The sequence below is a fragment of the Myotis myotis genome, unplaced genomic scaffold, assembly GCF_014108235.1.
Source record: "Myotis myotis isolate mMyoMyo1 unplaced genomic scaffold, mMyoMyo1.p scaffold_m19_p_15, whole genome shotgun sequence".
In the NCBI taxonomy this organism is placed as follows: domain Eukaryota; kingdom Metazoa; phylum Chordata; class Mammalia; order Chiroptera; family Vespertilionidae; genus Myotis; species Myotis myotis.
This window is the reverse complement of record NW_023416319.1, coordinates 13,508,248-13,580,336: the sequence shown is the minus strand read 5'-3', so window position 1 is coordinate 13,580,336 and position 72,089 is coordinate 13,508,248.

The following is a 72,089-nucleotide window of genomic DNA, read 5'->3' as shown; positions in this document are numbered from 1 at the left end:
GAAGTTAAATTCCTAACCCCTAGTTTCTGTAAATGTGATTATATTTGGGCAAAGAGTCTTGGTATGCTAGTTAGTTAACATGATGTTGTGCTGAATTAGAGTGAACCCTAAGTCCTTATTGGAGGTTATATGAAGACACAGAGATATACAGACAAAGAAGGAAGAAGGTCATGTGACAATGGATACAGGGACTAGAGTTAAACAGCTGCAGGCCAACCTGCACATGTCCCTGTAGCTAGTTACTGCCCTATTAACTGTGTCATCAGAACCCACAGTTAGAAAAGCCTTTCATATACAGTCCATTCCAATTTTACCCTATATCTGATGAAATCACACTACTGGCTAGTTTGAACTTAACTCCTAAATGGAGAACTGGTAGATACTTAATCAACATAATGGTTTTCATTAATAAACATATTCATCATGTCAGGTACAATGCTACATGTTTACCTATATGATCACTTTAATCCAACCTGCCTGACATATAGAAAGCATTCCATAATATTTGTTAAATAAGTGAATAAACAAATACATAACAAATCAATTTATAATAAAATTAAATTTAATAAGGACATCAAATTATAAAGAAAGCATGTGAAAATCCTCATACACCACAAATAAAGGATTCCTCTTATACATGTTAGGGACCATTAAAGGGTTCCTTTTATGCATGTTAGGGACCATTGAAAAATTGATGTTTTAAAATTAGGCTTCTGCAGAATTCTTTTTTAGTTCAATCATATTAGCAGATATGTTTTGCTAGCATATCAGAAATGATAATCTTACTGTTGATACTGTTCTAATTTTCCAACCTAGAGTTCAGAGCTGCTCCTGCCCTCTCACACCCAGGACTCTCCTTAGGTGAAAGCCAAAGACTCTGAGAGCCAGGAAGACAGAGGGTCTTCTTTGGAGCAGGTCTTGCTGCTCACATGGAGACTGTAGATACTGTCAGACCCTGTCCTTTCACTGAGTTGTGTTTATTTGTTCTTACCTAGCAAAAGTGAAAAGCTCTATAGTGTAGAGATAATAAGAGGAGCTCCTGGAGTGGGACTGCCTGTGTTTACCATTCACACCACTTAAAATCTGCATAAGCTTGTAAGTTATTTCATCCTCCTTAACTTCACTTCTCCCTCTTTATAATGGAGCTAAAATAGTGCCTAACTCAAAGTATTTGAGGACCCTGCATTTTCCATGAAGGGTGTGGGCATGAAGGATCCCCACGTGCAGATGCTGTAGCTCATCTACCTGTGATGATGCTTCTGAATCTCAAGACCAGTGATTCTATAGGATTCCTCTATGTCTGGTGGTGGTGATGGTGCAGGAGTAGAGAGAATCATGGGTGGAGAGTGGCTCAGGCTCAACATTCAGAAGAAGGCTGTAATTGATCTTCTAAATGAAGACACTTACTCAGTACATAAAGACAAGGCAGCCAGAGAAGTGATGGTCCTGACTCAAGTCTGGATTCACTGAAATACTTGGGTTCTGCCTCTTCTTTGTGTCCCTGTTCCTGCTCCCACCCCCATCTCCCTAGAGTCTTTTAATCATGCCGCCCAGAAGGCAGCAGAGAAGGGATTCACTAGCCCTGGGTCCCACTTGGGGGGAAGGGGGTGATTCTTCATCATCAACTTATTTAATGAGACAAATTCCAATGTAGCATTTTCTTTTCTCTCTGCCACCCCACGGAGGGAAATTTGAAGAAAAAAGCAAAACTGCTAGTCAATTAAATGTTTACATTCCAATATCTATCTTTAACAGATTATTTTAGCATTAAAAAAAATAGTATGAGTGCTTTCAGATGAGAACCTGGTTTTTCTTTGTTATCTAACTCGATTAGCTACGCTAAAACACCATTCTAGCGGTATTAATTTGAATCCATCCAGGGCATAGACAGAGACCTTGCAAGAGCTTCCCATAGTATGGGGAAGGGATGAGTTCAGGAGGAAAGGGGTTTTCATGCCTTGGGATCCTCAGGGACGCTTGCTGATAATCTTCAGGTGACGTCAGAGTGGGTATCATGTGTTCATTTAACACATGTGTTTTGAGTAAGACATGTGCCAGGTACATAACAGCTGCTAGGAATATGAAAATAAGACTTGGAGTTTGTTCTCAAGAATTATATAGTTTAGTAGGAGAACCTAACATGTTAATTACCAGAATAAGTGACAGTAAATATAATGCTACAGGTATGCCTTGTGTAGTGAATTAGTCTTAGAAGTAGCCCCTAAATCACGCTGGAACTAAAAATAAATAAATAAGTAAATAAATAACCCTGAAGGCTGACTCTTTATTTTTATATCATTCTCACTCAAGGATATGCTTATTGATTTTAGAGGGAGAAGGAGAAGGGAGACACACACACACCTACACACGCACAGAGGGAGGTGGAGGGAGGGAGGGAGGGGGAGGGAGGGAGGGAGGGAGAGAGAGAGAGAGAGAGAGGAGAAAGAAATATCTATTGGCTGTCTCCTACACACTCCCTGACCAGGGATCAAACCCACAACCTTTTAGGTGTACAAGACAATGTTCTGATGAACTGAGCCACCCAGCTAGGACAGGGCTAACTCTTGATAAACAAATACATTAGGAAGGAGAAGGTCTTTGAATTAAAAAATAACAGGGGTCTAGAAACTTTGATTTTAACTTAACAGCTGAAAAATCTGATCCAGCCTCATATCAGTTTCCATTGAACAGCTTATTGAAACCACACAAATAATTACATATTAGGGATATTCATTAAAATCTTTACGATTCTTTGGAAAATTATTAATCAAAGCCCAGATGTGGCTTTATGGCCAAATAAGGAGAGAACATTAAAAGAAGGCTAACTGTTCCTTCCATCAACAGCCTGCTCCTACCCAGTTCCAAGATCTCTACAGGCAGGAACATCGGGTATGTTTGTGGCCCACAGTGGATCTTAGTGGTTCTAGTCTTCCTATCTTCTGCTCAGGTCATTAGCAAAGTAACCAACCTCTGTATGTGAGCTCATCTTTCCTCTTTATGGGTTTGTAAATATAATAATCTAACTACTTAACAGTTAAATACAGGGATATGTATTATTTTTAATGTAAAGGGCACTTGTTTTCTTATAAAGATCGTAAAACTCAGCAAAGATAGAGTTTGTGTTATGGTGGGTTTCACAAATAGTCATGGTCTAACAGAGCACTGCTATCTTTGCCATCGCTGAACATTCACTGAAGATTTAAAGTTAATCTCCAGTGTCCCTTAGGAAAGGGAACTCAGAGGCTAGGGCTCTGATTGAGAATCAATATATAGAATTTTAGCCTTTCATTAAAGAGACCACAAACAATTCCTTGGTTTAGGTCAGATTAACAGCTTCATGCAGCCAATCAACAATTGCTTATTGACATTCACTCTACTCCAGGCAGGATGTGTTAGAAGACACCAGCAAATGAGACAACCAGGACTGTTTGCACACTGAAATCATTTCTGTGGGACTGGGAAACTGTCCATCAAATGGTATCAGAGCACTCACTTGTCAGTCCAATTGCTTGTCAGCTCTATTGCTCCTCAAAAATAATAGTGAATTTACCTCCTATTTGGCCTTCAGAAAATACGGAAAGTTTGAAATCGGTCATTTCCCACTTCAACCATGACTGCTGTAGCAAATGTACAAGGAAGGGAGAAAAATTGTTGAAGTGGGTCCAAGCTTATCAAGCTTTCAAGCTCCTGGCAAAAATAAAACTCCATGTTCCACCAATTACTCAGAAACCACTATAACCCAGTGTGAACAAAAGTCTCATGAGCAAACAATTCTTGCCAAGGATAATATCACATCAAAAATTACCAAATACATGAGGAGATGATCCTAGCTAATGAATAGTCTGTGAGCACAACACAAAAGAATGAGTATCAGAGAACTTAACCATGGGGCAATCTGAAAAGAGCTCTAAAATAAATACATCATTAGAAAGCTATTTTAAAATGGTAAAATCATTCATCAAGCCTGAATATATAACAATTATAAAGGAATATGCACCAAAAAACAGAGCTCAAAAAAGTCATAAAGCAAAATATGACAGAATTGAAGGAAGAAACAGGCAATTCAACAACATAATTAGACACTTCAATGCATCCGTTTCAATAATACCACTAAATAGAAGAATAAAGATATAGAGGATTGGAACTAAGAAATCAACTAGACCTGGCAGATATCCACACAACACTCCACCCAACAGAAAAAGAATACAAATTATTTTCATTTTCCAAGATAAACCATATGCTGGATCACACAACAGGTCTAAAAAAATTAAAACACATTAAATCATATAAAGTATATTCTTTAACTATGATAGTATTAAAACTACTACATAAAGAAACTGAAAAAAAAAGAGAAAACTAAACTCAAAGCATAAGGAAATAAATATTTAAAGTGAGTCAATAAGTGAAATATTAAATAGAATCAAGAAAACAAACATTTGTATTTTTTTAATCACACATCATTTTTCAATTGTCCAAGAAAAAAAGGGATAAAATATTCAAATTTCTAAAAGTCAGGAATGAATAAAGGAACATTGTAACCAACCTCACGGAAATAAAAAGAATAAGAAAGAATATAACAACTTTATACCAATCAATTAAATAAATTGGATTAAATGGGCAAATTCCTAAAAATACAAACTACTGACTCAAGAAGACATAGAAAATATAAGTAGGTTTTTAACATAGAAAGATTTAATTCAAGATTTAAAAACTTTTATGAAGAAAAGCCTAAGAACAGATGGTCTTATTTGTAATTTTTACCAAGCAGTACTACAATAAAATAAAATAAAATTGAAAAAAATAAAAAAGCATAGTTGCCAACATGCATTATGAGGCCAGTATTATCTTGATCCAAACCCAGACATTAACATCAGAGCGAAAAAAAAAAAAAAGAACCAATACCTCTGATGAATATAAACACAAAAATGCTCAAGAAAATATTAACAAACCAAATCCAGCAATATGCGAAATCGAATTTACAGCATAATCAAGTGTGATTTATCCCAGGATAGTTTGGTTGATTTAATATGCAAAAAATCAATTAATGCAAAACATCATGTTAATAGAATAAAGGACAAAGAACAAATGGTCATCTCAACAGATGCATAAAAGGTATTTGAAAAAAATCTAACACCATTTTATGATTTAAAAACATTCAGCAAGATAGAAATAGAAGGGAACATTTTCTTTTTTTTTTTAATATATTCTATTGATTTTTTACAGAGAAGAAGGGAGAGGGATAGAGATTTAGAAACATCGATGAGAGAGACACATCAACCAGCTGCCTCCTGCACACCCCCCAGTGGGGATGTGCCCGCAACCAAGGTACATGCCCTTGACTGGAATCGAACCTGGAACCCCTGATTCTGCAGGCCTACGCTCTATCCACTGAGCCAAACCGGTTCGGCTAGAAGGGAACATTTTAAATCTCATAAAGCACATCTATGAAAACCTGTAGTGAACATCATATTTAATGATGAAAGCCTGAATGCTTTCCCCTAAGATCAGGAATAGAACAAGAAAATAACAAAGTGCAAAATATGGAAACAAAGACATGGGCATTACTTCAAAACAATGTGATTGACTCCGGAAATGCAAGTAAACTCTTTATAACTATTAACTTTTTATAGTTAAATAACTAACTTTAAGACTCATACTATTAGGAGATCACAAACAGTGAGAAGATAAAATACATATAAAGTTACTATTAGCTTTATGAATTGATAATGGTTTTCATCTAGTACTTAAAAAAGTGTAGAACCAAAATCAATAAACCTCACCAGTAAACAGTAAACAAGCTCAAAAAGGGAAAAATATACTGTCTATCTCATGGGAAAAATAAATATTTCTATTTTGATTTTTCCCCAAATCATGTATGCATTGATCAAAAATTATTTTCTGGTTTAGAAAGAAAGAAAGAAAGAAAGAAAGAAAGAAAGAAAGAAAGAAAGAAAGAAAGAAAGAAAGAAAGAAAGAAAGCCTGAACATTTGAAGATTTTTTTGTTTTATTTTAAAGAAAGATTGAGGGGATATTTGTCTTATCAGACATTTACAATACTAAAGGCTTTTTCAACATTGCACCCTACAAGAAAGGCATATCACTGGAGTTTAAGTTGATTCCTTTTCTCTTAAGTGATCAGAGCCAATCAATTTACAGTACAGGTTAAGACTGAAAGGTAACCTTGAATTCACAGTTATCTTCTTTGGTTGTTGCAAAGAATAGCCCCGATTATCCAGAGAAAAACTAAAACAAAACAAACAAAAATGAAAATGGTGAATGGGAAAATACCTTTGCTTGGGGATTAACAAGTACAGGCTGGGTAAGGAGTGCTTCTTGGCTTATGCCGGGCTTGGTGCCAAATCCTACATGGTCACAGCAGTCCCAAGGCTGGTTTGCACCTAAGTAACTGTGCAATGGCTGAGTCATGTTAGGACCTCTAACACTTTGAGCCCAGTGATCAAGCAAGAAACTGAGGCATGTATGTTTCCCCCTAAAGGAGCACTCTCTCACCAGCACCAAAGGTAGCTGGCACAATAAGAACCCACAATCTGCCACTTCATTACAGGCCCAGATCTTGAGATAGCTTCCCCAAGCAAGGTCCCCTTTGGGCATAAGTCTTCTAAGGGTAAGACTCCTCTGTACCTTGTGTCTGAGAAGTTCTTGTTCTCTTCCAGGGAGTCCCAGATGCACTACATTTTTAAACTGTTTCATGCCCAGCGGGCCTATGCATTAATGCCCAGCAGAACCAGAGCATCATAGCCAGGTGTCTACCATCTTATTCCCATGAGGTAACAGAGACTGTAAGGTTTTGTCTGAAAAGGTCTTTCCCCATGAGTTAATAAACTCACTGTACTTTCATTTAAAGGAACCTAGCCTTCACCTAAAGCTAATATCATATTGAATGTCAATGGTAATTAACAATAAAGTTAAAGAAAAGAAAAGAAAGAGAAGGGGAGGGGAGGGGAAGAGGGGAGGAAGGAAGGAAGAAAGGAAGGAAGGAAGGAAGGAAGGAAGGAAGGAAGGAAGGAAGGGAGGGAGGGAGGGAGGGAGGGAGGGAGGGAGGGAGGGAGGGAGGGAAGAAAAGGAAGGAAAAGGAAGGAAAAGGAAGGAAAAGGAAGGAAAAGAAAGGAGAAGGAAGGAAAAGGGAAGAAAGAAGTTTAGCCTTTATTGCTGGGAGCCTTAGCTACTAGTATCTGGCTGGGACATAAGCATAACCTGGTTCATCTTCTGTACTTTGGACAGAACATGCCAAGGTTCTTTTAAACTCAGCTACAATTTAATTACTAATATAGGGCAAAACCAACCAGATACTCATAGACACTATGAGATCCTGAACATATAGGAAGGGATTATAACATTAAGATGGATGAGTTTTGGTCCTCCAGCTTATTACTATCAAGTTAGAGGACTTGAGAATTTGTACTCTCCCACCACCTACTTTATAAGAGAATATCTTCTTTTTCATGAAAAGATGAAAACCAGTGCTTTTATGCCATACCGTTACTATGTGCATTCTCATTTAATCCCACAACATTTCTATAATGTCATCTAAGTTGTTAACTTTCTCTCCTTGACATCTTAGACCCTTTGCTCCTCCCTCCATCTTACTGCTAAGAAACACATACACTTCTCACATTAGAGCAAATCTACTTTCAAATTAATCAAAGCCAATAAATCTGTCAGTTCAGAAATTTTGATAATCTCAGGGAAATTTTTTTTTTTGCTTTCAGGTCTCCCATATCAAGTGTGTCCCAGATGCTCTGGAAAATTCTTCCTCACTTCCAAAATTTCAAAGAAAATAAAAATATGCACAATAGCTGGGAAATAAAATTGCACCCTCCTCCCAGGGTCCTGTGCTTTTAAATCCTTATCTAGTTATTTAGTTCAACTCTGAACTTTATCCTCAATAACATCCTGGGGGATAGGGTTTTGATTTGACCACATGAATTAACAAGGACTTGATCACACCTTCCACTCTTGGATTGTTCTCACTGGTGGGAAGTTTTTCATTGTGTTGTGCTGACATCAACTGCCTTGTCACTTCTCCACATGTTTCTGAAGGTGCCCTCTGGATCATTCTATAATAAAAGTGTAATATGCTAATTAGACTGGATAGCCGAACGACCTTCCAGACGAAGCCGGGGCTGTGAGGGCTGAACCCTTTGCATGAATTTTGTGCATTGGGCCTCTAGTGAAGAATAAACCGATACATCCTTTGTATGTGTTCTTTACCCCGATCTTTCACATGACATGTCTGTTATGTTGTGGCACTTGGGGCCTCTCCCTGCAATGTTCTCCCTTCTCATTGACCCAGATGTGGTCATGCTGCTAAGTCACATTTGGGGTATCAGGAGACAACATGCAACGCAAGAAACTCAGTGGTGCCTTGAGAATGTTCGTATTTGTACCATCAAGTGAAGACATTGCCAGCAGCCAATTCAAGCTATTACCCATTTGATGTACTTAATCGACTGCCATACCCTGAGATATTCACGACTTGTTGCAGAGCCATCACGTGTGTTTTCCTGCTAAATCAGGTGTGATCAGAGTGGTAGCTGTGTGCCCAAAGTTTGCAGAGTAAAGACTGTTTGCTCGGCCATTTTACAAAACCTTAAGCTATTGTGGTGGTTTGCTAATCCTCCTTTGTTTGTGTCCGTGTTTCAGTATGAGTTACTAGGAGTAGGATTTCTGCAAGGTAGTGATATGTTCTCAATTGCTTGTTATTTTCCAGGAATATCGTTTCTTGTTATGTATTCAATTAGTCACTTTAAAGAACACATTTATCGCTATAAAGCAAGGCTAGAATTAATGCTGACCTATTTCTTTTTCCTGGATTTGTGCATTTTCTTCTCCTATTAATGCCTTGGCATGGGGACCATATGTTCTTTTATTAAGGAAAAAAGAAAAATGTTTCTCTTGGCCAACTTCACTGCTTTTCGTGCAATGACATTTATTCCAAAAATTCTATCTAGACTCTGACCAACGCTGCTTATATCTGAAAGGGCCATCATATTATTTAGTAAGACATTTCCTACTCCATTTGGGATCTCCTTGGTCTAAGCACCATCACCTATTTTTTTAAAAAACTTATTTATTAACTTATTTAGTGCTGGAACTCAGGTTTCAAAATGGTATATTCTCAAACCAATTATGGTGGATGGCCAAAGTTCAAAGTTCCTTCCAAATTACTTTAGGGCTTTCAATGCTGAGAACAGGGTGCATCTTGTATTAGGGTAGACTACAGTATTTCCTGCGGAATCAATTTCTTTCTTTCCTCCGGTGAGGAGCAAAATTGAACAGTCCCATGGATGGAAGAATGGTCCGTGTGTGGTATGGTTCTACTGCTAATAAAGCTGCTTTATTCTATGCTAACAAATCCTATTCACTTTAACCTATGTGCAGCTGCTGAGAGATAACAGCTGTTTCAGTGGCCATCATATCTTGCCCAAAGGAACACATGCATTGCCATATGTATATATGAATTTCTCTCGGCTTCTCTACCCATGCATATCTGGCAGGTCTCATGGCTCACAGAGTCAAAAACTACTGACACCAAGGGGAATCAGAAGAGGCCTTGGGAATTTTTTTTAACCCTCATCCTCTGATATTCCCACTTTTGATATTTTGAGAGGGTGGAAGGAAGAGGGGGGAGAGAGAGAAACATCGATGGGAGAGAGAGACGTCAATTGGCTGCCTTCTGCATGGGTCCTGACCTGGACTCAGTAATGAATCTGCAACTCAAGTGCGCGCCCTTGACCAGGAATCTACCAAGTTCAAGAACAAATAAGCAGTAGTTGTGACAGAACAGTACTGAAAATTGATTACTATTGAACTTTCACTAGTAGGGAAGGAGCAGACACCATCATAAAGGCACTCTTATTCTTGAAATAAATGTTACGGTAAATCCTCTGAATTTCTTGGTAAGTTTCAAATATTAGTAAATTTTAAAATAAGGATGTCCTAACTTCTCAAAGGTTTTATTTTATTCTTTGATAAGATGAAAGAGTTGGACCATATTATCTCCAAGGGCTCTAATAAATCTTGGATTATATAATTGTCTAACGTGATATTAAAAATTTCAGTATCAGTGAGTTTTAAAGTACTGTCCATAACAGAATGCTTTAACATATTAATACTTTAATTAATGCTTCTTAAAATAAGGTTTCAATGTGCATTGGGGCTTTCTGGGATCTGAGGGTAAACTGGTGTTATGTATAAACCATCAGATATAAATACAGATTCATAGCCTGTAGTTTCTCAAGGATATTGAGTGAAGAACTGCTTTGGGTCAGACACTACGTAGCCACTAAAATATCAGTAATCAAAAACAAAGGGGGGAAAAGATGTCCAAGAGTTCATAGCAACAAATTGCATGCCACAAAACAAGTGTTATTTTTAGTTACTATTGTTGTTTTGGCTATTTTTTTTTTAAGTAGGATACAGATAGTAAAGGTTGAGGTCAGAAAAGAAAAATAAATATCCCAGTTCTAAATTACATCTCGTTTTTTTTTTTTTTTGCCAAATATTAAAGCTGGGTCGACACACATTTAAGAAATAAAGCATTTTACATAAGCCTTCATGTGCACGCACACATATCTGGAACGTGACAGCTTCCTCACATGATTCTCTCCAGAGAGGAAGTATAACCTGGTGGGAAGAAGGGTGATTTGGGAATCAGGCAAATTTGGGGGAGAACGTCACCTAGCCATTTTCTAGCTGGATGACAAGTTTCTGTACCTCTCTGAATTCGAGTTTTTCTATCTTTTGAGCTATTTATTGTCACTGCAAATTTGTCATGTCCAGGTTATGTGTTTATATAGTGCCTGATATAGGTACTCAAATAGAGGAGTAATAATAATGGGAATGAGAATATAATAACAACCACTATTATTCATTGAGCAATTTACAAATTCCTTAAAATATGGGTTTGGAAAAATTGTTTCTCTGAAAACAAAATTTCTTCAGCCTATATCACATGAATTATAGTCTTTAAATATTTAAATGTCACAAATGATTGTACATAATTAATGACAACTTACAAGATTTAAAAAAGAATAATCTAATGAGAGATTTTCCCTGGGATCAAAAGTTAATTTTAAAATACTGGTACTCAAACTAAATTCAATTAAATGTAGCGACTGATTTTATATTTTAGCAGCCTTCTCTCTTTTTTAAAAAAATCAAATACATGTTTGAAGTAAAGGACTTATAAAGCTTATTCTTCTGAGCTATCAAATATAGCTGTCATGCTTTTAAATCCCTGATACCAATGACTGAAGCCTTAATTTTGGAAAAGTCACTGGTATTGAAACAAAGTCATCCTATGTATATACTATTTTATTTTAGACTGTGCTAAATCAATTCTCATTATCAGAATTCAAATAGTTATATAGGATAAACATTTGGCCAGAAATGGATTTGAACTATCTAATTTTCCCCTTTAATGTTGGTGAAGATCTTCGGATACCATCGTGTGATTCATCTCTGTAATTCTTCTTGAATTATGTGTGACATTTTGGTTATGTTGTCTTTTCTTATTAATATTTGTATTCAAACCTAACATTTTTATAGCTTACATCTCTTCTCCCCAATAGGATAATAAGATTCTTGGCAAAAAAACCCATGTCTGCTGCTGTTCCTCCTGAGGTTCGTAGCACATGCTCTTTACCCACAGCAGGAGCCCAGTGTCCAATATGTTTAGTGTCTGGCTGATTATTCCACTCATCGCCAAATCTTTATGCTGATTTGTTTCTACTCTGTTAACCCCTGTTCTCCAATCTGACCTCTCCATTAGAGTCTGTTTTATCAAATTCCCTCCTCATTTGAAATCAAATCAAGTCCTTCTGTTTACTCTCCTCTTACATTACTGCCTGCAAATAGCAGGTGTACTTTTACCTAGATTATTGATGCATTCCAACATTCCATATGCATCAAAGATGCTTTCCAGAGCAAAACTCTTCCCTGTTTTATTGCATCTACTCTATTTTGCCAGCCCCTACTTCCTCCCAGTTGTCATTTCCACAATAATGCCAGGGAGGACACTGATTGTATGAAAATTTCACAGGATTCCTTTCTGTCTGGTTCATTTTTTTTTTACAATCAGGGGTGTGTGTGTGTGTGTGTGTGTGTGTGTGTGTGTGTGTGTTTCCTGCTTGTCCCTTGTAATCATGACCTATTCCAGACTCTTGTGTATTTTGAGAATTCCTAGAGGCTCCCTCGCCTTTAAGTTTGGTTCATTTCAGACAGGAGCTTCTCCTTATAGACATTTTAATCAGCTGCTCCATGTGCCAAGAAAATGTTTTGAGACACAAGCAGGCCATATCACCCACATGAATAGAATGCAGGATTTGTTGCTGATTTATCTGTACCTAAGCAAAGGGTAAAGATTACAGAGGTTGATTATGACTAGCCTGCTACATTGCTTTGCCTGTGAGATTCCACTAACCTGTCACAGTGATAACCAATTACAGTGGTACTTTCAGCAAAGCACTGGTCGGCTTCCTTTTGCACACCTAGGGAGTGGGGGAGGGGTTGGAGGATCTTGAACATCCTTATTGGTAGGCACTACCCAAACAGTGTCCCCCTTGTCGCTGCTGGATGCAGAAAATCTATAGTGTTCTCTCCTAAAAACCTGCTTCTTTCAAAGTAATTTTGTGGTAAGAGAAGAGACTATATAATTCTGACTGGAGGAACCAGAACACAGAGTTAGGGGACTATTTTTGGTGGATGCTCTTTCTGCTTTTTGAGAGTTCAATTTCAAAGGAAACATCTTGATCTAAGGGTTAGGGGGCAGATCTCTTTCCAGAGACAACTATAAAAGAGGCAGTGAAATCTGATAGCGAGGATTTGCTCTTAAGAGCCATGTCTTTGAATCACACTCTGGCCCATGAGTAGGGCATCTCCCAGGGCAAATACAGAACTTAAAAAGAGAAAGAGACTGAGCATGTGTTTTCATGCTATTGGCAGAGGCCATGCATCTTTGGTTGGAAAAAAAATCAAGACTGTCTTTCAAAGAAGCTGCTCTCAAATCCAAAACTTAGAATGTGAACTCTAAATATATGAATATCTATATGGGGTTATCAGAATAGACAAATTTATTTTTTGTCCCGGATAATTTGGGATGTGTGGTCACCTTCTCTTTTCACAAACGCCATTCTCTGAGATGTGCCTGTGAACACCCTGAGAATCTGTCCTGAATACATGAACTTCAGGACCAATCAGATTCGGTGGGGACCATCTGCTTTTGTATTCATACCTGGGAACAAAATCAGACCTAAATGGATTGATCCAGAATTAGGCTTCACAAATTTACAATATAAACAATGCCACCCTGTCAGTGACTTATGTGACACACTTAACCACACTGTTTTTCTAAATTGCATTAGGGAATTCACTTGGCTTTGGGGGAAGGCCTTAACAATGAAGGCTTTCCAAAGGGTGGGGGTGGCGATCTCTATTTTGATGCATCTTCATTAAGAAAACTTGAATTTAGACATATCTAGAGAGTGCCACCTTGTGGACAAAAGGCAGTAGAGGTAGGGGAAGCAAAGCTCATACATAGGACATGTGAATCTTTACTATTCTTGATTGCTTTTGTTATACTAACCTTGACAATCCAAATATTTCTTTGATCATATACATAGATCACCATCTGAGAGAAAGTAGTTCAGATTGACTTACAGGTTACAGGAAAACCATTTGTTCCTGTTAAAATATCATTACTATATATATATATATAGTGCATTATATAAAAGAGGAAATGTGTATGTGTGTGTGTGTGTGTCTGTGTATGATGTCACTTTGGTGGTGTCCATAAAATACACTAAGATAAAAAAATCAATACACCTCAATATGTCAATAATAAGTTTACCTTCAACCACTACATTTTGGTTATTCAGCCCCACCTTCAATCCCACATAGTTATTAAGTCTCAGGTACATGGATTTCAGAACTCAGCATAAGCATTACATGTTTTTCATTGAAGCAAAATGTGGTAATTTGAAAAAAATAAGAGTACTGCAATCAGTTTTTGTTGGTGGCAACCTCTCATTCAATACATCATGTTAACAGCATGCACCTTTAATGCCAAAAAGAAACACAGCTCAATTCTGCAGATACCTGGTTTAATTTGGCTTTTTATAATCTATAAACAATGGACTGCCTTTGAGTTCAAATGATAATTTCAAATGATAAATTGCAAAGAAATAATATAAAACCAAGTATTTCCAAATAAAAGTGTTATTATTTATATCTATAGCTATTTACACTTGTCTTATTTGAATATCTCAGTTTCACCTCTTTAGAAGAAAGAGGTTTTAGATACAAGGACATTTTAGTAATGATTATAAAGAAATTAATATCTTCCTGGTTTACTATTTTATAGATTCTGATGAAAAGGATAGTAATAAGTCAGCTGAACACTATTATAATTGCAGATAAAAATATCTGTAGATGTATTGGGCTAATCTGTCTTATTTAAAAAACTGCTGCACTATGTTATTGTCTTTGAAAAGTCCACCCTTATACCCTACCAGATACCCTAATCCTGGTCCATTGTACGTCCATGTCTCCGCCTGTCCTGGCCAGGTCCCATAGGTGCAAGTCACAAGGCAAAGAGTCAGCGAAGGGGATTTTATTAGAAACCCCTTTCCAATGGCCCTGCATTTCTGCTTTGTTTCTTTCCGTCTCTTCCCTAAAGTCACCCTTGACTTCTTCAGCATTCATCAATCTCTCTCCCTTTAAATCTCCTATAAATCTCCAACACACAATTAAACCCCTAATTATATAAGGCCCTCTTTCATCCTCTCATCATTTTACAAGTGTTAATCTTGATGCCTCACCATATGGGTTATATATTTTATTTTTTTCTAAATACTGCACAGCATTCATCACAGGACTGAGCACAGCTACTGCTCTATAAATATGTTTAAATAGAATGAATTTGGGCTCTCTACTATGTGGGGAAATGACTCAGAAAACCTAGAAGAGATGCCTTTCAAGCTTGTAGATATTGTTAAGTTGGGAGTGAGAACTCATTGCCTAGTAGTGGGGAGACATATGTACATTCACTTCAATTAGCATGCAGAGTCAAATAGTAGAGAGAAATGAATATTGTGGGGAACTTTAGGATGGAGAAACTGTCTGGGGGTGGGTGGGGATCAGCAAATGCGAGGGAGGACATTGGAGCTGGAAGAGTAAAACATTCTGAGGATAGGCGGCATATGTAATATAATAGGGAATTATCCAGAATTATTTGAAGGATCATGAAATAGGCCACTGCAGAGCATGTACATTAAAAACAGGTTGTGAAGAACTTTATTTATCTTGCCAAATGCCTAGAATTCAGCCCATGGATTCCATCTCAGTCTTCCTCTCCTTTCTCTCTCCAGCGTCACTACTCAAAGTCTCTCCTTCTGTCTTGAATGAAATATTGCAATAGCTACCTAATTGGTCTCCTCATAGCCATGTTCTTCTACATACACCAAACCTCCACATGTTGAATAATATCAAGTCACTTGTGGTTTCCTAGTTTCTATTAAATTGAGAACAACCGCTCAGGCAGTAAGTGCTCTCTGCAATGGACTATGACCTAAATATCCTGCACCATCCACACTGCTCCTCATGAGACAGTCGCAGGCAATTTCACCTGGCTCCCAAAGATAGTTCTATTTTGAGAAATTATGCATTCTTTCCAATCACTCTTACTTTTCATTTGCTTGAAGTGCCCTCCTATCCACTTACCAAATCTGGCCTCCTTCAGGTCCCACCTCGAGTGGTAAATCCCATATCAATCACCGCCAGAAACCCACTTAACCATGTGATTTCTGCCTCCTTTAAACCTCCCACGCCTCTATTTGTAGGTATGACAACTCGACATACATCTTCTGTCCTATATATAGTTATTTGCATTCTTGTTATCACATGATCTATCGCTCCTTGAAGGAAAGCACGTGGGTGGTAGTCATCTCTGCAGATGCTGCAGCCAGAGTACCTGGCTGATGCCCGTTTTCAGCACTGTACAGTTTTTGTCTGTTTTTGCTCTTGGCTACAGTATGATGTGCACTGGGCTAACATCAAGGACATCGTGCGGGATCAGACACTAGATCTTCCACAGAGCCAGAGAGAGAGAGCGCTTATCAGCGTGGCACATAATAAAATAAGGTGAAAAATTGGGGAGGCTGCTACAATTGCTATGAGTTCGTTATGGAAGTAGCAAGCTTTAACCGTTCAAATGAGCCTTATCGTTGAGGTCTGGTTGCAGCGGTTCTCAACCTGTGGGTCGCGACCCCTTTGGCGATCGAATGGCCCTTTCACAGGGGTCACCTAAGACCATCCTGCACATCAGATGCTTACATGATGATTCATAACAGTAGCAACGTTACAGTTTTGCAGTAGCAACGAAAATAATTTTATGGTTGGGTCACAACATGAGGAACTGTATTTAAAGGGCCAGAAGGTTGAGAATCACTGGGTTAGGGGATGACAGTGATGTGCTAGGGCATCACATGCAGTAGAGTGTATTTGATAAAAAGGGATGAGGGCTATTCTAGACTTTCAGGAATGGGTAGGACCCGTGACACTCCTTATTGGGGTCCACAGGCTGGATTAAAAGGCCAGGGGAAACTCTCTAAGAACACAGCAGCAGTTGATTTTCCTTATGTTTGTAAAGAAGCATAGGCTTCTTGTCGAATATAAAGAACCATATCAATAGAGAATTTTAAACATCTTTATGATTATGTTATTTGATAGTATATTGCATACACTGTTTGAATTCCATTTTTTGCACCTAGCTATATATTGAAAATATTTCCCAGTGTTATTAAATAGTCTTTAAATAATGGCTGCATAGCTCTATATCTATGCACCAAAATTTATTTAACCTATCAAGTGGGACCCTTTTAAATACTTCCATGTTTGCCAGGAGGGGTAAACAATCACCTGTATTTTCAAAACTGTATTAAATGGAAAGTAGTTGTTAGCAAAAAGCTGTCACAATTCTGATAGGTAACTTTGATCACAGATTTACTTCAAGATGATCTAACGTTAAAGGAAAATATTCCCTATTTTATTCTGGAAACATCACCGATGGGAACATACAATGAGTGTCTTCTGAAGTGAAACCACTGTTAATTTAATGACCTTCAAAGGCAAACAGATCTGAGCAGAGAGAGCACCTCACTATTGTATGAAGCACCAGCTGCTTTTCCAACATGAGCCACAGTGAGGAAGACAAAGACATAATTACAAAGGAAATCACTGGGAATGTAAAAAATGTGTTCTCATTGACATCAATAAGTGCTTTTCTTCCCCAGAAAACAGCACACCCAAGAGACATGAGCCACCCAACCCAGTGGTCTATATCATGAGCTGGATCCTTTCTCTCCATCGAGATTTTATTTGTAAAGTACAGCTGTAAATATCCACTTTGGATAATCAGCAGGGGGCTGTGAATTAATAATAATAACAACAATGTTACCCTTAAAAATGATGAAGGAAACATAGTAATATACTTGCCTAAAGACTGCCAGCAGATTTTTGGTGTGGAATGAATTGACAGCTCTATGTGCATGTGGTTGTTACAGTATATTTATAAATGGAATGGGGGAGAAAAGGCTAAAGATAGAGACAACCACAAACTAATTTAATAATGGATTTTATGATTTTTTAACGTTACTAGTATATAAATATAGATATATAAATATAGATGTAGATTGCTGGGGGCTAATTCCAGCAGGTCATAAATGCAAGAAGTTCATCCAAAGGTTGGTGAACCTTGAGGCTGCAGCAGGGCTGAAGACACATAATATTGCCTGCTGCCAGACAGCTGAGGACATTTCCCCAAACCTGAAAATCTACATGTTATTTCCTGCTGTTGGCCAAACAGATGAACAGCTGAAGGCAGTTCCCCCAACCTAATAATCTTACTGTTTACCAAACTTTACCTTTGATATGTATATCTGCTTTGCTATAGGCCAAAATGTGTGAATAAAAAGCCCTGGGCACGGAGATTCAGGGAGAATTTAGTTACTAAAGCTAAGCCTTCCCTGGCTCCCCCATGTATTCCAAATTTATATTTCATGTCTAGTTTATTTAATGTACTTGCAGTCCTCCAGATTCCTGAACCCTTCTAGATGCAGAGAATCACCCCATCAATAGATGTATACATACAGCCATATGCACACACCAAATTGAGGACTTCATGTGCATTATGTCATTAAATTAGAAACCCCAGTAAATGATCATATCCCTCTTTCTCCAGTGAAGAAAGTGAACCTGAGATTTGCCACTGACCTTGCACCCAGTCTATCTAAAGTTAAAGACCATGGTCTATATAGAACCGTTCTTGCTGTTGCTGCTACTACAAGTAATAGTACTGATGTGCTGCTACTACAAGTAATAGTACTGATGCTATGTTTACCTATTTATGGTATCATCATCATTTATTTCACACCTGACATCTATTTATTGATAGTTTGCATTACATATTAATCTAAGCAATATATATATATATATATATATTAAACACCGCGATACCCCTAAGAAAAGAGGTAGACACCTCTTGTTTGATTGTTGTTTTTTCTTTTCTTTGGGAAATTGCCCTTCCCTGTTCATGAGGTTCTTCTGAGGCTGCTGATCAAAAGGAACTTGCTGCCTTTGACACAGAGACAGGCATGAGACCCAGACTAGCCAACCAGATTCTCTCTCCTAGAAATCAGAATAACATACCAGGGAGAGGGAATATAGATGGAGCCCGGATACCTGTTCAGAAACATCCAGCTCTGCTCCAGATCTTGCTTTCCCAATAGTCACTCATTCTTCCTTGGATTCAGTGAACTACAGTAAAGATTTGCTTTGCATCCTTTCAAATAATTCTTTTTCAAACATAAATTGGTCACTTTGATTCCCTTTCCTTGTATTCAAATTACTACCCTCTAATTCCCAGATGAAAAACCCTGATAGCAAGATGTGGAAAGGACAACCACAGAAGCCCACCCACTAATAAGTAGCATTTAAACACAGCTCGAGCTGACCCCCGAGCCTGCACTCTGCTGTGCACCTTTGCTGCCTAACAGGGTCTCCGGTCCTGTGCTAGAGGGCATTTAAGGAATTGAAGGCATTCCAGAAGTTATGGGAACCTGTAGGGCACTAAAGGAGGTACCCTCTTTTGATTAGAAGCAGGAATAACATTAATAATCTATCATTTTCCAGCAGAGACACTGGGCAGTCACAACTACCATCCCGCATGTGCTGGCACAGAGGTCTACAGACCACCTGCAGGGCCAGATGCCACTTGGCACTTGGGAGGTCTGCGGGTACCAGGAAGCAGCCAATGTGGCCAGGGCAGCTGAGGAAACTAAGGAGCTCAGAACCTGGCTATTTACCAAATAGTATAAAAATATTTCTTTAAAAAAACAACAACCACACACACAAATATGGCCATTCCAACACACAAGGGCTGAGAATCAGGCCCGGATGGAAGGTGACCTTTGAAGTTACAGCTGTAAAGGAAATCCTAATGAAACAAGCCAGGAAGGAAAAACAGCCACATTTGCTTCCAGTGTAATTTCTAAGGTCACAAGTGGATAGAGGATTTTCCTCCATTGCGTTCCGTGCCAGCAGGGACCAGATAAAGGGCAACCCAGTAGGTCTCCCCTGGGTTCTGAGTCTCATGATCTTCCCCTCTGCATCTAGATTGGGATAGCGTGAAATAATTCAACATGGAAGGCCATCTCTGGACTGACACCAAAGGGAAAAAATCTGGACAAAAGAAAGAAAAAGCCCTGGACTCTGGCAATGAAAGCATCGCTAGAAGCATCTCTGCTCTGCCCACTGACATGTCCATGCCCCTCCCTTCCTGCCTGTCACCAAAGGCTCTGCAATCAGAGAGCTGGGGGTTGGGAAGCCTGGTGCCTCCAGCCAGGAAGGACCCAGAGCCTCCCTTCAGGCATCTGCCTCTTGGGCTGAACTTGCAGCAAGGAAGAGGCTGTTAGGGGTGCGCTGATGCTCAAGCTCTCCCTCCCAGAGGCGAGTTCCCCCCCAAGGCTGGGTCTTGTGCAAACACAACACTTTGCTTCCCTGTTTGAATTTTATATCCAGAGGGAGACACATAGCCTTTTGTGCTACCCTGATCCCTGCTGAAATAGACTATGCCCCCATGGGTGTGTCTTTTGGGTGCATAGCTTTCAAACACTACAAGGTGCTTCCCTTGTCCACATGGAGGGTGTGGCGCAGGTTGAAGCTTCCCAAACCTCATTAGGATGTTTGTTGAAAATGCGTACACTGTTCTTGCCTAAAACAGAGAGGGCAGGCTCATGCCTCCTTGCTCTTCCTCACTCATCTCTCCCTTGGAAATAGCAAGTAGCTTGTTCTTCCACGAGGCTCTGCACGAGTTCCCACTATTCTATGTGATTTGTTCCATAAAACTGTTAACTGCAATCAGAAACTAAAGCGGAGGAATTGGGCCTGGGGGGATAGCACACACTGGCCTAGACTATATTTTTCATATTACTATATACCCCACAACACGTGTTCCCAGACAACTTCATGACTTTAATTACCTAGGAAAATTATAAATAGTTTGGCAGCGTAGGAAGCTCGTTCCTCAGCCTACACAGCAACGGTGGCTGGGTGAGATGGCTCCAAATCCTGCTACTTAATTGCCCTAAAAATAATTTTTTTTTCTGGGAACCGACCCATTGAGTTTTATGTGCATATGGTATATGTCCTTGAACATGGCAGAGAGGCTGGTCTCGGACACGCAGGTGATTGGGAAAGGAGGCGAGAATGAATATCTATTACAGGCCTTTATTCCATTCAGTGAATAGTTATCTTGTAGCTGCTATGGGTCAAGCACTGTTCTAGGCACCAGGAATGTGACAGCAGAGAGACAGTCAAAGTCCTTGCTCTTATGAAGCTGATTTCCTAGAAGGAATAATCATAGTAATACATGGACACACTCTTTCTAAATGTTAAAAAGCACACGCCAGGGAGGTCAAAGAGAATGTAAAAATGTCCTAAAACTGGAGCCGGCTTGGCAAGTTCAAGGCTGACAAGTAAAGTGGGCTGAGCAGATGGAACTCACACCATGCTTGAGAGCGGTGTGAACTCAGCAGAATAACTTTACACCTCTCACTGTCAGCTTCTGCTTTATTCCATGTGGTTAATAATGCTTCCTCTTACAATGTTTTGTAAAGTTAACTTACAGAATTTATATTGACCCCTTAGTACTTGACAGATAAAATGATCAAAATAAGTGATATTGTCTCTGACATTGTGATTAATCTGCAATATCATTGCTTGTCTTCCATAGTAGCCTACACTCCAAAATCCTCTAGTCTCTAAATGTACTAATTTTCTGAAATGCTATTCCTCACCCTGCATGCCATAAATAAAGCACTCCTCACCACCACCCTACCAGTTTTCCTACCAGTTTCATCATTCTTGATATCTCTTGAATTACTCACATTTGACCATGTCAATTAATGAGATATATTTTACAAATCTCAGTTCATATTCTTCTCCAGTGTTAGACACATCAGAGTAGATCTCAAAGTTTGAAAGGTCCAATGACTCCACGGTTGAGAGGTCTCTTGCAAGGGATTATGTCAAGAAAGTAACTCCCATTTCAAATAACGAGTAGGATTTTAACATGGAAAACCAGTTACAAAGACGTGGGAGGAGATGAAATACCAAACAGTAGGCAGCTCAGAAATTAGGAAGCACAGCTAATCGCCCTCATCCTTTGGTTATGGGGCTAAACGGAGGAAGCTGAAATTTTTCCAATCCAAGAGATTGGCCACCTTGAAGGGACATAAATAGTAGCAAATGGGCAAAAGGAGAGGAGAGACCCAGTAAGGGCAGGAGGCTTTTTTGCTGGAAACAGTGCCAAAATCACAGAGAGAGAGAGTGAAAATTAATTCAAATTCTCCTTTTCCCCCTCCTGCCAAGCTCTTATTAGTGATTCCCATTGGCCAAACCCAGCTGGAGGCCAGATGGAAAGGGTGCCTGTGAAATACAGTTTGCAGAGGCCAGTCCCTTGTGACATGGGGTGGACCAGGGGGTGGGCAGGAAATATACCTGAGCACAGACAAGCCAAGTGAACCACGTGCAAACAGACTCCAGGGCTGCCACGCTATATACTGCACATCCGCAACCAGAGTATTCAGCTGTGACACTTACGCAGCCCTTACAGGCACCTTGGGACTTAAACAGATACCTAAGAATTAACTCATCCTCAAACACGAATCAGATATCCATACCTGCCTGAGGACAGAGAAATTTGTGAGGACTGCACATTGCTCATCACTCAGCTTCTCCTTCCAACCTGAGCATAGCCCTAGGATATAAGCCTGAACCTTAGAAAGGGCATTCTGCAAACCAAACCTGAAAAGCTGATTAATTAAAATCTGTAAAGTATAAGGAATCCCAAGCAGCGCTGCCATAAATTATGAGCAAAGGTTTATCCAAAAGATTATTCTCATGTTAGTATAAATTACAGTGATTTCTGGCATAGTTAAGGACTAATCACTCCTGTAGCAATAGAAACTACTGCTCTCCATAGTTACATGCATGCCCCAGAACTTGACTGCTAGACACCTCAATACAGGCAACAGCAGCAGCAGCACAAGCAGTGTAATTAGCTTGCAGCTGCAATGCCCACATCATTACATAACTAGAACCTGAATATCAGATCGCCACATTGAACTGGATCAAGAAGGAAGAAAAAGATAGAGAAATTATGACAGCTGAAAGGGCTACTCAAGAGTCCATGAAAATACATAATATGCTATATGTGCAGTTATGTGTGTTACATAAGTCTGCATTTTATGAAACTATCTTTCATTGCATTTAAGACACTATAGATTTGAATTCACATCCCAATTTTGGAGATGCTAAAAATAGGAAAAAAATGCATCTAAGAGACATTGAAACATAATATATATAATTACACATGTAAGAAATAACCGTTGAAGATTTACTTATGTCAGGCACTACCCAACTACTTTTCCATTAATTAATCCTTTTAACAAATCCGGGGGGAAAGGATAGGTACTTTCTTCATTTCCATTAATTAATTAATAAGAGGATGTAAGTAAGGTTAAGGAACTTGCCCAAGGCTACCAAACTATTAAGTGGTGGACAGGATTCAAACTCCAAATTTCTGCTCACATCCATTTGTTTACACTGCTTTCCTGTGAGTCACTTCTTCACTGGCAGGTGGGAGAGACTTTCAATAGAGGACATGTGTGAAAATGCTAAGGAGAGGACAGTAACTTAGGCTTTTTGTGTTGCTATTGAATCAATAGATACAGCCAGCGTGTACCTGCCTGAACACACACCTCACACATATGCACACAATGACATGGTTGAAGGTAAGCTGTATTCCATGTAGCTATTTAATGATAATGACATTTGTATAGATAATCCTTGACTTACAGTGGTTCGACTTACAATTTTTCAATTTTAAGATGGTTTACAAGGAATACCCATAATAAATTACAAGAACTATTCGCTGAAACCGGTTTGGCTCGGTGGATAGAGCGTCGGCCTGCGGACCGAAGGGTCCCGGGTTCGATTCCAGTCAGGGGCATGTACCTGGGTTGCGGGCACATCCCCAGTAGGAGATGTGCAGGAGGCAGCTGATCGATGTTTCTCTCTCATCGATGTTTCTGACTGTCTGTCTCTCTCCCTTCCTCTCTGTAAAAAAATCAATAAAATATATTTAAAAAAAAAAAAAAGAACTATTCAACATTTTATTATAAAATAGGCTTTTTGTTAGATGATTTTGCACTACTATAAGCCAAGGTAAGAGTTCTGAGTATGTTTAAGGTAGGCTAAGCCTAAGAACTATGATGTTCAATAGGTCAGGTTCATTAAATGTATTTTCAACTTACAATATTTTCTACTTATAATGGGTTTATTTTCTACTTATGAAGGGTTCATACGTCAAGGAGGATCTGTATTTTGTTGGTTGGCCTAGAGCAGTGATGGCGAACCTTTTGAGCTCAGCATGTCAGCATTTTGAAAAACCCTAACTTAACTCTGGTGCCATGTCACATATAGAAATTTTTTGATCTTTGCAACCATAGTAAAACAAAGACTTATATTTTTGATATTTATTTTATATATTTAAATGCCATTTAACAAAGAAAACTCAACCAAAAAATGAGTTTGCGTGTCACCTCTGACACGCGCGTCATAGGTTCACCATCACTGGCCTAGACTATATTTTTCATATTACTATATACCCCACAACATGTATACTAGTAAGTCACATTTGAGTACTCAATAAACGTTATCTCAATGAATGAATAAATTAATAAATTAAGCTGTGGTATATGCAAGGATGCAATGATGCAGTGCACTGAGGGTCTAAGGGACTGTTTCTAGCTTGGTTGGCACCCAGATAATTAATCAATGTAAATAGGTATAAGCAGAAGGAAGGTTACATATTTTTTAATTATACTGGGAAAGTTGCAAAGGGGGGGGGGATATTTCATACATTTTTTACTAGCTAACATGACAAACATTGATTCAGAACTCACAATTAATCCTTATAAGCAGGCCAGGCTTTTAATAATTTAGTCATATCTCTCAGTGGTCTTGTTTGTTCCCTTCCCATGGCTGAGCAGAAACTGCCTTCTGAAAAGATGGTGACCATTTTTACCCAAGTATATGAGTTCACATTCCTCTAATTACACACTGTGTAAATATTAACTCACTCTAAGTGCTTAGCCTCATTCCCAAAAGACTTTCTAAAGCAGAAATACGGGCCATTCTTTTCCTTCCATGCCCACTTGAAATCTGTTTTATTCTGCATATTCATTGGATGCTTTCTTTTTTTGACTTCAAATTATCTCTGAAGCTCTCTGGGTTAGGAAATACAATGTAGCTTGAGGATATATATATATATATATATATATATATATATATATATATATATATATATAATGACATGAGTATAGGCTCACTAAGGGCTGCCTATAGAGTAAGTGGGGACCTCAAGCCCTGGCTGCGTCATCAACCCTCTGAGAATGAATGGCTCTCAAATACACCTCAGCTTCCGTATTTGGAAATTGTGGAATTCCCTCAAGGATTCTTCTGATTTGACTAAATAACTTGCTTGAACCTAAGTCTTATTTTTCTATGAGTTCAGACACTTGTGGTTCAAATAAATTCTGTAGACTGCACAAATGTAATTGAGCCAGCACCTTATTTAACAAAAGGAATTTCTTATTTCAGATTTCTTATGCCAGATATGGAGCCTTTCAGTTCCTAAAGATGTAAGAGTTTCTGTAATCGGGTGTTTGGTCAGCCTCCAAAATAAAGAGACTCCCATGTAAGCTACGGGCTTTTTATGGTCTGACGATATAACATAGTCATTTCAAACACATGCATGTTAAACTTTTCTTTTTATATTCTACATGTATTTGTTGGGTGACTTATTTTGGATTCAGAGGGTAAGAACACAAATCACTAATAATCTTTGATGTTTACAATTCCTATCCAAGTGTGTCAACTGCATAGATACAGTCTTGGAGGAGGGAGTGTGTGTAAATTGCAAATGAGAACTTCAGATACACAAGTTAAAAATATTTTAGAACAAGCATATAGGATACTCAGGTTTTTTCCCCAAACTTTCTCTGAACTTCTGCAGTTTCTTCTCTCCCTCCCCCTAATATTACTAGTTGCTCCCATTCTTTGCTTCCATGTTCTTACTCTGACAACAAATTTCAATACAACATGATAAGGCAAGATTGCTGAGCTGGAACGTTTAAACTTGAGCTTTGTTAGAACCAGGAAGTTAGAACCAAGTTGAGGCTCAATTCTTACAGACCAACAATCCACATCATTCCTTCCTCTTTTGCCTAGATTCATTACACTCACCAATGAGTCTGACTATTCTGGCCTTCTTATGTAGATGCAAATATCTACGTGGCTATAAAAAACAAGTTTAAAATGTGCTGTGAATCACTTCCTTAGGTGAGCTATAGCTTCAAGTAATGTTCTTAAAAAGAGTCAACTGGGAAAAGTTACAGAGACAGTCAAGATGTGTACCAATTTCCCGGATAAAATACCAATGTGTTTAATTAACCATCTAATATACACCATATTTAAAATACTAAGGAAATTTTCATCCACTTGTGACCTAAAAGAAAAGTATGATTGTCCCATTATTCATGCTAAGATTGAAGAATATTAGCCTGTCCAATGTGGGGGGCAGTGGATCTATTTTTTCATCTAAGCAAGACTTCAGGCTAGGTTTTAAGCCCTTGGTCTGTTTTCTTTCCCTAGTTCAGCTCTTCCCAAGCTGTGTTCCACTAGAGATAATATTTCATATTATATTGATTATGTTTCATATTACATTTTCTTCTTGGAGAAATTTTACAAAAAGTAAACTCACTTAAAGTTATGTAAACCAGGTTTCTTATAAATCGTATCCCACCCTTCTTCAGACAGAACCACACCTCAATTCCAGAACATCTAGTAACATCTTGGAGAAATATTAGTGTTATGGAAAGACAATTAGAAAGTCACATTAGAACATCATCAGAGCATTGTAGGATGATAGTTGTGGTTCTGACAGGTTCCAAGGTACTGACCTGCTGCTAGTCCTAGGTTCAAAAGTCTTACTTCTGTTGTACTACTGGTATACTACTTAAATACTCAAAGCCTGCTTCTTTGTTAAACAGACAAAAAAGGAGAATAATAAAAATCCTATGTGCTTGTTTTGAAAATTAAATGAAAAAATATGTATGTAATGCCTGACTAATAAGTCAATTAGTAATTGTTGTTACTGCTGCTACTTTGGTTGTTATTCCCATCTGCTGCTGAACTCTGACATAAGGGCATGCTTATGTAGATATCTCTGGCCCCTACTTACATTAGAGCCTGTTTTGCCTCCTATGACAAATGGTCACTGATCTTTTCACAAAACCTCTCAAATTCTTGTCAGCCCTCACCCAGCACCGTCCTTCTGAGCAGCTGATACACTGACCTTGCAAATGGTTAAGAGATGGATAATTAGCCACGCTCTTAAATCATGCAGATCGTCACACCAGTCACTTTAATGTGGGGTGATAAAATTTGTGAATTTTATGAGGCTTACCCTCCAGAACCTAACTATAAAATATGCTGTGGAAAGATAGTGGATAGCCAGGGGGAAATGCTACCTGAAATTTAAAATACGACTCTCACAAACCTAGCTCAATCCCACCAATCATGCTTGAAATAAAAAAGAATTGGTATCTACAACAACCAAATCATCCACAGAAAAATTTCTCCTTTTCCCTTACTCTCTTCTCTCCCTTATTGATGGTTTCAGACTATCCCAAAGTAGTCCCACACAAATACTATTGAGGAATATCACTCCATATTGGAAAAAGCAGAATGCATACCTAAAGAGTTAATTGTCAAATCACTTCCTTCTGTAGATAATGTCAGATTCCATCAGCAGCTCACATCAGTTTATATGAGGGTGGGCTAAAGCCAAGTCCTGAGACATTCAGCCCTTAGTTGAATTTCCCAGGTATCTTCACAGAACTTCTCTTTTCCCCAAAGTAGCTTTCTTCCCTGGTCTGCTCCCAGTTTGTCAACAGTCACAATATTAATTTGTCCTATTTCCTCTTTCCACACCATCCAAGGACTTAACTGCCCTATTGATTCTCTATCATGATAACAGCCCAATAAACTAAACATATTCATTCAGGACACATCAGCAGTTTTTAGTAAGCAAAACACATTGGCAACGTTAAATACCGCAGAAAAGTTAGGAACAAAAAGTAACTAATGGGCTAACCCAAATTCGGTTCTTTCAGTGGGGAGGAGGGAGAGTTTTTCTTACCTTTTCTTCTGATAACCAGCTATGTAGGCGTCTATGGTTGTCATGGGGGATTAAAATGCTGGAGACTTCCTTTACAAATACACCATCACTTGGAGCCTGGAGCCTGGAGCCTGGTAATAGAAGATTTTCCTGATTTCAGATTTTTTTCAGAATTGACAAAACAGACCAGATATTTCTAACTGAGTGGATTTCTCAACTATAAAGTCTCTGAAGCTGAGTTCTTTTTTGTGTGGGGGAACACAAAGAAGCTCAGGAGAATTTGTAAAAACCCAAAGTTAAGAGATACCTCCAAGACCAGCCAGTTCAATCCCCTACCTTCCGGCAAAGGTTTTCTCCACAGAAGACACTCCTCTTCCTCCTGTGTTGGCTTTTAATGTCTGGCTCTTGTTTAAGACAATGATTCGCAACTAAGTACGGATTAGAAACACCTGAGATAAATGCAATCCGGCTTGAGTCTATCAGTGGTTCTCAACCTTGGCTGCACATTAGAATCACCTGGGAATCTTTTCAAAATCCTGATTTCTGGGCCTCATCCTCCGGAAATTCTGTTTCTTTGTTATGGAGTGGGGCCACAACATTAGTAACAAAGAAAGAGAATTTCCGGAGGATGAGGCCCAGAAATCAGGATTTTGAAAAGATTCCCAGGTGATTCTAACATGCAGCCAAGGTTGAGAACCACTGGTCTAGATGCTTGTTGTTCAAAGTGAGGTCCACGCACCACGGGCTCAGCATCAGCTGAGAGAGAATGAGAACAGCGAATCTGAAGCTCCACCCAGACCTATCAAATCAGAATCTGCATCTTAACAAGAATCCCAATGATTTGTATGAAGATAAAGTATATAGATTCTGGGGTTCCTGTCATCAGAGATTCTTATTTAATTGTTGTTGTTGTTGCCTCAGCAGAGGTTCACAAACTGTGGTTCCTCAACAAGCACTACGATCTTCACCTGGGGCGGTGTTATTATTGGGCTCCAGACATTCTGGATCAGAAACTTGGGAATGGGGCCCAGTAATCTGTGTTTAAACAAGTAATACAACAATTGTAGTGCACACTAAAGAAAGAAAACCCTTGCTGAGGGGCCTGTGACAAGTTTATGAGTAGACTCGTAGTCTGTTTTCCACAGATTATGGTTGAAGCAAGGATTTATAACCCAGACCTACACAATTAGAACAATCAAGGATACGTATGGGACCAAACATGTGCACTTAATTGAAGCTAAGGTTTCTCTCATCTAAATGCAAATCAAGATGCCTGTTACTCAAGATCCATGCTAACTTGAAACCAACTTGAGTGAAGCCAGATTGAAAAACGCAACTGTGTCCCTGGTGACAGACTTACATGGATTTCTGGGTCTTGACCATTCCAGAAGCATTCCTACCTCCTGACTCTCACTTATATAAGCGAATGCGTTCCCTTATAAGTTGAACTGATTTGAGTTGGTTTACTTCTTCTTTGCAACACAGAAAATCCTGATGTGAAGGCATTGTGCACATCCAGTCGAAAAATTAGAAGAGGATAACACATACCTCTGATGAGAGGTTTTACATAGTTCTAGTGATCAGAAGTTCACCAATAGGAATGACAATCCATTCCAACTTAAAAGATGATTAATAAAAAAGCCCTTCTTACATTGAGCTGAACTCTTAAAAGTTATATTTTACATTAATCCCCAAACACCTGATTTCCTCTTTCAGGTAACAACCTCTTAATCATTTGAAGGTACATATAATGCTCCCCAGAAATCTTCTCTTCTTTAAATAAGTACCCAAATTTATTTCCCATCATAAAATGATTTTGAATGCTCTCACTATCCCAATTGTTTGACCCTGCATATCAATTTCATGAATTTTGATCATTATAAAGTACTAGCATTTAATCCACAGAAAATACATCACAGTGCATAAGAGGGTTATGTTGTAGAATATAAATGCATGTGAAAAAATGACTTTAGTATTGTATTTAAGTGTATACTAAGGATTAAAGAGAAAATAAACAAGTTACCTCACAAATGGGTTCTCTATTACCAGTAAGATCTGACCTGAGCAGAGAACACACCAGATATTCTCTTTTTTATAATAATGAGTTGAACTATGCATAATAGAATTCTACTTTTCATGTTGCTGACAACCATATTTGTGAGGCAGTGACACCCATTTGGGTAGGAGAGAGGTCACCAAGATCCCCTGGAAAAAGGATTTCCCCTCCAAATTTTATATAACTCTTTGCCTCTCACAATTTCTACTCTTTGATTGAAAACCAGAAAATTTCAGTCTTACAACCTAGGTCTGACACTATCATCCTTTGATCTAATCACTTCACTACTTCACTCCCTTTGTGGTTATTTGCAACATCTTAGCATGTTAATTCAAACTTCCATTCTCTAGTTATTTTTAGCTATTCTACTTTCCTAAGGCTTAGTTTGTGCATTTACAGTACACTAGAGGCCTGGTGCACAAAATGCCTGCATGGGAGGGGGGAGGGTATCCCTCAGCCTAGGCCTGGCCAGCAATCAGGGCCTATCAGGGCATTCCTTCCCCCGGCTGCCAGCAGCTGGCTCCACCCCTGCCACTGCCACTGCTTGCCATCTGTGTGGTGCTGCCCGTCCCCCCCCACACACACACCGGTCACCTCCCTATGCGGGCAACAGGCATGGGTTGCGATCACTTAGCTGGCCTGGGCCTCCCTCTGCGGGGCTAGTGCTGGCCAGCCCCACACACCCACCAGGCCACCCTCTGCGGGGCAATCATGGAATGATGGCGGGACCCCCGGACGAATTGCATCACACCCACCTTGGTTGGCCTGGTGCCAGTGTATTCATAGCGTGGTCATCTGGAAGGTCATCCGGATGGTCATTCTGCTGTTGGGTCATTCAGTCAATTTGCATATTACCCTTTTACTATTATAGATGGATAGCAATCCCCATTGCTTAGGATAGTGCAAAGATTAAATGAGACATAAGTATTATATGTAAACAGATTAGTTTCAATGCTGGTGTGTATTCAGTGCTCAATAAGTCTTGACTTTAAAAATAATGTCATGTAATACTTTTATGAGCTGATTTTAGCTCTTTTATCTTGAATTCAAACCATTTTCAATGATGTGTAATTGTCATAACATGCATATTTTCTCTTTAATGCCTCAGTGTACTCTCAAATATAATACTCAAGTTGTTTTTCACATATGTTCACATATATTTCTATTCTACAGCATAGCCCAATTATCATGATGCTTTCTGTGGACTAAAAGTTATAGTACCTCACAATCATCAAAATTCAATTTCACCTCCTCAGATAAGATTCAGGATTCCAGTCTTAATGATTTTATCCAAACTCTGTCATATATTAATTACATCTTTTCTTCCATGATCTTTAAACCCTATGTAAATATAATCCTGAAAGAATAAAGTTTCTGAGATATAGAAGCTTATATTCTAAGAAAGACACAATCTAAACTGAGAATTATACCAAAATAACACACTAACAAGTTAGAACATATATAATAGAGTAAATGTATTATAGTAATTAGATGTGTACTAAATGGAAAACTGGAATAAAAAATTATCGGAGTAGAAAATTCTTGAAATTTTGGAGAAGACTAGGTTTGAGATAGAACTTAAAGTAGCCACTCAATAAGGACTAATGAACAGGAGAGAAGGGTGGGAGATGGTGGGAGGCATGGATGAGCAAGTTCTATGTTATGCAATATAAGCTGATATAAGTCTTTCGAGCTTTATATTCCTTAGGTAAGTAAATGCTTCCATTTGGATTCTCTACCTGAGTTTGCCTTAAATTATTAGGGATTTTGAATATATACCACAAATTCATAGGTGAACTTTTAACATATGTTGACCATTTTAGAGATGTCTAACCTAAAATAATATGTGACTGGTCCACACTAAGAATTTATACTCCAGTGAAAAATAGGGTCATTGTGGGGAACTATTTTATCCAAATATTTGGAGGTGGAGAAAGAAGAGAATTAAAATTATGATTAAAAAAGACATTTCCATGTTTTGCTGATTTGATTAATCTTTTTTGTATTGTATGGATACCCACAATATGCAATGTACCATCTGGAAAACCTAACACAGGAAAGCTGCTGGGCTAATGTTTTATAAATCTCTTGATTGCAACATTCTCTTGTCTCTAAAGTATTATAAAATAGACGTAGAACCCACAGGCTGTCTTCTCTTTTTTAACTTTCTGACTCAGAGTGACTCCTTTCTGTTATGAAACTTGGAGAGTATCTGCAATTTCCCCAAACAAAATGTGGTATAAACATGATAGACAATCTTTTCATAGCCAACATTTTCCGTATTAAAAATTATATTGGGTAGCTAATTTGTACATACCTTTATGAATTGCCACTGGAAATCTTTTATGCATTAAGAGTAGTACCAAAACAAGTACACCATTATCAAATATACTTGTCAGAATTGGATGAGATATAAGAAGTTTAATTTCCAATTACTGGCATTAAGGAAATCATTAAGGAAGAGGTAAAATGTGAACAAGGACTGGGTAGAAAATGTAGTCAGTATGATTTAAGTTGGGGAACACTTGCCAGGTAGTAAAAATGGCAGGAGTGAAATGATATCTTGTTAATTATGAAAAAATTTTATGAATTTCTAGCAAAATAAATAAGTGCCAGGTAGTAAAAATGTCAGAAATAAAGTGATATCCTGTTAAAAACATTTCTTAAAGAATTTCTAGCAAAATAAATTCAGGTACGCCCTCAGATATCATTCAGCCAAAACTGCTAAGAGACCAGTTATACTCTGGATTTGCATTTAGAGGGTAAGTTTTGTTTGGCAGAGCATTTTGTTTATTTATCATTTAAATAAAATTTATGTTTGAATAACAGAAATTTGTAGATTTTTTTTCCTTGACTCAGTAAAAAACACTTATGCTATAAAATTAGATAAGTGTATAAACATCTACAAAATGAATTTTAAAAATATTACTCCTTATGATACAATAGTGAAATATTCACTCAAGAATAGAAAAGCAAGGAAAGGAGTTATTAAATATTGAGAATTCTAATAACTTGTGACAATTTACTTAACTTCCACTGCTGCTATATAACCATTTTAGATTGAGATATATAAGACCAAATACATTTATGTACTCCTAATTTAGAAACAATTCCTTGAGCTAGAACCCACAGAAAACACAATTCACAATTAAGATAATTTTCTTTTCTAAAAAATTAAACTTGGACAGATCTATTAAATAATCTCTGTTCTACCTAATTCAGGTGTTGTCCTTTGTATATTTATTACATTTTTCTACAAAATAAAATTTGTTCCTAAACTCTCTCTTGTATTATTCTTACCCCTATTATAATATACCACTAATATTAAAGAAACTTTCTAGAATGTTCTAAAGTGAAGGAGACACAAAAGCTTTATCACTATTGGATTTCATTTGTTCTTTTCCTTAAATTTTTCCATTTATGTGAAATTGAAAATTGGTCTATTATTTCCTTCTCTTAAAAATGTTGATTGGTTATCTGAATCAAATTATGTATTTCTAAAAGTCTGTAGCAAAGTATATATGTATATTTGGAAGGAAATGTTACTTTTTTTGTTGTTAATTCATACCATCTAGTGAAATGGTCCATGACTCCATTAATCAAGATCTTGTTTAATGTTCTATAAGATTTTATAGATTTCTTTATGGTAGCTGTTATATATTTCTTATTAAATTCATTTCTAGGTATTTTATACTTTTTTGGTCATCATTATAAATTACTATTTTCTACTTCTATTCCTGACATATTGTTTGAATAAAGAAAACTTTTGGGGCTTACAGATTTATTTTGTAATCAAACATCAAATGACTTACTAACTCCTATATATTAGGTTCATTTGAGCATTTTAAAAGCACAGGTATGTTTGCATTTTAAGTTAACTTTCTTTTACTCATATGATGACTATTTTCAGTTATATTTACTAGAAAAAAACATCTACCACAATGTTAATTAGTAGTGATCACAGCAGTCACCCTGTTCTAATCCAGATATTAATGAGAACAGTTTTACTATTTCACTTATTAAGATAATGTTTGCCATTAGTCTTGGGTAAATAAATAGGATCAGGTATAGGTAGTTTCCTACTCTTTTTATTTCACTCACATTGAATTTTATTTACAATTAATTTTTGTTCTCCTTTCACTTACTGATATATTCCTTATTTAATGAGTTGCAGATATTATTTTTATATTAATTTAAATATAATATTCATATATTGGTTGATTACCTAACATTGAACAATGCTGGCATTCCTAGAATAATCTCAACTTTCTCATGGTATCCCATTCTTTTAACATCTAATTTAATGATTTTTTAATTTAGAATTTTCACACCTGTATTCATATATACATTTTGTCTATAGTTCTGTACTGTGTTTCTCAGGTTTGAGTAAGACAATTTGTGTTACTCAAATTTGTGGAGAAATGTTGAGGCTTTTCTTTGGCATGGAATTATTAAAATTATAAATCAGCTTTAAGTTCAATTCTTATGTAATCTCAAGGAACCTATAATTCTTAAACCCATCACTGTTTGGCCCCTTTTAATTTGTAATTACTTAAACAACTCTATAATTTCCATATAATTATTTGTCTGTTATTATTTCATAACTGTTCCTCAGTCAAAGAGATACTTATCTTTTGTTACAAAATCATCCATTTTCCTATAGATTAAAAAATATTGTCAGAGTTATTTGCAAAATTATCCTGTAACTTTCTCTTTTCTAATTTCACATAAATTTGGTTAAAATATTTTATGCCCACTGTTGTATGCATTTGCTTCATTTTTCTATTTCCTTCATCAAACCAACCAGCATTTAGAAGAAAAGCTATTCATTGGATGTCATATTTCTAATTTTTCACTTTATTAATTTCTATTCATGTCTTTATTAAAATGTTTCTTTCATTTTTTGGTTTATTTTTAGTTTCATATTACTAGCTTCTTACAAGTAACAATTATAACACAAATTTCATTTTTTTTAATTAACAAAATTTTAAGCTTACAAATATTCCCCTCAGTTTAACTTTAGCTTAAGCTTATGTTTTATTATGATTTGTTACATTCATTGACTTCTAGATAATTTTTAATGCTGGGTTTAACATTAATTTGATTGGGAAATATTTATTTCTTAGTTTTTAAAGAGTAAAATTTTGTTCCTTTTATTTTTATTTTGAATTTGTGTATTTTTGTAATAAATCTTTATTGTTGAAAGTATTACATATGTCCCTTTTTTCTCTCATTGCCCTCATCACCCTACGTCTGCATCCATGGGTTATGCACAAATGCACATGAGTTCTTTGTTACAGTCTTTGTTTTATTTGTTATAGAGTCTATTGTACATGATCAAATAATTATCCTATAAACTATTTAGTATTTGAAAATTTAGAATTTTATTTGCTGCTAATTATATTATTGACTTTTTCTGTAAATATCCCATCAACTTAAGGAAAGAATATACATATATGCAATCTCTTTGGAAATACTTGATTGTATTATTCAAATTTGTATTTAATTTTTACCTACTGGATTTATCCAATTCTGGAAACGACTTAAATACCTCCATTTATGTACAGGGCCAGGCAAATGTAGGTTTACAGTTGTGCTCACTTTTGAATGCAATAACTAAGAAATAAAATACAAGAATAAACTGTTTCGTGTAAAACTGAGTATATTCTTGTATTATTATTTATTAATTATAGCCACCAATGATATTAAGAAATACAGTATTCCAGTATCAAAGACACTTCCTTTGTTTCTGGTTCCAGTAATTTCCCTTATAGACCTTTGCATATGCACCTGCAGACAGACTTGAAAGTGCCCCCCCACTCCTCTACCCCTGCCTAATAACACTGCCTTCCTGTGTTCAAGCCTTTGTATAATCCTATTGAGTGTTAGTGAGACCTGGCTTCTAACCGAAAGAATACAGTAAAGCTCATGGATGTCACTGTGCTTAAAATATGCTACATATGACTTCATCTTGCCAGTGAAGTGCCTCTAGAGACTCTTATTCTTGACTTGGCGAAGTTCGTGACTACGTTGGAAAATCTCTGTGGCCAGAAATTGAGGGCAGCTTCTAGGAACTGCAGGAAGCTGCTAGGACCTGAGAGCTACATCACATCCTTACCGCCACAAAGAAATAATTTTCGCCAACAATGTAATAGATTGGAAAGCATATTCTTCCCTAGACAGGCCTCCAAGGTGACAATACCACTGAGCAGATAACTTGCTTGTTTAATACCTTAAGCAGAGTGCAAATCCAAGTAAGTGACAAGTGCAGATGAGAAACACCTGTTTCATTGGCCATCTTCCTTCATTTCCATTCATTTTATTTAATCGCTAAATTATACCAAATAACAAAGTATACCTTTTATTTCTAAATTTTTGTTTATGTTTGAAATTACACAGACAAAGGTATCTTTAATTCAATTTACAATTTCAATATTTTCCCAAGTTATTTGGGAGAATGCTGCTTAAAAAATCCTGTTTATAAAAAAAAGAGTTGTATTTTTCCACTAGCTAATATACAGTCGAGTGTTCTCTTAGAGCTACAAATGAGCTCAATATTCATTATGCAAATGAATAGAACCAGACAGAATTAAATGGGCTCAGCTTTGTGGCATCATTACAGGGATCTAATTTGGGGGCTTCTGGCCTCTAGGCTAAGAGAGCTATGCAAAGTCACATTAAGTTGCTCTTGATAAATAATAAAACATTTAAATAGACATTTCGCTGGAAAGGGGATAACCGAAAGGAGGAAGGGTTATAAGGAGACGGCACTAGGAACTCATAACTCCATCATATACTGACTGCTCTGTGCCTGAAGCTGACTTTAACATTTCGTCCTATTTTACTTGGTTCTGTGATCAACTCTAAGCCCGTTTTTAGGAACCAACCATCTATTTTTACCAGTTTCTTCCTGGTAAACTAGGAGATAAATATTGTCATCTCTAACTTTTTGAGATGGGTCAGAATGAAACAAGGAAAATTTCCTAATGAGTTTACCACAAAACTAAATTTAGATACTATTTCTGGACCTGCCACCAAAAATTCTATATGTTTGAGTAGGGAACTTCATCCTTTATGGTCTTGATTAAAATAATCCTATATAATAAAAGGGTAATATGCAAATAGACCAAAGGGCAGAACAACCAAACAACAAATCAAAGTGTAATATGCTAATGATATGCTAAGGCTGCTCAACTGCTCGCTATGATGTGCACTGACCACCAGGGGGAAGACAGTCAACTGGTCAACCAGTCGCTATGACATGCACTGACCACCAGGGGTCAGATGCTCTGATCTGTAGGTTAGCTTGCTGCTGGGGTCCAGAGGATTGGGACTGAGCAAGATGGACTAGACATGCCCTGGAGCTCTCCCGCGTCCCTCCCCTCCCCTATCATGCAACAGTGGGGTCCCTCAGCTTGGCCTGCACTCTCTCACAATCCAGGACCACTGGGGGATGTCGGAGAGCCGGTTTCAGCCCCATCCTGCAGGCCACGCCCCTTGGGAGGGCGCCAGATGCAGGGCGCATGGCTGGCGAGCACTGCTCCTCAACACAAGCCTCTCCCAATCAGGACTGATTGGGCACAAGCCCGCCGCAGGCACAGTGGAGCCAGGATGAGTGGGAGCAGTAGGTAGGCGCTGCAGTCAGCATTGGACTGCCGGTTTCGGCCCAATCCTTGCAGGCCACCCAGAGGGACCCCACCTGTGCACGATTTCATGCAGCGGGCCTCTAGTAATAATAATAATGGTGAAATGGATGGACCAGATGATCTGATAGACAACTAAAACCTTAGATATTAAGGTAGAAAGAATATTACAGACCATGTAATTTATAGTCATTACGTGCAAAAGGATAAAACTAGGTAAAATAAACATCTCCTGGTTTTCAATTTCTAATTTTTTTACTATGACACTTTTTAAGTGCATTTGTTCATTTAAGTTTCAAAAAATATGTACATGATTCCACATTCTTCTTGACACAGCATAAAAACATCCAAAAGGGTCCTGGCCAGGAGGCACAGCTGGTTGGAGGGTTGTCCCGTACCCCGAAGGTTGCAGGTTTGATTCCCAGTCAAGGCTCCTATGGGTGGCAACAGATCAATGTTTCTCTCTCTCTCTCTTTCCCGTCTTCTCCTTCTAAACACCAATAAAAACATATGCTCAGGTGGGGATTTTTAAAAATGTCTAAAAGCATCTTCAAGATAATTGGTAGCTATATTTGAAAATGCATCTGAGACTCTTGGTGAGTAAAAAGTGCCAACCAATATCCTAGGAATTATACTAAAATTGCCAAGGCATTTTTGCTGATTTTACAGCAGTTTAGGAAAAAAATTATGAATCGCAAGTAAATGAAGTTACATATTCAAAAACTTAAGGAAACCTTTACTACATTTGTTTTCATCTTTGCATTTATTGTTTGCTGATTGTATTATAAAATACTAGTAGAAAACAAAAAACAAAACACTACTAGCATCTAATAGTGACACTGCCGGAGGAGCGCGATAGCGCTCCTGGAACTTTTGACGAAAGACAGGAGTGTGATCGCACTCCCCAGTGCTCTATGGGTTAATAAAAGAATAAGCATTTCTGGTTTATGGATGACATGTGGGGAATCCTATACATTCTATTTCTCATTCAACAATGTGGAACCATTAAGAGACATGACTTCCACCAAATGAAACAGGTGAGGATAAATTATAAACTTATGATCCTAAATATGGCTTAACAAAACTTAAGGTTTTTACACAGAGGAGTGACTGGTGGCGAAATTCAGATAAAGAAACAAAATTATAATTTTTACCAACCATTTTTCTCATTGAAGAAACAAGTGAATGGATACAAATAATAATAAAATCCAACATTATTTAATGGTTAAGAAAATGTTTTTATATGTAATATAATTTGAGTTTCTACCATTCACCCAATGAGAGGTAGATTTATTATTATTATCATTATTATTATTGTCAGATATAAAATTGATCTGCATTTCTTTGGTACTAATTTTGTCTCTGTTTTTGTAGTATTGCCAAGAAAATAGAGGACCTCCTATAACTGGCTCAGAATATCTAAGAGAACATCTCAGAATATCTTTAAAGAGAGCTGTAATTACTTTGATGAGTATGTCTAAATACTGAGCCATCCTTTCTTTCAGGATTAGATGCAAAAGAAGCAGTTATTTCTCTAATGCTTTTTGCTATCTCAAGGAAGAGTTTTTAAATGGGAATGAATTGTTCATCATTTTTCTTGGAAGCTGTTTTAAAAGTGTTATTATCAAAACAATTGCAATTTGAAGCTAATCAAAGAACTAGCAAATGCTCAAGGCTAGTATTTCATCATGGTGCTCAGATAATTTTGTATGCTTTTCACACTTTCCATCACTCACCTCATAGGCCTAATGCCCCCATATCCTACTGTAAAAAAATCTCTCTTTTGTTACTGGTGTTGAGACCCTGAGATAATACCAAAATAAGTCAACTACTGACATAAGCCACTGGAAGGTTCCTAGGAAAGTCGGCATCTGTCAAACAAAGTCAGATCTTACGTCCCCAATCTTACTCCTGCACACATATTTTTGGTTGTTGTTTTTTAAGAGAGAGATTGGAAGGGAGAGGGAGAGAGAGAAACATCATTGATGTGAGGGCAAAACATATACTGACTCATGCATGCCCCCTACCAGAGATTAAGCCTGAAACCAGCCATGTGCCCTGACCGGGAATTGAATTGGCAACTTTTGGTGCACAGGACTAGGCCCAACCAAGTGAGCCACACCAGCCAGAGCTTATAGAACATCTTCATCATTGCTTTTGTATGTTTGAACCAGTGTATCACAGCCCTAAGGTAGCAATATCATTTTAATGAGACATTTTCCTCCAGCCTTAATGACTATCTTCAGTATCTATACTAATAAAAGCCTAGGTGGTCCTCGCACGACGTCGTCACAAGATGGCCACTACAAGATGGCTTCCACAAAGATGGCCAGTTGTGGGTGATCAGGCCAGCAGGGGAGGGCAGTTGGGGGCAATCGGACCAGCAGGGGAGGGCTGTTAGGGGTGATCAGGCCAGCAGGGGAGAGCAGTTGGGGGCAATCAGGCTGGCAGAGGAGCAGTTAGGCATCAATCAGCCAGCAGGGAAACAGTTAGGGAGCGATCAGACTGGCAGGCAGAAGTGGTTAGGGGTGATCAGGCAAGCAGGCAGGAGAGTGTTTAGGAGCCAGCGGTCCCGGATGGTGATGGGTCCCTGTGGGATGGGGCCTAAACTGGTAGTCAGACATCCCCCAAGGGGTCCTGGATTGGAGAGAGTGCAGGCCGGGTTGAGGGACCCCCCCCCCATGCACGAATTTTATGCACTGGGCCTCTAGTCTCGTATAAGAATTATAAAGGCAGTTATTTTGAATATTATATCAGAGGAAATGAAGTTACTTTAAATTGAGGTAGATTTTGGTGAGACATTAGAAATAACTTTCATTATTTACCTAGGATAAAAACCAGTGACAAGTGAAGGCTGAAAATCATCATGAATAAAAGAGACCAAAAAAATCATTAGAGAGTAAGCCTGAAGGAAGGGCTTATATCAAATGGTCTCTTCAAATTTTAATCTAAGATAGTGTTCACTTCAGATCCTAATTCTCAGCCTTCAGGCAGAGAAATAGGCTCAAAGAAGAGTGTAGCTGGAGAACTGTTGCTTTAGTAAACTGGAAAGTCACACTCACTGCTTCTAGGATGTTTATAATCTTGTTCTTAAATGCATCCCCCAAATGTAGCCTATTCCTGATGTTCAAAATGTGTTCGCTGAATAATGTTATAAAGGAACCAATCATTGTCCTTTATTTTATAGTTGAGGGAGCTTGATTCTAAAAAGATAAATTATGTGTCCAAGGCCCCACGGCTAACTTTAAAGCTCATTCCTCTTAAAAACAAAAACAACAACAAAAAAAACATGCATGGAGCTGAGGCTCCAAGTCAGACCTCCTATACTTCATGCCTGGCACCTGAAGAGCAACTCACTCTTCTTCCTCTACTCTTTGCTCAGTGACTGTCTAACATGGCAATGCAGCAATACCTGATATTAGCAAATTCCTTCCCGAATCCTCCTTTATTCAGGCCCAGCATTTCATTACTCTATCAAGTTGGTTGCTCACCTTCACTGATTACTGATTACAGTGTGTGTGTGTGTGTGTGTGTGTGTGTGTGTGTGTGTGTGTTTCCTTTTAACCTACAGAAATAATAAACAACTTCTTATTTGAACTTCTTGTGAAAAGCTTTTACTTAAACACCAGCTTGTGAAGTGCATGTATTTTTGAACTGGAGAGTTAATCATCACCCAATTATCATCTTATGCATCACTTGAGAACTTTGTTTTTCTTGTGTTTTTATGCACCTGATATATCAAAAAGAACAGACTTCTGTAAGGTATTTAAGTATGCCGTTGTCATACCTTTATGGAGATCATTAATATTATCCAAATGGACTTAAAGGATGGATACAAAACAGGCAGATTCTAGACAGATTAAGAAAATAAATGAATATTTAGACCACTTGAGTCATTGAGTCTTAGGATAAAAGCAAAAAAGACTCTAAACATCACCCACATATAACACCCCAGTCACTTGGTCCCTCTACTTATGCCTGAAAAATGCCAATTTCCAGTCTCCACTGTCCATTCTAGGTTTCCCTCACTCTTGGTCAGCTCTGCAACTGGTCTTAATGGCTTAAGTGGTGAAATGGCACAAGGACTTATCCCTGATTATCTGGGCCCTTAATTGTTTCCTTCCTTTCCTTCCTTCCTTCCTTCCTTCCTTCCTTCCTTCCTTCCTTCCTTCCTTCCTTCCTTCCTTCCTTCCTTCCTTTCTTCCTTCCTTCCTTTCTTTTTTTTAAAATATTTTATTGATTTTTTTTTTTTTACAGAGAGGAAGGGAGAGGGATAGAGAATTAGAAACATCGATGAGAGAGAAACATAGATCAGCTGCCTCCTGCACACCCCCCACTGGGGTTGCCTGCAGCCAAGGTACATGCCCTTGACCGGAATCAAACCTGGGACCACAGGCCAACGCTCTATCCACTGAGCCGAACCGGTTGGGCGTTCCTTTCTTTCTCATTGTTAAAATTATTACATATGTCTTCTTTTCCCCCGATTGACCCCCCCCCCCGCCACTCCCGCCCCCCAGGTCAAGCCCCCACCGCCCCAGTGTCCCTAACCATTGGTTATATGCATGCATACAAGTCCTTTGGTTGAGCTCTTACCCTTCCCTCAACCCCCCACCCCTGCCTTCTCTCTGAGGTAAGACTGTCTGTTCAGTGTTTCTTAGTTTTGGGATCTATTTTTGTTCATTAGTTTATGTTGTTCATTATATCCCACATATGAGTGAGATCATGTGATATTTATTGTTTTCTTTTTTAAAGTTAAGGTTTTGCAAGTGCTCATCCCCTTAATAGTTTCCTCAGCAGCTCTCTGGCTTCAGCGTGCTGGAGTTAGCAGCTGGCTGCCCTAAATTTCTTCTCACTTTTGCTTCAAGTTTTCCAATCAAGAACCGAGTTAATTCATATTTCTTGTAATTATCATTTCACCTGTATAATTCAACCCTCAGGTACTGCACAGCCAATGCCTCACTTTCCACTTGCACTTCATTCTTATTTTTGACAAGTGAAAGCCTCAATGATAATGACCACCCCATGATCACTAGCAATGAGATCCTTATTGTCATCAGATTAAAGAGTCATTCATCTAGCTCTAAATTCTCATTGCCTTTCTAGAGTCACCACAATTCCACTGTCCTCGTCTCCTTCCTGCACAATACAAAGTGTAATGTAAAAAGGTTTAATACTGTTTTATCAGAGTACTATACCAAGGAACAGAATCAAGAAAAAGAAAATTGAGATAGGAAGCAAGAGGCAATGTGAGGAAATGTTATAAAGCTGGAGCCCCAGGAAGTGGATGGATCACATTCAATTGTCCCCCCAAATCCATATTGACTCTGTACATTGATAGACCACCCAGGAGGATATAGTAGGAAGAATTTATCCGTGTGGGTTTCATCTCCCATTGATCAAACATTTGCACCTCAGTCATGAATTCCCACAATTTCTGGGATTCACAAATGTGACCAGGGTTTTCCATACAGAAAACCCTGGGCTGGAAGGCAGAAGTACATGGCACACACATGAGCCAGAGCACCGTCAGGCTGAGCCGAGGTGAAGTTATTGAAATCCATCCTGATTGTGGATAAATGCTTCACTGCAGCCTCTACGGGAAGGAGTCTTGGGTAAGATCAAGAAGTTCTGAAGTTGCATATGAACAGAGCCTGATGCAGTGAATCAGGTTGAGAAGAGGTGAATGCATTTATGACAGATGATGGCCTCACTGGTTTCCCTGAAACTATGCATCTTGATAGTCACCCACCTGATTTTATAACACCATCCTCACTCAAAGGACCAATGTTTACTCAAACTTTCTGGTGAATGAGAAAGGTCATACATGAGGTTAGTAGAAAGCTATTAAAGCTTGGGTGGGGTTTCTTCTCTAATCTGATTTGTATATACAGGCATTCTGCCCCCCCCCCCCCCCATCTACTGCCTGAATAGAAGTGCAAAGCAGAGGAACATAACAAACATCTTCTTTTGATTGTCCAAACTGAGAGTAATGAAAAATCAAACCAATAGAAATGAGGAAATATAAATCCAATTTACGAAACTCTGCCAGGGTTAATAAAACAAGGTATAACATTAACTGAACAACCAAAAGACTGCTGTTTCATTGGCATTTATTTTACTGCATACAGTTTTGACATTGACAACATTCTTTTTAATGTGCTGCTTATATGAACATTCTATTTAATGTTTAAACTTAAAAACCTGTAGAAATAATGCAAAAATCACAACTCCTAATGACTAGCAAACTAAGGTTCACTAAACTAGGTTATAAAGTATATATTAAAAATGATGTATAAAACAAGGAATTTCAGAGGCCATAGAATTACCTAATACTGCAACCCAAACACCTTCTCTTCTTATTTACCCAGGGCTTCCACTTCCATCTGGCATCCTTTACACCCCCAGGAATATACTTGCCACACGCTGCTGAAAAAGAAAGGCTCAAAAGAGTTTTCTGAAAGCCTCACTCCATCCAAATAAAATACTTTGAAAAATGTATGTGGCCTCAAATAATCAATTTTTTTAAAAATGTGTGTACACACACATGCAGATACACACACACAAATATTGAATGGCTCCTATGTGTCAAACTGTAGTAGTTGAAAATATAACATATAAACAGATAAAAATGCCTTCCCACATGGGGAATACATTTTAAATGTGGAAATATATACAAAACATGTGAAAACATAAAATAGAGTATATACAGTATGCTGATTGATGATGAATGCTTTGAATAAAATAAAGTAGAAAATGCCCACAGAAATGAAGGGAGGGGGTCTGTTGCAATTTTAAAAATGGCGGTCAAGTTTCCAATAAGAAAGCAACATTAAGAAACACACCAAAATCATAGGCAATGAAAACAAAAAATGACAAGTGAGACTTCATCAATGTTAGAAAGTTCTGTATAGAAAAAAATCAACAAAGTGAAAAGCCTACAGAATGGAAGAAAATATTTGTAACCCATATCCTATCTAATAATAGACAAACATGGTAATTGACCATACCTTCGCTACACCTCCCATTGGCTAATCAGCATGATATACAAATTAACCCAACCAAGATGGTGGCTGGCAGCCACGCAGCCGAAGCGAGCAGGAGACTTCCTTGCTCCAGTGATAGAGGAAGCCAAGGTTCCCCACCTGCCACAGCCTGGCTCTGAGCTCTGAAAGCAACAAAGTTTCAACTATAGAAGCTAAACAAACCCCAGATACCTGCTTTCAGCAGGCCGTGGCCTCAGAGCTGGAGTGAGCAGGAGCCTGCTCTCAATTCCAGTGACGGTAACAAATTTTCAATTATAGAAGGTAAATAAATCCCAGAATTAAAAAAAAAGAAAAAAAGGAGAGGCTGGGAGCTTCAGTCGCTGGCCAGCCTGAAAACGGCCCTCAGCCCCTCACCCAGACTGGCCAGGCACCCCAGTGGGGATCCCCACCCTAAAGGGGGTGTGGCCAGCCTGAAAACAGCCATCAGCCCCTCATCCAGGCTGGCCAGGCACCCCAGTGGGGACCCCCACCCTCAAGGGGGTGTGACCAGTTGCAAACAGCCATCAGCCCCTCACCCAGGCTGGCCAGGCACCCAAGCGGGACCCCCACCCTGATCCGGGACACTCTTCAGGGCAAACCAGCCAGCCCCCACCCATGCACCAGGCCTCTATCCTATATAGTAAAAGGGTAATATGCAAACTGACCCTAAGAGCAGAAAGACGGGGGATGACTGGTCACTATGACACACACTGACCACCAGGGGGCAGACGCTCAATGCAGGAGCTGCCCTCTGGTGGTCAGTGCTCTTCCACAGGGGGAGCTCTGCTCAGCCACAAGCCAGGCTGATGGCTGCCAGTACAGCGGTGGTGGTGGAAGCCTCTTCTGCCTCCTCAGCAGCACTAAGGATGTCCAACTGCAGCTTAGGTCTGCTCCCCGCTGGCAAGTAGACATCCCCTGAGGGGTGCCAGGCTGCCAGAGGGATGTCTTATTGCCAGGTAGGCCCAATCCCCCGGGGTGCAGGCCTAAGCCAGCAGGTGGTCATCCCCCGAGGGGTCCCAGACTGCAAGAGGGCACAGGCCGGGCTGAGGAACCCGCCTCCTCCCCGAGTGCACAAATTTTTGTGCACCGGGCCTCTAGTATCTAATAAGAGTTTAATATAAAATATATAAAAAACTCCTACAACTCAATAGCAAAATAACCAAGAAACTGATTTTAAAGTGGGCAAAGAATTAAATAGACATTTTCCAAAGAAAAGATAGAAATGGTCAGCAGATATGAAAAGGTGTTCAGCATCATTAATCATCAGGGAAATGAAAATCAAAACCACCATAAGATATCACCTCATACCTGTTAGGATGGCTGTTATCCAAACAAATAATAGGTACATATTGGTGAGGTTGTAGATAAATTGGAACACATGTCCGTTGTTGATGGGAATGTAAATGTGTACAACCACTATGGAAAATAGTATGGAGATTGCTCAAAAAATCAAAAAGTGATTTTTTTAAATCTATAATCCCACTTTTGGGAATATAGCCAAAGTATCGAAATCAGGATCTCCAAGAGAGATCTGCACTCACATCTCCACTGCATTATTCACAATAGCTAAGACATGGAAACAATTGGATTGTCTATCTGCCAGGAGCTGGTCCATGCTTGCTGTTTCAAGGGACCTGGCATATATGGCATACTGTTCTTAATATGTTTGCTCACCTTCTTGGCACTAATTTGCCGGGAGCCGGTCCATGCTTGCTGTTTCAAGGGACCTGGCATATATGGCATACTGTTCTTAATATGTTTGCTCACCTTCTTGGCACTATGTGTTTTAACCAAGGTCTCTGAGAAAGGTTGCTTCCCCAGGTAGGGATTTTCCCCTGAAGTTAGGGAGGGAATAAAACCTCTTAACTAAGTGCCAGGTGAGTAATTAATCACTTTAACTATGAACAATCATGCTTAAGCTACATAATCTTTACTCCCTGGAATGGAGATAAGAAACGCCCTAACCTTTGGAATAGAGATTGATAGGATTGGAATCAACTGGTATAAATACAGATGTAACAAGACAGAACTTAGAAGACAGAACTTAGAAGACAGAACCTACACAGAACCTAGACACAGAACCTAGACACAGAACCTACACAGAACCTAGACACAGAACCTAGACACAGAACATAGAGACAGAAGAACTTCGCTGGAGAGAACATGGCAAAATATCCTGGACAGAAACTGGCCACAGAACCTAGAGACAGAACCTGGCTACAGAACCTGGATAGAACATGGCAAGAGAACTTGACTAGAACCTGGTGACTGAACCTGACTGAAGATCCTGGACAGAACCTGGCTGGAGAACCTAGCAAGGGAACATGGCTACAGAACCTGGCTGGAGAACCTGGAGAACCTGGCTGGAGAACCTAGCAAGAGAACATGGACACAGAACCTGGCTGGAGATCCTAACCAGAACTTCGCTGGAGATCCTGACCAGAACTTGGCTAGAGATTCTGGCTAGGCTGCTGATCAACTGAACGCTGTCTCCGTGTCATTCCTTCTTCGCCGACTCAGTCCATACCTTTGGGGACCCCTGGACCTGCTGGGGTTGGACCCCAGCATCTATCAATGAGTAAATGTATAAAAAAATTGTGATATACACATGGCATAGAATATAATTCAGCCTTAAAAAAGAAGGAAATCCTGCCATTTGTGACAACATAGATGAAACTGGAGAATATTATGCTGAGTGTGAAAACATAGGCACAGAAGGATAATTCCACTCACATGAGAAATCCAAAATGGAAAATAATAACAAAACAGAGAGTAGAATGATGTTACCAAGGGCTAGAGCAGCCGTGGGCAAACTATGGCCCGTGGCCGGATCGGCCTGTCTGAAATGAATAAAACTAAAAAAAAAAAGACCATACCCTTTTATGTAATGATGTTTACTTTGAATTTATATTAGTTCACACAAACACTCCATCAATGCTTTTGTTCCGGCCCTCCGGTCCAGTTTAAGAACCCATTGTGGCCCTTGAGTCAAAAAGTTTGCCCACCCCTGGGCTAGAGGGTGGAAAATGGAGAATTGCTATTCAATGGGTATAAAGTTCCAGCTGAGTAGGATGAATAAATTCTAGAGATCTGTACAGCAATGTGACTATAGTTTACAATACTGCATTGTATACTTGAAATTTGCTAAAAGAGTAAATCTTAAGTATACTCACCAATAAATAAATAAATAGAAAATTAAAAAAGAAAATTGTAATCATGTGGTGATCAATATGTTCATTATCTTGATTCTGTTCTTACTTCACAACGTACGTGTTTATCAAAACATCATGTTATACATCTTAAGTATATATAAATTTTATTTATCAATTATACCTCAATAAGGCAAATGTTTATTTATTTATTTATTTGGGGTAGGAGACTGGAAATGGGGAGAAGGGAGAGCAATTTAGCTATCCAACGGGAGACCATTCCCAAGAGTGGACGAAGCAAAAGCAAAGGCTTGAGGTCAAAGTTGGCCTGATGTGTTCCAAGTCCAGCAGGAAAGCATAGTGAGTGAGAGGAGAAGTAGGTGGAGATGAGGTCAGGGAAGAAACAGGAATCCTATTTGTTCTGTAAACCACAACTGGGCTCATCATGTGGACACTGGTCTTCATTCTGAACAAATTGGAAGCCTTTGGAAGGCTTTAAGTAGAGGTATAAAATTCCAACTTGAGGTCGCTGAACGGCAGAAGAGATTAAGTTCAGCATTAACTGGATATTTTAATGTACAAAGTGTGATGCTCAGATTCCAGTCCTCCAGGGCCGTAAAGCCTCATGGACATGAAAACTACATATTCTGAGGGCTAGCTCACTAGATAAATAGAGATAGATGATAGCTAGCTAGCTAGATTTTATCGGCATTACATAATGTAGAAATGACCACCTTTCTAGGAAAGTCTTTCTTTTTTCCCCGGGTCCATCTACAACAGTGTAAGGCAGGCACACTCAGGTTTATATATTAAAACCATGGTTGTGTAACTCATAGTAGCATTTTTGACTCCTAGTGCATCAATCTGCCATTTTTCAAAACTTCTCTTCCACTCCAACCACTTTTCTACATGTGTTTTAATACAAAAAGAAAAGTTGGTCTTTAGTAAGAAAGAATAGAAAGGAAGCTCAGAATAAAACAAAGACAAAAGATGGGGACAGAGAGATACTGCTTCCTTAAACTATCTGATCAATGATTCCAAACTGGACCTGAGGTCCAGAAACTAGGAGATAGCCAGTTTCCTGCCCAAGGTGTTATTTTTTACTATTAAGCTAGTTTTAATAATACTTTGATACAAGGAGGAAAAAAGTGCTAAGTGGTTATTCACTCCTCAGAGCTACAGTTTGCTCCCAGAAAACTCCAGACCTTGGCCCTCTAAGGACCCTGGTGAATGAGGAGAGCTGAAAGAGTTGGGTGTTTAAAACTATTTTCTGTACCTTTTCAGAGTCAGCTTGCTACCATTTTGCAAAGTCTGAAATAGACTTTAAGTTGATCTCCACAACCCCTGCCTTCTGGTATTTGGGCCTTTGTGAAATCCCCCTTCCCGTAGCATGGGGTGAGATCTAGAACTTGCTCCCAACCCACGGACTGTGGCAGATGTTAAGGTGAATGTATAAGCATTAGTACCAGCCTTGCTCAAGTATCTAGCACTTCCTCGTTGACCTTGAAAAGCAAGTTGGCATGTTGCAAGAGGGCCTGTGGTGAGGGCCATTTGACAAAGAAGAGCAGTGGGCCTCTAGGAGCTGAAAGCAGGCCCAGGCCAAGGAAATGGATTCTATGAAGCCCAGCAGACTTGGAGGTAGTTCCTTTTCCAGTCTACCCTCCAGCTGAGGATGCAAGCTTGAGACCAACCATTCAAACCATAATATTAAACTATGACAGTGACCTGGGTCATTGCAAAGACATGATAAAGAGTATTAGGGTGAGAAGAGTGACTTATTCTATTTTCTTGAGTCACCTCTTATGGTTAATTTCTGAAGTCATCTTTTAAGGTGGAGATTTGGAGCCAAGACAAAGGTTTTAAAGAAGATATTTGTTCATCTTGTCCCTGAAGCTTTCCGCCTGCGGACACCCCTGAACAAGTGAGAGATTAAAACAAACAAGAACAACAAAACTTGTTCTTCCTAGAGTGTGGATCAATAACTAATTTGAAAATAAGTCACCAGGCCTGGTTAGACGGTTTGTAAATAACAGCAGTGATGAAGGATACAAAAGAAACAAACTGTTCAGGTAAGTATTCACTCACTCAATTTCTCCAATGGTGTCTGATTTGTCAGAAGTGGAAGTGTCCAGGAGATAAGACTTTAGCCTTTATGGCCTCTTAAGCTGAGTACATTGAAAATTACTGCTGATTGTTTCTAGGGGACTTCATTGTATCAGAAGATGCAATTACACAACTGCAGCTTTTGTGTGTTTCTTATTATAAATGTTGCTGGAGTTCCATTATGTGCTTTCCAATTCCGGTTTTATACTTCATTCATTGTGGGAAACTGGCTGAGTCTTATCATTTCCTTAACTACTTAACACGCCTATGTAGTGCTAACAATTCTTAAATCATGATCTGTGACAAAGCCTGAAGGTGCGGATATATACTGATTACAACTGGGACTTTTGGCATCAAGGAACCCTGTGTTTGATTTAAAACTGTTACTTTAGTGAGTTTGTGTCCAAAAATGACTAGCTTAGCCACACCAAGACTCAACTTATCACATATGATATGGTCATTCTATAAAGATTAAATCACATCATGCACAAAAGTTCTTGGTCTAGGCACAGCGGTTCTCAACCTGTGGGTCACTACCCCTGAAAATACATCCTGCATATCAGATATTTACATTATGATTCATAACAGTAGCAAAATTATAATTATGAAGTAGCAATGAAAATAATTTTATGGTTGGGGGTCACCACAACATGAGGAACTCTATTAAATGGTCGCGACATTAGGAAGGTTGAGAACCAGTGGCTTAGGGTCTTATATATTGTAAATGCTCCATAAACATTACCTAGCATCCCCAGATAATATAACACCTAGTGCTCAATACTTAGTTTCTTTTTCCATATACTTTTATCACCCTTTTCAGTGTCTCACTTCTACCCCAACATTGAGATAATTCTTCCAGAAGGTCCTGGGATACCATAAAGTTATGAGATCAAATAGAAAAAGAAAAATAGAAAAAAAGATGTTCAATCAAATATTCTCTGAAAACATAACCCTGCTAAAATCTAAAAGAAAGGTGTATTCAAAATGTCAAGCTTTTTGGAGAAGCGTAGAATTTAAATCTCTTCTTGGACTTGTACAATATCAATACTTTTATTCCAATCCATAATAAGTGGCCAGTGATGTGCATGTCACTCTCCTAAGACCCATGGGTAATTAAAAAGGTGGAAGTTGTTTCTTGCCATTATTATATTTGCAACGTAGTTGAAGAAAATATTTAATTACTATCACAAGGAAATTTATGAAGGCCTAATAAAATTACAGGTGGAGATAATAAATATTCTATTAGGAGTTTTGTCCACTTGCTCACCTTAAAAATTCCAGAGCTCTGAAAAACAAACAAACTTGACAACAAGAATGCATGTGGACCTCCTACTATTTCTTAGAGGTCTGGGGAAAATGGATGATAGGGATAAACCAATATGATATTAATGTGGAAATTGAAAAATTGCAATCGATTTTTAAAGATTGATTGTGGTGATAATGGAAATGGGCTTTATTGTATTGACTGAGAATAGAACAAAATGTCAATATTACAGATAGATAATCTAGTGAATTGTGAACACTTGATTAAGAAATATATTACCACTGACTTCCTACTTTTTGTTTGAGAAGAAAAATAATGTGAATCCTTTAGCAAAGGCACATTTTGAAAGCCTTATGGAGCATCGGTGACTAAACATTTTTCACAGCAAGATGTAAGATATACAAAAGTATTATTAAATGAGAAGTTTTAATCAGAAAAAATCTCAAAATGGTTTTACACATGAAATTTATATCATTTCAAAACAAAGTAGCACATTAAAAACTTTTATTTCTTCGATGATTAAAGAATAAGAATATGAAGGAAGGAGGCAAGCAAAACAATGATCAAATCACTGGGTAATTATCTGGTTCTACTGGTAACATATCTTTTTTTCCTTTCTCCCTTGTCCAACACATTTTCCTATCACTCTTTTTCTGGTAACTTCTAAGTACCCTAGATGCTTTGGATTGGCAGGTGAGCCAGGTCTGGGGAATCAGAGCAGCCCATCTTCCTGGTAACAGTGAGTTGAATATGGAATAGTCATTCAAATCTAGTTCAATCCCAGTTCCAGTTCATTCCCTGATTTGACTTATCAACCCTACAGCAAAGAAACTCCTTTTGTTGGGCTTGCTAAATTGGAGCTGCCAGTGGTCATCCATACCATCATGTAAAGGAAATGTTTCTCTAAGTAAAAGAAAATGACACCCACAGAGGAAGTTGGAAAAGGCAGAGATAGAACATGGATGGGATCAGAGAGACAGAGGTCCTTCCTGGAGTGGTATCTTGGATGGCAGTTCTTTAGACCCTGATTCCTATAGAACCTTCATCATTCTTCTCATTCCCCAGGATCTTTCCCAACTTCATGAGACAATAAAGCCGCCTCCTCCTCCTCCCCTTCTTCTTCTTCTTCTTCTTCTTCTTCTTCTTCTTCTTCTTCTTCTTCTTCTTCTTCTTCTTCTTCTTCTTCTTCTTCAATTCATATTTTATTTATAAGCAAATGAAGACTGTCCCCTGTAAAGTCTAATTTGGGATGAGAAGAGCAACATAGAAAGGTAGTTGCTGGCTCCATAGTGATGTGTGAAAGGAGTTCACCCACCTATTTCTTTAAACAATGATTTCATTAATAAAAAGAAACAAAAGCCACATGATTTCTTCATGTTGCATATGTGAAAGAATTCAAAAGAAAATTGTTTCAAAACTCGAGAGTCTCTAGTCAAATGTGTGAGGTGACCAGAACATCACTTTCACTCAGTGAGAGCTCCTGCTCCCCAAGAGCAATCGCCTCTGAGCAAGAGTTAATAGTCACCAAGAGTGTCTGCTGCAGGACTGGAGAGACCTCTAGCTTTAAGAGCCTGAACTTTCAGCTTCTGGGCTTCCAGTGTGGTCTGCTGCTCTACCCTTTGTTCTTCTAGGATTTCTTCAATGGACACTTGCTGCAAGGGTGTGTCACTCTCCTTTCCCAAGTCTATTTCTCCTATTTCTCATATTATCCCTCAAAAACTCTTCTTTTTTAAGCCAGTATGAGTTGGGTGCCTGCTACTTGCACCAGAAAAGACATCTTGACTGCTACAGAATATAGATTTAAAATGCTTTCAAGGAAGCTTTCTGACATCTAAGAATTTTGCTCCTCTCTGAACTAGCAGAAACCTGACCTGAATGGGATTTCCAGTATAAAAGAAATTAGAATCTTTTAAGAAAATCTTTTGGATAAATGTCTAAACTTTGGTGCACATCTCACCTTTTTTACCACTATACTGTTGCAGCATTGTTGTTTTTCCCCCACCCTTTCTCTCATCAAGAGAGTACAGATGGCTATATACTTATATTTAGGTGTTTGGAATGATGGTTCAAAAGGCTAAGCATAAATAAGAAAAAACTTTCTTAAAATAGTTACTGATTCAGAAAATGTAGCTGTTCCATTAATTAAAAAAGCCCCTTAACTGGTAATGCATATCCCAAGGTAAATGGCATGGATCACAGTAGTTCCACCACTGCTATTTTAAAAAGTTGGAGTAAATGTTATCAACAACTTACTTTAGGGAGAGTTCCTACAGGAGAAATAAATGCCAAATAAGACATCACTGTGGGTGTGTTCCTGTAAGTCTGCCAGGATTACCTATCTACAATTAGAATATATTCTACTAGAGGCCTGGTGCATGAATTCATGCACGGATGAGGTCCCATCAGCTCTCCCTGATGGGGGCCCATCGGGCTGGGCCAGTGGGGGGAAGGGGCTTTGGGCAGTTGGCTGGCCGACTCTGCCCCTGATCAGGGTGTTGGGGGTTGATCAGGAGCCAGGCTGGCCAGGGGGAGGGGCCGAGGGGGTTGTTGGCTGGCCCTTCCCCCGATTGGGGTGTTGGGAGCCAATGGGGGGGTGGCAATCGGGGCCCAGATCAGGCTGGTTGGCTGCTGCAATGCACGTAATAGCCACCGGTCATTCTGATCGTTCTGGTTGTTCTGCCATTCCAGTCGCTGGGCTTTTATATATATAGACTAGAGGCCTGGTGCATAAAACTTGTGCATGGTTAGGGTCCCTAGGCCTGGCCAGCGATCAGGGCCCATCTGTGGGGCGACCAGCAGAGCAATCTGGGGGCCCCTGCTGGCACCTGCCTTGGTTGGCATGAGGCCTGTGGGCTGGGGGCAGTTCCTGCATTGAGCATCTGCCCCCTGGTGGTCAGTGTGCATCATAGAAACCAGTCATTCATTTGGTCGATTTTCATATTAGGCTTTTATTATATAGGATTATTAGGCTTCTTAAAAGTATTACTATGAAACTGCAATGAATTTCCATTTAATAGGAAAAAAACAACCTCATTCTTACAGAATTATTTCCTCAGGATAAAAGAAGAAGATGGAGAGGGACAGGGAGGGGCAAGGGAGGACGAGGGGGAGATGGAGACCTTGTTCCTCTCAGCAGAAATCATTGCCAGGGTGAGATGGTAATATATTTCATCTCCCAGTTTACTAAAATTTTAAAGGTTTTATTTTTTATTTGTATTCACACTCCTTTCTCCAGCTGTCCATTGTCTCTTCTGCACTGATCAGATGTCATTGCTATTACTCTTTCCTGTTAAAGGTGAGGGATGTCTCTAGGATATCTGCTTTTTCTCTTTATGTTTAGGTATAAAAAAATATAAGCAGCTTCTCTTTAATCAAATTTAAGGTAACAGAAGGACAAGTTTCTACATGCATAGGCAATGCGGATGAACAGAATGAGATGGACTGAAGGTAGCATTTACACTTACAGAGAGTGGTTTTTATTAGGCTAGTCAATGAACTGGTAAGCTATTTGTGTGCTAAGCATCCTGTGAACTAAAGTAGTCTTTTTCTATTATGCACAAGTCAGGAAAAATAACTATATATTCTAGGGTAAGTGCATAAAACAACCTAATAGAATCTTCCTCGCAAAGTAGTACTACCATGATGTATTGGGTGCTGATGGAAAAAAATTCTAAAACTATTCCAAGTTATCATGCTCTTTTAATAAAACAGGAGGAAGAAGCTGTTGGCAGGATATTGGTTGAGAACCAATGTTTGCTCCTGGACGCCTGGCTAATTCTTCTCCGGGACCAATCGCTACTCTATTAGATTCAGATCATTCTTTTCTGTGTTTGATATTGAAACTGAGCTTAGGCTCAGGATAATGAAGTTAAAAAGAAAAGAGATAAGTTTTCCTTCATGAGAGCTGGAGAGTGTTTACTATGTAAACACTTGTGATGAAAAATAACCAGTAACATCACATTGGCATTAGAATAGCATGTTTAGTTTGCAGCACTGCAGAGGGAGGGAGGGAGAGAAGGGTTTGATACTAGATTAGGGGCATCCCAAAGCAGGGAAATTAGTGTTTAGAAATGGTATTTGGCACATTACTTCCTGCTCTGTCAGCAGGTGAATTACACCAATGTTGGTTTAGTGGTTTGCACCATTCAAGACCGAATGTCAATGTCATTGGGCTCTGGAGCCTTTCCTAGAGGCATGACTACCACAATCCCACATTATCTCCCTCTCAGACCTTCCGGGAAGGGGAAATTTTTTTTTCGTTGAAGCCTCAGTGCAATAAAAGTCCTTTAAAATTAGTCAATGTTTTCTCTCTTATAAGATCAGTTTCTTAAAAATTATCATTTTTGTTTTTTAAACAAAAATCCTTCCTTGTAAGCTTAAAAATAGTCTGAGGCCTGTAAAGTCCTTAGATTGACTGTAAAGATTATTGTTGGTGATTTCAATTTGAGAGACACTGGACTGGTCCTGGTATCCCTCAATATTTGTCCTTTTGACTAAAATTCCAACATAGGAAGTCTAATTCTAAAAGAAATACATCTGTCCCATATGAAGAGAATAATCTTATTTTTTTTTAAGATCCTTCAATTGCCTGGCCAGGCAGCTCAGTTGGTTAAAGCATTGTCCCGATACACCAAGTTTACACATTCAATTCCTGGTCAGAGAAATATAAAAATCAACCAATGAATCCATAAATAAGTGGAATAATAAATCTCTCTCTCTCTCTCTCTCTCTCTCTCTCTCTCTCTCTCTCTCTCTCTCCAATTTAAAAAAAAAAAACAACCCTTTAATTAATTGAAGAAGATATCTCAAAGCATAAAGCCTAGAGTAGGACCTAGGGGACAGGCCATGGGGCCATGGGTGGAGAGCTGATGGAAAGTGGAATGGGAAATAGGAAACAGAAAGAAGAAAAACATTCATTCATTCAACATTCAACATACACAGCTCCTGAGCAGCTCCTATGTTGAAATTCTAACCCGCAATTTTTCTTTTCTGTACTTTATGCTAAAGTCTCCCCCACCAATCCCCACCACAAACTATAACATTGTTATAAGCAAGTAAAAAAGTAGAAATAATACTTATTAACTGTTCATGTTTGACATGAAGCTCAGGTTCAATCCAAATAAAAGAATCTTGGATGTACAAAGACAAAAACCACAAAACTCCTATGCCAGTTTATTTTTCTTCTGTTTTAAGGATTGCAAAGTCACATTTTTCCCCCCTATAAATGTCAAGCAAGGCACTGTTGGGTCATTAGCAGCAATATCAGCATTGTAAAAGCCTCATAGATCACGGAGGTCCTGCCTCCTGCACAAGGCACAGACTAAATCTTGGTTAAATGGTAGCTGTTATTACCATACTTATTAGCATTATAATTTATGCATTCAGCAAATATTTATTGAGCACTTCTTCTACACAAGGCACTGAGCAAATTTCTGGGGATATAATAGTAAATAAGACAAATGTGCTTCCTTCTGCTAAGAGAGACTAAGTAAAGTCAAACCAATGAATAAATACAATTACTACAACTTGTAATTAGTGCTATGAAAAATAAGCAACAATGAGGGTCCAAGAGATTAAAACAGTAAGGATGATCATCTGCTTTATCTTTAATGGTCATGGAAGGCCTTCCAGGGCACACAGATTTAAACTAACACCTAAAAGATCAGGAATGTTGGCAAGAAAAGTCTGGAGAATCATTACTGTAGAAAAGAAGAGCATTTCTCTAGGGAGGAAGGAACTTTGTTGGAGGAACTAAAGCAAGACCAGAGTGGAAGGAGTATAAAGAGCAAGGGTGACTATGATATGAAATACCAAATGATGAAAGACAGAAAGACAGCCTTGCATGCTGTGGTCTGGTTTGGATTTCATTCTAAACAGAATTATGATTTTATTTGGTATTCCATCATAGCATGTCATACCATAGAAACCTAGAGAGAGTGGGAGTGACCTTCTAAAAATAATTTCATTGCTTTCAAATCATAAAGATTTATGTTTCTTATCCTTTAACTCTAAGCCCTGTGAATAAAGATGGCAACTATCTTGTTGAGTATTGTATTCCCCAGAACTTAGAAAATGATCTGGTACAAATTAAATCTTCAGTAAACAAGGTCTGAATGAATGCAGGCATACATGCATAATGTCACTATTATGTAGTAACTAGATGCTTGAGTTCTGGAATCTGACCGGCTTAAATACCCACTTGCCAAATTGATTGGACATGCAGTCTTGGACAAATACACTTTCAATTAGAAATAAAGGTTAACTCCAGGAATGATAGATTCTCCAATGTGGCCTCCCAGAGAGGCCCAGAGAGGGAGTTAATCTCCTACAAAGCAGAGCCATTTGAGAACTGAAATTTGCTCTATGGAAACAGGCCACCATTGAGAGCTTTAATCAGTCATAATTATAGCTCTGAGGGAGTGGATTTCCCTGGAGCCATTACACCATGTAATACCGGGAAGGGGCTTAAGCTTAACTCCAAGAATAAGGGGCAGGACCATTGTGACCACATAGCTACAACCAATGCATGGACTCCTGCTCCTACTTATGCTATGGGGAATCCTGAGGTGCAGGAACAGAGCTCAGAGGCTATGGATTCACCACATTATAACAAACCAGGCTCATTCTCATCATGAGGATGAAAAGCTCCACCAACAGGGCCACAGCTCCTCTCTGAATCTGACATTCAGTCCTACCTAGATCACTATGTACTGCCCAGAGCACAGTGAACAGTGGGCAACTGCATACCTGTGTCTGCCTCTGAATGTGTCTCCCAATAAACACTATTCCTAACCTGAGGGATTCAAGTTGTAGGTCAAGTTCCCTATTTTTGCGCTTCATTATAGGTTATTGTGCTGTCGCAACAAAGGAATTTCAAAGGGCACGCATGTAGGGGCAAGACTTATTGAGGTGAAGGAAAAATAATATGCCCCCAGGGATGTAGTAGAGGGAATGCAAGCTCTAGTAGCAACTACACGGACATCCCTGATAATGCTCCAAAATTTTCTTGGTTTTTGGAAGGAGCAGGCTTTCTTTCAAACTAGTCAACCTCCTTCCTAAGTTTTCCCATGCTTGTACTTGGCCCTCCCCCTACCAGTGGTTGGCAAACTCATTAGTCAACAGAGCCAAATATCAATAGTACAATGATTGAAATTTCTTTTGAGAGCCAAATTTTTTAAACTTAAACTATATAGGTAGGTACATTGTTATCAACTTAATTAGGGTACTCCTAAGGCTTAGGAAGAGCCACACTGAAGGGGCCAAAGAGCCGCATGTGGCTCAAGAGCCGCAGTTTGCCAACCACTGCCCTAACCAATCAATACCTTTCCTGGACCTTTCAGGGTTCTGCACTCTTATCCAATCTGATTCTTTCCCTAGATTAGACTCCACCCCTTTATGTCATCATTTTGACTCCTATTACACATGCCCCAAAGTTTTGCTGAGTCATCTGGTTTCTACTGTGCATGGGCTTACTTCCCCCTCTGCCATCTTGGCTTCTACTGCACATGCACCTCACAGAGGAATTTCCCCTGCTGTTCTCATCCCTCCCTCTGTAATTCTGACTAATGGCCCCCAGTGGATTCTTCCTTCCAGCTATAGGCAACATTTCCATCTTTTAGGGGAGTTCATCAAGAAGACATTAGCACATGTTTGAACCAGAGCAGCTAGATTTAGACAATTGGAGGCTCTGAACCCCCTGTATTCCCTGCTGTCTTTAGGATGTACACCCTGCTTGCCTTTCCCACTTCCAGAAGCTGCTCAAGGACACAGCCTTGATTTAGTAACACGGTGATAGACTATCTGGACTGCGTATAAGACTAAACCCAGTCAAGGCTCTTGTGTACATGACTGAACCCCGTTAGCTCCTCCTGTGTACCTGACCAAGCCCAGTTAGAGTCTCTAGGTAATCTTTTAAGGCTTTGCAGATGTGTGTAGAAAAACTTCATTTGCAGCCACCCAAGATAAGCCTCTAAATTTCCTTCCTCATTAAGCCTGCCACCTACTAACATGGAGTGGCCTGCCTTTTTTCATTGTTTTCCAGTTTCCCCCTGCCCTCCATATAGGGGGGGACGGGAAGCTGGTAGGGCACTGTTTCAGATTTCACCTGGGAAGCTCCCAAAGAGGTCATGACCCAACATCATCTAATTTTCAAGAAGTTCGACAATTCTAGGATTGCATCTCAGGAAACAGACACAGGTTTAGAGGTCAGCATGACCTCTCGAGAAATCAGCCAAGGAAAGATTTCTCCATTGCTGCTGGTATTCTTGAAGTGGGACAGTGACCAGATTTGGGTGTTACGTTTTAGGGAAGGAACTGTAAACAACCTCCCTGTGTATTGAAGAAAATGTGCAGGTAGTTAAGGACATGGTTAAGTTATTTATTACCATGGATTTTATTAATTTTCCCACATGTTTTTATAAAATATCAATAATGAATAGCAGTAAGTAATTTCAGCAGCCATGAAGTTTAACTTTCATTCTCCATCACAACTGCATGCTGAAGTTTTTGGCATGTGTCATACCTAACCTTGGGCAACTATGGTCATTGCAAAGACAAGGGTGAGAGAACGGGAGGAAAAAGCAAGATGAAAAGGGGAGGAAAGAGAGGAACTGAGAGACAGGAGTGGGTGCTTATCAATAACAGAGCATTTGGAAATCAGTTTTGCTTTTACAGAGAACAAAACGAGGCCTGAAATAAATCTGGGGGAATTATGGTCAAGTCCATAATGAAACTGAAATGTGAAACCCACACTCTAATGCAAGTGATAGTGCCTGGATTTTCATGCTTCCTGCCAACAAAGGGGTTATTTGCTGGCTGATGGCAGAATCTGAACACTGGCTGAGATCTGACTTTAAAACTAGTCTGGGAATATTAGGATTAAGGCAAACAAAAGGCACATGGAATCACTTCCAGTTAAATGACCTTCTAAAGAACAAGTATCAGGAGTTGTGCAAATGCTGGCAACACACCCTGATCAACTTAAAGTAGGTGCTGCCTTGTGAGTGGATAGGATTTATGAAGTCTCTCACTGGATGCTGTGAAAATACATCTTTCTATTAGGTTCCATAGAATTGGAGAGTGCCAGTGGGAAGAAGCACTTTCATGAATGATTAAATAATCAAAGGGAATAAAATGAAGATTAGCTGCCAGCAAACCCAGGAGGGTCATATTACGGGCATCATAAAAGTGACTTGGTATTAAATCCTTGGGAGTAGTTGCCATTTGGGTTTACAGATAAGCAGGGGAAGAATTAATGCAATTCTTGTAGTAAGTGACTTTCACTGGACTTTGCCTATGTTCAGTCTCTCTCAGGACCATTCTCTCTTTGTACGTATGTAGTCTATTCTGAATGGAACCCTCTCGTTTTCGGTATTCTGAGTTTCTCCAAATGAATGATATTTCAAATTTCACTAGTGAAGAAATATTTTAAGTTTCATTTAAGGGAAATGCTAAACACCAGGTTGAGTTTAAACTATAGGAAGAAGAGTCAAAGGGGATTTGGTTGTTAAGGAGCTGTTTTCACTTTATGATGTATACCAACCTAATTTACATCTATAGTCCCTGACCCCAAAGTGACATAGTATGCATGGTTTACAGGCTAATAATGAGCCCATAATAGGCATTAGTATACTTTTGATCAAAAATAATTGTTCTAGCCCAGAAGGTTGAGTCTCATGAACCAGGAGGCTATGCTTTAATTCCTGGTCAGGGCACATGACCTAGTTGCAGGCTGGATCCCCAGTGTGGGGCATGCAGGAGGCGGACGATCAATGATTCTCTCTCATCATTGATGTTTCTATCTCTTTCTCCCCCTCACTTCTTCTCTGACATCAATTAAAATATATTTTAAAAATACTAATTGTTCATGATTAGATTAAATCTAGGATATATATTCTAACAAAAATTAATTCAAACAATTTGAATATCAGAAAGTCTTTACCTACACAGCATTTTTAGATAGAATGTTCTAGTAAAAGCAAGGCCAATACTATAACAGATTATTTATTTAAATATTGAGACATAATATTTAACATTAAATTAGCATTTTATATAGCCCATGTTCTTGGGATATATTTTGTTACAAATGTTTATAAGATTAAGCATATCTCCAGCCCTGACCAATGTGGCTCCATTGGTCCCAGGCACTGAAGGATCATGGGTTCAATTTTCTGTCAGGACACATACCCAGGTTGCAAGTTGGATCCTTGGTCAAGGTGGGTGCAGGAAGCAGCTGATCGATGTTGATCGATGTTTCTCTCTCATGTCGATGTCTCTCTCTACCTCTCTCTAAAGAATCAATGAAAAGCATATCCTCAGGATTAAATATATATATATATTTCCAAATTTACTAATGAATAGTCCTTAAGGAAATACTCAAGTATATCCTACCTTATGATTATTTTTAAGGTGTAATAGAAAGATAACCATTATTGGCTCTTATTTGGGCTTCCAATAAAATATATTAGTATCTAATTAGTCACCAAATCTAGTGTCTCGCTATCACAAGACAATGATGAAGCACCTTCATATTTGCCACATAATTGAGGAAGATTAAACACTATTCTGCATTTTCATGTTTTTTCCTTGGTTTTGAGTGAATCCACAGAGCTGTATTTAGTAACTTTGTAGAAGATATAAATTGATTTTTTAATACTTGCAAAAAAAAAAAGCAATGCAGGCTTCAGGTTCAGGAGGAAGATGCCATGGGTCTGATATTAGGGTTAAGATTACCCAGTTATTTGGGGAGGAACCAATTCTGTGACCTGTTGTGATTGTTACAATTCCACTATTTGCAGAAATTACATGCTCATTGTAGAGCAGTATCGCTTCCTCTGGGTTGATGAACATGCTCTTGGGGATAAAAGACATTGTTCCCCTTTTAAAAGCTACCCAACACCCATTGGCATGTGTCTATCACTGAGACATAATAATTTCAGAAAGACACAAACATGAGAAGCTATTATTATTTTTCCATGTTTTATTTTTCCTGAGACCTTCAGATGAAAGTGAAAATGAATGGGTAAAACAGCAGCCCCATCTACTCTTGGAGCCATTTGCTCAGAGGATTTTCTGTGTCAAGAGAGAATCTGTACTTGTCTGCAATGGGCTTGAGGGTAGAGAGAAAGGCAAAATGCAACATATTTAAAGAGTATTTTCTTACATCTAATAGGCTGCGTCTGAGCTACTCTGCTCCAGGGGCACACACGTACAAAGCGAAACACAGAGAACAATTCAGTAACGTGGGAAGCAGTGACTATCAGAGCTTACTTATACCCAGAGCTGGTGCCCTGGCTTCCCTCCAGGGAACGGAGAAGCCTGAAACTAGGTAGGGCATCTTAAGACACTGGATCTAACACATCTTGATGTCAGGGCAACCGGGAGGAGCCAAAAATAAACCAATAGAACTAGCCTAGAAAAGCCAACCTTGAACATAAGCCAGGAACCACAATGAAAATGTCCTTCCTCCAAATTTCAAGGGCCTCTGCTGATATCAACCCAGGGCTTCAGACAATGAGAAATCTCTAGGAAATTCCAAAGTACAACTCTGAGCACCTCGTGGCTTTGTTCAGAAGCCTTCAACGCTGTACTGTCTGCATTTGGCTCTTAGTCGAAAATGCTTGCCCTGCACTCAAGGCCTCGAACAAACTGTTCCAAGCTACATTTCTACTCTTAGTTTGCCGGGACCCAGTCCATCCTTGCTGTTTCAAGGGACCTGGCATATATGGCATACTGTTCTTAATATGTTTGCTCACCTTCTTGGCACTATGTGTTTTAACCAAGGTCTCCTCTCTGAGAAAGGTTGTTTCCCCATGTAGGGATTTTCCCCTGAAGTTAGGGAGGGAATAAAACCCCTCAACTAAGTGCCAGGCGGGTAATTAATCACTTTAACGACGAACAATCATGCTTAAGCTACATAATCTTTACTCCCTGGAATGGAGATAAGAAACGCCCTAACCTTTGGAATAGAGATTGATAGGATTGAATCAACTGGTATAAATACAGATGTAACAAGACAGCAAGACACAGAAATTAGAACACAGAACTTAGAAGACAGAACTCAGAAGACAGAACCTACACAGAACTTAGAGACAGAAGAACTTCGCTGGAGAGAACATGGCAAAAGATCCTGGACTGAACCTGACTACAGCAATTGGCAAGAGAACCTGACTAGAACCTGGTGACTGAACCTGGCTGGAGAACCTGGACAGAACCTGGCTGGAGAACCTAGCAAGAGAACATGGACACAGAACCTGGCTGGAGATCCTGAACAGAACTTCGCTGGAGATCCAGACCAGAACTTGGCTGGAGATCCTGGCTAGAGATCCTGGCTAGGCTGCTGGTCAACTGAACGCTGTCCCCGTGTCATTCCTTCCTCGCCGACTCTGTCCACACCTTTGGGGACCCCTGGACCTGCTGGGTTGGACCCCAGCATTAGTTTTCTTTACTATTCTTTCTCTTCTCTTTGATTTTTTTCACTTTTTCTTTATTTATATTGAATGTTTGCCTACCATATTCCATCCTGCCTTTCCTTGCCACTTATTCTAATCTGACTCAACCTAAATGCTACTACTTCTTCCATAAAGTTCCACAAGAGTTCCCCCATCAGGGGCCACTCTTTCCCCTCTGCTGCTTCTCTGCTCTTCATACACTAGGAGAGGCTACGTGATGAAGAAAGGGACTTCATAAAGCACTAAGTGTGTAATCTTCCACATGTTCATCTAGATTCATTTTGATAGCCTCATCTCTACGATGGAAACCAGAGGAACCTCCAACCTCAGAGTTTTTGTGAGGATTGAGTGCAGTAACAGGGTCAGCATGCTAGCCTAGTGCTCGCCTGCATTTCAACCCTCTTCCCCTTCCCAGGCAAACCCTCCTTCTGAAAAGAGCCAATGAAGCTGTTCCCTTGAGGATTCACTCCACCCCACATTAAACCTCTGTCTCCATTGCTAGCTCTAAGTCAGGATTCGCCAATGCCTGGTGGACCTTACGCTTATAATGTCCAAATATCATAGCACCTTGGCATTGTTTTTGTACAAGTCTATACATCATCTTGCAATGCCTATTTATCAGGGTTGTGAAAAACTTAGCCTCACAGATCCACAGATTATCAGTCCACTGACAGATAAGGAAATTGAGGCCCAGAGAAGAAAAATAAGCTATGAAGGGCATGCGGTGAGTAGAATCAGAACCTATTGAATATCCAGTCACTGAAAGCAAGGACCTCATTTTTCTTGTTGAGGGCTGTGTCTCTCAGAGCTGGCATGGTGCCTACTACAATTCAGGTGCTCTGTCACTGTTTTAAAACACATACATGGAGGGAGGGAGGACCCACATCTCCAGGCTCATTATCTGGTGTTGTATCTATTACATGATTCCATTAGATTTCTCAGTAGTTCTTCCCTGGTCATATTCTGTTTTCTAGGCTTCTCTGAAGAGTTGAGGGCAGGGGTTGGCACCGCTTTTAAGACACCCTCTCAGTCTTGAAGTCTGCTCTCTCGGAGTGCCTTCTTGCAACACCAGCATTCTGACATGCTCACTTTTTTACTGGTCATACATCAGTGGGTTTAATTAACTTTTTAAAAATGGCACTATATTTTGCTTCCCCGGGACAGAGTGTGGACTCCGGTGGTCCACCGCAAAATCAATGTCTGTGTCTGGATCTTTGACAAAATATATAGCCCCTAACTTTGTCTTCCAGTGAGTGATGCAAATGACTTCCTTTAAGTCTTTAATCATTTCAGGATGATAGCGCCTCTTAATCTAGCCATTGCTAAAGCTCTGCTCACTGAAGGAACTGGTTGTGCAAAAAATATCCCCCATGGGGAAGAGGCAAAATCTTTATCTTATAAAGGCAAAATGCAGTAGCTGTGTACGGATGGCATACCAACTATATTGGAAATTACATACCAAAGTATCTGTTTAGTGATTTAAACTTATAATGCAACTGTTTGTTGTCTTGATAGCACCTGTTCTCCCAAACAAGGCAGGTAATCCCACAAAGCATTTGCTATCCATAATTAAGGGTCCACAGCGGGATGGTTTCACTGTGCTTACACTCTGTCCTGTGGGCTATGGTCAGTGGGAGGAATCTGCTCTGCCCTTTCTCCCTCCTTGAAAATTATAGTTGGTGTGATTTAGGGTGTTTCCCCTTCTTCCCTACCCTTTTCCCCTCGTGTAGTCTATGCAGATCTTAGTATTTCCTTGTTTCTGGGATTTTGCAAATGTATAGCAAATGTTTCAATGTGAAATGCTTCCTTTCGTCTTTACTAAAAGCTTATACGGGGGGCAGAGAACATTCTTGGTGTACTATGGCGGAGGAGGGGAGTGTCTACCTTTGCAGGTTGTGAGAGGAGCAATGGAGAGATTTTCCTTGGACAGACAGGTGAGAGGTCTCTGAGTTTCACAGGCACTGGGAATAGCATGTTTTCCAATTCTGGACAACATGCAGGGGGATGAAGTTTGGCAAACTGAGGGAGACCATTCCCTGGCTCTGGCCCCTAGTTCTACCTGGCTTGGTAAAGAATGAAATGCCAGCACAGGACATCAAATCCAAGAGCCAACATCCTTCCACGACTCATGTGGACTTGCACAAGGCTGGCAGCAACATCCATGACCGATAGGAGACTAGTACTGGCTGTATTTTCCCCCAGGCTCATAAGCCTGCCATGATGGGTGAAAGAGAATTCCCCTCCCCACCCATGTTTTCTTGCATACTTGAGTCTAGGAACTAAATCACATCCATCACATGCATTTCCCCAACAAAAGTAAATATTGATTTGCAGCTCTGTGAAAAAAAAAATAGCAAAGAGAGCTGTATGGACCTAGAGACCAGGAAAATAAAATCCTGCTGACAGATTTATCTGGAGCTGCTGCAGAGCAGGAGAGTCTCCGGGACCTGGCCACTTCCGGAAGTAGGAACCTTCTCCTTTTATCTCTGACGAGTTGTCAGACGTCATTTCATTTCCACAAAAACAGGTAGACTTTTATCTGCTGCTATAAAGTTCCCCAGAAGCCATTCTGCTTTCATCAGAACCACAGAAGAGGGAGAAGGGGCAGAGATGATTGCGATCTATGTCGTCTAGCCAGTCCCGCATACAGAGGTGTGATGTCAAGTAACAACCCCACTTTGGAAATGTGTGCACAGTTCTGAATCCTGGACACAAAAAGTTTAAAAGTCTCTTGGAGTTTTGGCGTTTCCCTCTAAAGTAAAGAATGCCACAAACAGTATATGCCAAGTGATGGCAAACCTTTTGAGCTCAGCGTGTCAGCATTTTGAAAAACCCTAATTTAACTCTGGTGCCGTGTCACATATAGAAATGTTTTGATATTTGCAACCATAAAACAAAGACTTACATTTTTGATATTTATTTTATATATTTAAATGCCATTTAACAAAGAAAAATCAACCAAAAAAATGAGTTCGCGTGTCACCTCTGACACGCGTGTCATAGGTTCGCCATCACTGGTGTACGCCCTTACTAAACCCTCAGTGGAAAAAAAAAAAAGAATGCCACACTATGGACCCTGGATTAAGAGGTGGTTTCTCATTTTCTACACTCAAGGACTGTCTGGGCATGCATATTAGATTGAAGAGATCTCAAACAATATTAGTTTTGATAAGTGAAAGTTCCTGTGACAGAATCAAGTTGAAAGGAGACAAGTGCATTGAAAAGAGATGATTAATCATTATTTTTAATTATGAGTGTTGAATATTTTTTAATGAGCAAAGCTATTGAGGACACTTTAAAAACAATATAATAAGTAGATCCATCTCTCAGCTAACCTTTTCTATTTAAATTCAGATGGATTAGGAAAAAAAATTGTCCTGACTTCTCGCAATTTAGTACCATGTCTCACAATAAAAATTTCAGTGCCAGCATCACAGACAGAATCAAAAGCACCAGATCTCAAATAATTTAGAGAGAAACAGAGATGGTATACTCTAAAAAAAACCATGTAAAATGTCTCAAAAAGGGACTGTAATAATAATAATAGAAAAGGAATGGCAAAGGTGATTTTAAAAATTCAAATAATCTGTTTTATGGAATGCATGACAAATGTCATTATAACATGTTATTTTAAACATGCATTGATGACTGAATTAATAAGTAAACATCTGTTTCATTTATAACTATAAGACTTTAAATATTAGAGCTTGAAAACAAAAGGAAAAACATTGAAAGAATATGTTCCATTAGGAAAAACCTTTCATTTGATATGATTTTACATATACATACATATATGCACATATATACATGTATAATGCATGTATGTATATTATATTTCTTTTACTTATGTACAAAAATATCATAGAAATTTTTAACCTTTTTAATCTAATGACACTTATAAACTATTACTAAAATTATATGGTGCACCACGAAATATATATTTTTTTTGGCTGCTCTGACAAAAAATAGCTATAATTTTGATTTATTCACACTGGACTACTATTGTATTGGCTGATGTCATTTTTTAATTTGACAATATAAGGGAAAAGAGATCAGTGCCCCTGACTAAATAATCAGGTATTGCATCTTTCAACCATGGCACATTGGTTGAAAATCGTCATTATAGAACATAACAACATCATAGAGTTAAATAATGGGTATCATTGTTGAAATTCTTACCCTTTATTAGCTTTTTCTGTTTGAAATAACTTTAGACAAGAAAAATTTTGTATTGTACATAGTAGTACAGAATTCCTTTATACTCTTCACACGGTTCTCCTAATAGTAACATCAAATAATAATAAAAATTATAGAAACCAGAAAATTAACATTTTCATAAAAGTATTCACTAATAATCTTCAGACCTTTATTAAATCTTGTTTTTTTCCATAATGTCATTTTTTCTGGTCTAGGATCTCATCAGGATCCCTCAAAGCATTTAGTTATCAGACCTCTTTGGGCTCCTTCAATCTGTGAAAATTCTCAGTCTGTCATTCATGGTCTTGATACGTTTACCAGTGACCACTCTCTAAATAATATCCTTCCATTGTGTTTGATGTCTTCTCATGATGAGAATGAGGTTGTACAGTTTTGATACAAGAAACCCAGGAATGATGTTTTGCTCTTCTTAGTGCATCTTGATAGTATATTCATGACACTCATATAAGTCGATTCTCTGCCTTTCTTTAAAGCCACTTATTAAATTTTCATTTCATCCTCTTCTCCCTTGGATACCTTGTTATTTTTTAGTTCTGAGATGACTTTGTGAATTTTCTTCCCTGTCTTTCTTAAGTCCAATCAAATCTATTTTCATTTTTCTCTATTTTTTGACCATTTCTTTTATTACTTTTTGAATTTCTGATTCCAGGTGGTCTTCATATCCTCAAGTATTTTTTTTGAGTATTTTTAATTCTGTTTAGAGTGTTTATTCAAGATTAAAGGCACTCAATTCTGTTCGTCTAAATAATTTAGTGGATTTTATTGTCTGTTTTTGGTGGTGGGGAAGGGGTTGTAAATCCTTAGATTCTGTGGCTTGCAGGTTATAAATTTTTATTTTGCTGGCCCTATATTTTCTTTGTTGGTTCTTTCTTCTTGCCCAATTGCCAAAAGCTAATTTTTCTTTCCACTTTTCCTCCTTCAGAAACTGTGCGTGTCAAACTGCCCTTATAAAACCAGGCATATTTTAAAATTTCTTTTTGTAGTTCATGTTTTGATCACCAGGAAAGTTTTTAGTATTTTTATACTAAATGGTTGTGGTTCTATATTAAGCTCGGCCTCAAAGTTAACTTTGTCATCTCCTTCGCAGTCACTGTCTTCGCTTGCCACAAGTTCTGTGCAGGGCAGGAACAGAGGCTGGGTGATGGCAGCTGGGGTCTGGTATTTCTTCTTTTAACTTAACTTACTGTTGAACATTTTCACTTTGAAATTATGCAGAGGGTATTACTTATATGAGATATATGTTTCATATGTTGAGGTATAGCATTGACATCATTATAGATTATATATAAAATATAATACATATATACTTCCCCTCCTTGTTCAGTATTGTTTGAGGAGGAAATATTGATAGATAGGTAGGTAGCCTTTGTCATCAATAATCTAGATGGCTTTAAAAATACATTTATTATCTTTCATTCCCTCTCCCCCTTCTTTCTAATCTTTATCTCTTTCTTCCTTCCAACTTGTTCCATTTGACTATATGATTAAAGTAGGTCTTAATATTTATGATAGAACCATCTATGCATGGATTCTTCATTTTAAAATAGAAAAACAAAGCAACTGTGCTATGAAAGAGAAGTCATTTTTCTAAGCCATGTGGCCTTCACTTTTTACTCTAGAGATAGAAGAGGGTAAGAATAAGCCTGATTTTTATAACTTAATTTTTTTAAATGAAGAAGGAATATTATGGCGCTCATTCTTTTTAAAATTTTATATGTGTTTCCTTGTCTACTTTAAATCAAAGAATGCAGAATGCAAGACAACCAGGTACTTTGTGTTTTTATATGTATTTCACTTGTTTAGGCCATTGGCATTATATAGCCAAAATATCAAACCATTTAACAGAATTACTATTCTCATCTCACTTCAAAATATGTGGTGCATCCATTTTAGAGTGTTTCCCTTAAATATTCACAAATCTCTAGTCATACATTTAAAAAGATATAGTATTTAGATAGTTCACACATTAGAAATGTTCACATTTTCAGTCTTGTTTCATTGCATAGCACCTTTGCCAATGGTGTCTGCTTTGTGTTTCATTGTCTCTTGTTTATTTGAGACATCATACATCTAATTGTTAAAATCAGGCTCCGATTAGGAACAACAAAACCACTGTAGTGAGCAGGGTGACCGTGGCACTAAAGGATCCAGGCACAAAGAAAAGGGTAGGCAGCAGCCTCAGCAAGCAACTGCTCAGAGTCACAGGGTGGTGAGGCTGGAGTGAAAGCATACACAGCTAAGGAAGGTCAGACAAAGAGCAAGTCAGGACATGCTTACCACCAAACCTTCTGTTGTCTTGCCTCTCAAAGACTTTCCTAAATTAACTTCTCAGTGTAATAAATATATGCTCAGAAGAATAGAAAATACAAGGTAGGACCAGTTATATAGAAGATACTACATACGCAAGTAGCAAATGCACACACACACACACACACACACACACACACACACACACAAAACAGAATGGGGGAATACATGCACAAATAAAGAGAATACAGAAGTGAAGTGGACAGCAGACTAGAGTGAGAAAGTGGTAGTGTCCTCATCAGAAATGCCAGGATGTTAACCAAGTGGAGGTGATTGTTGATTACACTTCTGATGTGTTCTCTGACTTCAAGATGCCTTCTCGGTGTCAACAATAACATCAACAGTTCCCTGACCTAAGTTTGAAGGGCCCACGCCCTACTGTGGTTTTAGTCAATGCTACTGGGAAAGTTGATTTCCCTGAATTATTTAAGTTCAACTCCAGTCCCTAAAAATAAAGTTATCCTACCTCACCCTTTAATAAATTAGCTGAATGTTAAATAGCACTTTAATTTTGTTTCATTAATGTTCATTAAACAACCAGAAAAAGGAAGGAAGTTGATTATGTCAAGCTCACAATTTTTAATTAAAATGGAATGAAGCGGGAGCTCCTAATTTGCAAACACAGAGCTTCAGACAGCAAACAGATAAAGTGTACTGCACACACGGAGGGAAGAAAAAATTAGTGGTTAATTAAAACTTCAGTCATTTCAACGTTTCTATGTCAAACACAAATTGCTATTTTGCATCTTCCCATAAGCCTCCAAACACCATGGCATCACTCATCTGAAGAATTTTAAATATCGATGTGTTTTGATATTGTGCTGTGAACCATATGTACTTGTATACTTCACAGTGGAAGCATTTGTGGCTAGGAATCAGAAAGCGGGATTCCAGTTCTGTTTTGAGTTTTAACTGATTCAGAGTGTGATTTGGAATAATATGCCACTAAAATTCCCCCGCCTCAGTTTCCTTCACCAGTAAAATGAAATAATACTCGCTCTTGAAAAAGCTGCTGAGTTTGTTGATTATTTGTTCTATTTTTATTTGCTTATTTGTACGTTTAGCAAGAGGTGTTTGGGTCTGCATTCAATCTCCTTCAAAGCAATCCAACATAAGGAAAGAGTATTCACCACGTAGCTCACTTTGTTAGCCTGACCCTTGGAGATCTTTTATTATTGTTGTTAATCCTCACCGAAGTATATTTTTTTCATTAACTTTTTAGAGAGAGTGGAAGGGGGGGCAAGGGGGAGAGAGAGAGAGAGGGAGAGAGAGAGAGAGAGAGAGAGAGAGAGAGAGAGAGAGAGAGAGAGAGAGAGAGACTTCTATGTGAGAGAGACACAGAGACACATGGATTGTTTGTCTCCTGCATGCTCCCCTGGGCTGTGGATCAAACCTGAAACCAAAGTGCATGTGCCCTTGACCAGGAATCAAACCCCCAGACCCTTCAATCTGCAGGCTGATGCTCTAACCACTTGGCAAACAGCCCAGGGTGATCCTTGGAGAATTGGTTCAAATTCAAGGTGACAGCCTGTCAACTCAAAGATTGTCTCAAAAACACGGAATTCCTTCTGCCATTACTGTCTGAACAAAGGACACCGGCGACTTTTCAATCCTGTCTTCTACAACTAAGGAAACACAGAGTTAGGATTCCCTACCAAGTAACCACTATTTAGAGCAGGGTAGGTCAAAATCACAGATATATTCATGGGGAATAAATGCATATAATTTGAATTATTTAAAATGTCCTGGAGAACTTACTGTGTAAGAAAACCTTGCAAAGAACCCATAAAATGACAAACTTTGTAATCATGTATCCTATAGTCCCTGTCCTTTTCTCCTTTAATTTTATCTGTAGCTTAGGTGCACAGAATTAAGTTAGATTATTCATGCCCACTCTCCCCACTCGCCCATGAAGGGCCTGCCTTTTATTTCTAGGCATTGTTTTTCTATTCTTCTCCTGAATGGTACTCACACTAGTGTTTTTAATATATATCTTTCCAATTTCCCTTCTCTGTACCTACTTAGATATATATGTACCTTTGAAAAATATATAG